The sequence below is a fragment of the Podarcis vaucheri genome, assembly GCF_965113315.1.
Source record: "Podarcis vaucheri genome assembly, chromosome: 6".
NCBI classification, from domain to species: domain Eukaryota; kingdom Metazoa; phylum Chordata; class Lepidosauria; order Squamata; family Lacertidae; genus Podarcis; species Podarcis vaucheri.
The window spans coordinates 103,507,681-103,571,956 of NC_138764.1; the positions used below are offsets into that span (position 1 = coordinate 103,507,681).

Here is a 64,276-nt window from a genome sequence, read left to right on the forward strand (position 1 = left end):
CGAGCTGCAGCCCTTTCTGCCAAAACACAGGCCGATATCCACCAGGTCAGTGTGCAAAAGCAAACCTTTTTGGTGAACATTGTAGGATACGGGTGATATTGGAGGCACAATGTCCGAATGGCAGCCGGCTGGAGAAGGTGGGCTTAGCTGGTTTAGTGCCCAGCCGTCAAAACTGGCCAGTGGCATAAACTGAATTGATTCACATACAAGCATGATCCCTAAAGCTCTTAGTGTGCAATGCTAGGCGTGTGCCGACTCTGAAGTACAGCAGCCCTCTCCAACAAGGTTCCTTCCAGACAGTTTAGACTACAATTGCCACCAGCCCTGGCTATTATTAGAGCAGGCATAGGCAAACTCCGGCCCTCCAGATGCTTGGGACTACAATTCCCATCATCCCTAGCTAACAGGCCAGGGATGATGGGAATTGTAGTCCCAAACATCTGGAGGGCCGACATTTGCCTATGCCTGTATTAGAGTCTTAGCCTTCATTGGGGATGGGCTGTAGCGATGCTCTATTCAGAAGGTCCTGGGTTCAGTTCTCGGCATCTCTTTGGCCAGTGACTGTTTCTCAGCCTAGCTTGCCTCACAGGGTTGTTGTGAGGATTAAAAAAAACAAAACAAGGCAGGAGGAGAAGTACGCCACCTTGGGCTACTCTTCGGGGAAAGGTGGGATATAAGACATGTGAAAAGGATCTAGGAGTCTTGGTTGACCACAAACTTGACATGAGCCAACAGTGTGACGCAGCAGCTAAAAAAGCCAATGCAATTCTGGGCTGCATCAATAGGAGTATAGCATCTAGATCAAGGGAAGTAATAGTGCCACTGTATTCTGCTCTGGTCAGACCTCACCTGGAGTACTGTGTCCAGTTCTGGGCACCACAATTCAAGAAGGACACTGACAAACTGGAATGTGTCCAGAGGAGGGCAACCAAAATGGTCAAAGGCCTGGAAACGATGCCTTATGAGGAACGGCTAAGGGAGCTGGGCATGTTTAGCCTGGAGAAGAGGAGGTTAAGGGGTGATATGATAGCCATGTTCAAATCTATAAAAGGATGTCACATAGAGGAGGGAGAAAGGTTGTTTTCTGCTGCTCCGGAGAAGCGGACACGGAGCAATGGATCCAAACTACAAGAAAGAAGATTCCACCTAAACATTAGGAAGAACTTCCTGACAGTAAGAGCTGTTTGACAGTGGAATTTGCTGCCAAGGAGTGTGGTGGAGTCTCCTACTTTGGAGGTCTTTAAGCAGAGGCTTGACAACCATATGTCAGGAGTGCTCTGATGGTGTTTCCTGCTTGGCAGGGGGTTGGACTCGATGGCCCTTGTGGTCTCTTCCAACTCTATGATTCTATGATTCTATGATTCTAATTGTGATACAAAATAGATATTATTTCTGAAGGGAAGTGGGTGACCACTCCTGACACCAAGGAATCCACGTACTGGTGTAATTTCATCGTGCCATTAGTTCCCAATCCATTAGTGCCCCAGCTGGAGGGAATCATCTTAGATCATGCAGCCCAAAGAGCAGGAGTCAGACACTGAGTGAGAAAGACCATGGCCTCAGAATTAGATAAGATGACAGGAAGTATTCGAAACCTGCCGGACCAGAGATTTTCAGAGGACTGGAATAAATATGTGAACTATTTGAAAAGCAGTTGTAATCAACAGATTACACTAGTTTTGTAAGGAGGAATATAAGAAATATTGCAAGGAAGATTATGCAGAGAGTTATTAGTTATGATAATTAAAAGTAATGGTGAAATTAAGAGATGTAAATTAAGTGGAAAGGATTGGAAAATTTTCAGACGTGATTGACGGAAGTAAAAAATTGTATAAGGTATGAAATTGTGTTAAATGATTGCTGAAAATGATATGTTAAAAATTAATTATATAGAGAAAGAGGGAGAGAGGGAGAAAGAGAGAGAGAGAGAGACCACGGCCTCCTTCTCCTCTGCTCTTTGCTTTGATCTGCATCCTGGATTTCTGAATGGAGAGGGCAGGAAAGGGCAGCTAAATGCCTTGTGATCCGCACACAAGCAACTTCCTCAAAGCATCCGGACTCTGCCAGTGCTGGATCTAGAAACACCATTCTGTACTAGTTTTAAATTCTCGCTTTGGGGAAAAAATATATATGAAAAGGTTCAATTAAAAAAATAATCAAATACAGTGGTGCCCCGCAAGACAAATGCCTCGCAAGACGGAAAACTCGCTAGATGAAAGAGTTTTCCGTTTTAGAGGTGCTTCGCAAAACGAATCTCCTATGGGCATGCTTCGCAAGACGACAATGTCTTGCGAGTTCCTACGGGGGTTTTTTCCTTCCCCCCCTTTTTTCTAAGCCGCTAAGCCACTTATCAGCTGATCAGATAAGCTGATAAGCCGCTAAAAGCCGCTAATAGCGCTAATCCGCTAATCCGTCAATGGGCTTGCTTCGCAAGACGAGAAAACCGCTAGACGAAGAGAATCACGGAACAGATTCTTTTTGTCTTGCGAGGAACCACTGTATTAAAATTCAATTGAGCTGGACATTAGATAGAGGCATCATGAAGAAATTCAGAGTAGGAAACCATCAGGAGAAGAAATAACAGCGCTTGGACGAGGAGAATCAAACTAGACTGCTGCAAATTTCTGCAAGCAAGCACAAGAGGAAAGGATTTTCCTGAGATTTCTTTTTCTAAAAAAAATTTAAAATCATTTGCATCTCTAGGGCTTGATGCAGTAGGGAGAGATGGTACAGTCCTGAGAAGGCAAAACAGACTCTACCTGTTCAGGATGAAGCTGGAGAACCACATTTCTGAGTAAGTGTGTGTAAGAGTTGTGTGTGATTTTTGAAGACAAGCACAAAACAGAGGTGGCTGGGCTGGAGCCTATCTCTCCGATGCGCTTATTTTCTCTCTGCAATGACTCTTTTTAAAACGAGTGACTATTCCAAAAACGTGAACAACCCCCACCATGTGTGGTACAGTCCACCCTCCCATCTTCTGCTGCTGTGCTTGTAGATTCAACCCTTGGCTAGTTTAACTCCTGCTTAGAGGCCTTTTCTTATATTCCCAGTTTTAAAACAAATACTGTATTTTTTGCTCTATAAGACTCACCTTTTCCCTCCTAAAAAGTAAGGGGAAATGTGTGTGTGTCTTATGGAGCGAATGCAGGCTGTGCAGCTATCCCAGAAGCCAGAACAGCAAGAGGGATTGCTGCTTTCACTGCGCAGTGATCCCTCTTGCTGTTCTGGCTTCTGAGATTCAGAATATTTTTTTTCTTGTTTTCCTCCTCCAAAAACTAGGTGTGTCTTGTGGTCTGGTGCGTCTTATAGAGTGAAAAATACGGTACCTTTTTTCCTCCTGCTTCCAGTTATAAGCAATTATAGGAATTTCTGGGGGCAACGAATGGACAGATTTGAAGGGGAAGTGATGGTGCGGCTTTCAAAACAACGCTTTCCCTCAGTTTCTCATGATCTCAATACTGAGTGATACACATTTCCTGGGCTGTGGGTGCACATTTTATATTTAGCTGAGAGTGGCAGTTTAAAAAAATATTAGGAGGGGGGATTTACCGGCAGTTGTACCTTTTAGAGGTCACCTTTCTGAGCGATATCCATTTTTAAACTTCCTGCTGACACATTTTCATTTGCATTGCCCACATGCCGGCCTTCATTAATGTTTCATGCTTTGCATTCGAGACGTAATTGTATCTCCCGACTGCAGCGAGTGCCTCCCTGCATCCGAGGCAAGCGACTTGGCGAGCCAACCCATTGACGAGTTAGCAGAACCGCGGAAGGTTCTTTGAAAGCGCTGCTCCCTTCCCGCTTTCCACGAACAACTCCGAAACAGTTTGGACATGGTGTTCTTTTCCCAGCGAGGCCGGGGAAATAGGGTTTGCTGGTGTGGCAAGGCGGTGTGTTTGTGAGTCAGGCTGTGTGGCTGCGCGTGAAGGTGTGGCTTCGACAGACCGAGCATGTTGCAAGTGCGAAAGTTGCAGCAAGGTCTTGGGAGCTCCAGAAAATCCATACAAACCATGGAGCGGTTGGGCGTGTTCTGAACTTTTGCTGGGAGCGGCGACGGTTGCACACGTCTTCCAGATGGAACTATTGCTAAGAGTGTTTGCTGCAGGGAGGAGTGGAACGAAGGAACCCAGCTCAAAAGTACAGGCCTTAAACTGTGCTTGGTAGTATACAAAGAATTCCAAAGAGGGCCTCTGAAATGTGGCTTTGGCTCTGTGTCTTCAGCATAGGCGATTTGGTTGTGCAACAGTTTTTTCAATAAAAAAAGTTGTGGGTTTTCTTTTTAACCACAGCAGTGGTGCAGTACGTAGCACAGAACAATTTCAGAGGGGGAACCACGAGTTTCCTTGGAAATCTTTTCTTAAGTTGCCAAAATATAAAGCAACATTTAGCTTCCTAAAGTCCGTCCTCATCCTTTCGTGTGTAAGTGAAGGAGGCATTTAAACAAGAGGCGACATTTCCTCTACTGTTCCCCCACTGAGGTGCAAAGCTATACTTAAATATGAATGTTGAACCTTTCCCCTCCCCCAACCCCCCAGCAAATCCTCCTCTGAGCTCAGTGCTTTTAACTTGTAGAATAGAATCAAAGATTTGTAGCGTTGGAAGAGGACCCTTCATCTAGTTCAACTTACATCACCTACGAAGAAACGTCAGCAGCTCTGGCTGGTGTTTGTGACTTCGGTCATCTGAATGACCTCATTCTCGACCAACGTCTGCCCCCCTTCTCCATTCAGCTGCCTCATCCTCAGGTTTATAGACCCGTAAGTCTTCCGGGGGGCCCTGGAAGCTGGGAACGACCTCCTCCGGTAGAGCTCCCCTTTGTAGATCGAGACCATCAGGAGGGTGGAGAGCAGCATCCCGCCCAAAGTCAAGAGCCCCAACCCTGCGATGATGCATTTGTCCAGGTGGGAGCCCAGGTGGGCGTAATACATCTCCAGCCTCTCCATCTCCCGGGCGGACACAGAATCCGGGTCGACTCGCGCCTCCCGCGGGATGCTGTAGGCGACAATCACCAGCAAAATCCCACTAACCAAGAAGACTAAAGCCAAGATGAAGCCATAGTCCACTGAGTTGCCTGCTGCGTCCGGCAAAGGGCCATCCTCGGACCGTGGGGAGAGGTCTCCCCTAGGGGGCACTGTGTGCTCCCTGAGGCTGCTTCCTGTGCCTTGACGGTTCCGGAAGGAAGTTTCTGCCTCTTCCTCTTCCTCTTCCTCCTCCCCCTGGTAAGAGGCGTTCTCAATGCCCAAGCCAGGAGCTGTCCGTGGTGCTGAAGGTCCCCCTTCTGGGACTCCCCGGCTGGGTCCAGGTACATTCCCCAAGACTGTCAGTTCCAGGGGCTGTGAGGACGCCATTGGGATGCAGTCGCCTTGCTCATCCCTCTCAGCACTTCAGCTGCTGGGGCAGAAGAACGGAGAGGAGGAATCAATGAGAACCATTTGCACCCTGGCCTTCATTCACTGAATGCTCTGGTTATCTCCCGCTTGGACTACTGCAATGTGCTCTACGTGGGGCTACCTTTGAAAGTGACCCAGAAACTACAACTAATCCAGAACGCAGCAGCTAGACTGGTGACCGGGAGCGGCTGCCGAGACCACATAACACCGGTCTTGAAAGACCTACATTGGCTCCCAGTACGTTTCTGAGCACAATTCAAAGTGTTGGTGCTGACCTTTAAAGCCCTAAACCGCCTCGGTCCAGTAGACCTGAAGGAACGTCTCCACCCCCATCTTTCAGCCCAGACACTAAGGTCCAGCTCTGAGGGCCTTCTGGTGGTTCCCTCACTGCGAGAAGCAAAGCTACAGGGAAGCAGGCAGAGGGCCTTCTCGGTGGTGGCACCCACCCTGTGGAACGCCCTCCCACCAGATGTCAAAGAGATAAACAACTACCTGACATTTAGAAGACAAGACTGGGCTCAGGGTGGCTAACACCCGATATAAAAATAAATTGATTGAAATGCAACTTAAAAACAAGTTTAAAATACAACATTAAATTACAGCCTCATTTCAATGGAAACTCAAATCAAAAACCTTTTTTGGGGATGAAAGTGTCAAGTCTTCACCAAGGCTAACTTTACGGACCGGTCCTACATGGGTCAGAAAAAAGCCAGAGAAGTCCCCAAATGGGAGTTCCATCACAGAAGGAAAAAGGAAACAAGAAGAGAGGGAGGGAATCAGATTACAATCAAGTGGTGTGCAATTTTTGTTAATTAAGTGTGTCTTTTGAGCTTGGTGAGGTGGGTCTTGATCTTGCCTGCACCCTGTGTGATCAAGCGGCTGTTATCCTGACTTTGCTGCAGCCTGCTGGCAGGGCAAAAGCTCTGCCTGAGGCACCTCCTTGCAGGGAAACTGCAGCTGAGTAGACACCTCTTGCAAGCGGAAGAGACAATGTAAAGATCAGCAGAAAAGGAGGTGTGCAGGAGTCCACCAATCTTACACACACACACACACACACTTGGGATTTTAAAATTTCTTTTAATCCACAGAAGTTCTACACAAAGCGCCTTTGTGGTAAGAGTGCCGGACTAGGATCTGGAAGTAAAGGTAAAGGGACCCCTGACCGTTAGGTCCAGTCGTGGCCAACTCTGGGGTTGCAGCGCTCATCTCGCTTTAATGGCCAAGGGAGCCGGTGTACAGCTTCCGGGTCATGTGACCAGCATGACTAAGCCGCTTCTGGCGAACCAGAGCAGCGCACGGAAACACCGTTTACCTTCCTGCCGGAGCGGTACCTATTTATCTACTTGCACTTTCACGTGCTTTCGAACTGCTAGGTTGGCAGGAGCAGGGACCGAGCAACGGGAGCTCACCCCGTCGCGGGGATTTGAACCACCAACATTACGATCGGCAAGTCCTAGGCTCTGTGGTTTAACCCACAGCGCCACCCACATCCCTAGGATCTGGGAGACCGGGGTTCAAATCCTTACCCAGCCAGGAAGCGCATTGGGTGACCTTAGGCCTGTCCCAGTCTCTTAGCCTAGCCTACCTCACAGGGTTGTTGAGAGGATAAAATAGAGGCGAGAATGATATGGATATGAATGAGATATAAATGTAATAAGCAGCAGCAGCAGCAGCAAGCAAACCAATAGCCACTGGCAGGCATTGCTGACTTTGGACACATTTGCAAATTGGGGATATTGTTGTGGTCACCACACAAACACACACCATGGCCAATCACACACCACAACCTGTTTCTACTGGCAGGGGACACTCTTGGGGTGTCAGACCTAAACCCAGTGGGACTTCTGAATAAGCATGCATAGGAACTGGGCTGTCAGACCCATTGACCGTCAATGAAGGAGACAAAGCCATAACTTCATTTTACTGAATCATGTGCATCCTTGGACACTTGCCGTGGCTGCTACCCAGCATGACCCCCCCCCCCACTGCTATGCACCATGCCATTTATTTCCCTACTCTCTCCCTCTCACACGTGCACATTTTCTGTGTCTTTTCAACCCTGCAGGGAATAGTCTGGGATTCCCCTGGTGAGGTTGCAGTGCAGCAGGTATGATCCTGATCAGCACCAGGATGTGGGCCCTGCATTGGAGCACTCCGAAAACGAGAAGTGAAAGAGGAGTTGTAAAATAGCAATCAGTGCCGGGCTGCCAGTGCAAAGCAACTTCATTCTCACACCCACCCCAAGCTGCGAGAGGATAGTAGGATAGATCCATGGATGCTCAGAACACACCCTTTACTCAGGCATAATAATATTTATTATAATAATAATTTATTATTTATACTCTGCCCATCTGGCTAGGCTTCCCCAGCCACTCTGGGAGGCTTCCAACAAAGTATTAAAATACCATAATACATCAAACATTCAAAGCTTCCCTAAAGAGGGCTGCCTTCAGATGCCTTCTAAAAGTCTGGTAGTTGTTTTTCTCTTTGACATCTGGTGGGAGGGCATTCCACAGGGCGGGTGCCACTACCGAGAAGGCCCTCTGCCTGGTTCCCTGTAACCTCACTTCTCGCAGCGAGGGAACCGCCAGAAGGCCCTCAGCGCTGGACCTCAGTGTCCTGGCTGGATGATGGGGGTGGAGACGCTCCTTCAGGTATACAGGACTGAGGCCGTTTAGGGATTTAAAGATCAGCACCAACACTTTGAATTGTGCTGGGAAACGTACTGAACGAATCACTCTAGGGCCGCCTTCTTCAATCGAGTTGCTCCAGTGGCGTAGCGTGGGGGGTGCCAGGGGTGCCGGCCGCACCGGGCGCAACTTCTGGGGGGGCGCGCTCGCTGCCTCCGGAGTCGCCGAAGAGCCTCGGGCGCAGGCTGTAGCGGAGCCGCATGTCTCGCAGCGCCCGGCTGAAGGCGCCCGGCAGGCAGCGGCTCTCAGCGCTCGCCGCGGAGGACGCGCCAGGCAGCCCCTCCTCACAGCCCCGCCTCCCCCGGTGCTGCTGCAGCTGCTGGGCCGTTGCATTTTCCTCGCCTCTCTGCCCCCTCCTCCTCCGGGCAAGCGGCGTCGTTTGGGCGGCAGCGCCAGCGGCAACTCGCAGGTTAGGGGGTAGGGGGGCGCAAATTACGTGCCTTGCCCCGGGTTAGGGGGCGCAAATTACTTGCGTTGCCCCGGGTGCTGACAACTCACGCTACGCCGCTGAGGTGCTCTCCAAATGTTGGGGAAGACTGCTCTAGGACAACCCGCCTTCCTCTTCCCCACCCTGCACAGTTACTGTAGGGAATTACACCAGAGTGGCCCATCTAGTCCAAAATCCTGTTCCCACAGTGGCCTGTGGAAAACCCCAAAACGGGATTCGAACACAGGAACAACTCTCCCTGCGGTTTCCAGCAACCAACGGTCAGAAGCGCTGCTGCCTCCAGCCGTGGAGCCACGGTGGCTAATAGTATTGCTGTCCTTCATGAATTTGTCTAATATTTGGGCTCACGAATCCTGGTCTTTGGTGCCAGCATTGAAGGATGACTTCATAGCTGCTGCTGCTGCTGCCTCCTCCTCTCCCGCGCGTCCCCAATCCCTTCCACCCAGATTACAACCTCTTATCATTTAGGAATAATCTTTCCCCACGCCCTGCCGCTGCCTCAGACACGCATGCAGCAATCCTCTCCGCCTCCCCAGCAATGGAAGCCCCAAGGAATAAGCGGGTGGGCGCGCACGGCTGCCTATTCCCCACGCACGCCCCCCACTTCCCGCTGCCCTGTCTTACCTGTCCTTGCCCGGCCTGCCTGCCTGGCTGCCGCGGGGCGCATGCTGCCTGTCTGGGGACATCCAGCAGGTCCTCCTAGCTGGGGGTCAGCGCTGCAAGCGACCATGGATGCTGCCGCTGTCTGCTGTGCGCTCCTCCTCCTGCGATGGTCGTTGCTCGGCCAGCCTGCAGCGAGGGAGTGGAGTGGAGGCTGGGCGTAGGGGGCGGGGGGGAGAGAGGTGGGCTGCTGGCTCGGTTTAGAAGGGGTTTTAAACCGGAGTGAAAGGGGGGGGGGGAGAAAAAAAGACAATGCCAAAATCCCGCAGCGGCGCCCCCTGGCGACGGCCTCGGGCGCCGCAACTCGGCTCGCGCAAGGCGTGGCTGGCCGCCGGTCGCTGTCCGTTCAGCACCACGGCGCCGCAGTCGGCGCGCCGGTCTTGCTCCTTGCGAGTAGGTGGGAGGCGTGCAGGAAAGGGAACCGACGGTCCGCTTTCTCGCCCTCCTCTTCACCGTCCCCCCCCCTCCTCCCCACAAACTGATCTTTCCAGCACTCTTTCTCTCCGTGCAATGCAACCCTCCGCGGTCTCTTTCTCTCTAACCGGAAAATGGAGCCTGCAGCCTGAACCTTTTCCCCACACAGACACCCCCACGCACCCCGGGCTCTGGCTGTGCTAGGATCGCTCTACAAATCGCGCACCACCACCACCCGGCACCAGCGCAAGGGAGAAGGGAAACGGGGCCAACCCGTGGCCCGAGGCTGCGGCGCAATCGCCCGATGGCACCTCCAGCTCCGCAATAAGCTGCTGCGCGCCCCCTTCCTCCTGCCCTAGAGGCCTCTGGGGGTGGGGGAGAGCCGGGGGGAGGAGCTGCCTGTTGCGGAGTCTCCAGCCTGTAGTCTCCTGGGGGCCAGAGGGAGGGAGGGGCGCAGGGAGAGTCGCTTCTTACCTCTCCCACGGCGGCGGTTGCTGCAGGCAAAGGTGGGGTCCTCTCCGCCGCCAGGGACCCTCCCCCACTCATCCCCCACACACCCAGCCAGCAAAGGGAAGAGTGGGAAGGGTATTTCCTTCCCCCCACCACCCCACCGCAGCTTCGTGCCAGCTGGCTCCAGGAAGGCCAGAGGATGGGTAGGGCCCCTCGACGCAGTCCCGGGCTTGAGAGAGAGGAGCTGCGGGGGGCATGCGGGCAGAAGGCGGGCGAGGGAACGGGCAGAATTGGGCATCCCGGATTGGGCAGGGGGTGCAATGGCTGCTGCCCGGAGGTATATGCAGACTCCCATCTTGATCTCCAGGAGGTTGCAGGGACCCCTGCGTAACCGCCGGCTGGTTGCTGGCTTGTGCGTGTGTGAGACTGCATTTGTTTATTTGTGGGTTTATATGAGGCACCCTCCAAAATAGACTTTAACGGTCTTCGATCTGCAGCGCTAGCACTGTTACAAGATGCCGCACAATGCTCGTTTTGCATTTGTAAGAGCAGGATCTTTTAGTGCGCAGCAATTACCCTCTGGAACTCCCCGCCTCTTGACCTCAGGCAGGCGCGTTCTTTTCGGCCCTGGCTAAAAACGTTTTTATTCAGGCAAGCCTACCCAGGATCTGTTTTTAGTTTATTCTGATTTTGTATGATTTAAAAGAATTGGGTTTTTGTTTACTTATAATTGCACTGTGTTATTCTATTTGTAAACTGCTTTGAGGGTGTGGGTGTTTTAAAACAATCAAATGGTGAATAAATATTATGAAATAAATAACAACGTGAATAAATAATGGGAAAAATACTGTGGCATGTTGTGTCTTTAAGAGGAATGTAGGTGAAGGTATTGTTATGAGTTTGGTGGGGTCAGTTTGGATGACCATCTGTCACAGATGCTTTAAGCTGAGATTCCTGCATCGCAGCAGGTTAGACTAAAGGATCCTTGCGGTTCTCTACCATTCTATGATGCCCTATGTACTTTCCAAACCTGTGCTCCTCAGATGATGATTGCAGGGTCTGGGTCAGTGGTGTCACAACAGGGGTGTGTGCTCCCCGGGTTCCATGTCTGTGGGGGTGACAAGAAGTCACCCCGCGGGGGCTCGCGGCAGCACAAGCAGCCATCGCACCACTGCAGCCGCATGTGGAGGATCCTGTGTTCACGGCTGCATCCATGAGCAGAGGATCCCAGCGCCGGCGGCAAACCGCTATGTACAGCACATGTGCGGCGTCACACGCATGCACTGTACGTAGCGATGCCGCACATGCGCTGTATAGCGGTTTGGCGGCGGCGACGCTCCAGTGCTGTACGGACAGTGCTGGGATCCTCTGCTCGCTGCTGTAGCGGCGATGGATCCCGGCACCATCCATATGGCACTGGAGCGGTAGTGCCGGCAAACACCTAAGTACAGTGCATGTGCGACGTTGCTACATACGCCGCATGCATCGTACGTAATGACACCACACATGTACCCTACATAGCGATGCCTGCCCGGGGTGTCACAACGCCTTCCTTCACCCCTGGTCTGGGTCGGTTCAGATGCAGAGAGGCAGCCCATGAGGTACTGTGGTCCTAAGGCATTCATATTATTATTATTATTATTATTATTATTATTATTATTATTATACCTCGGGTTACAGACGCTTCAGGTTACAGCAATTCAGGTTACAGAGCCAGTGTGGTGTAGTGGTTAAGAGCGGTAGTCTCGTAATCTGGGAAACTGGGTTCGTGTCTCCGCTCCTCCACATGCAGCTGCTGGGTGACCTTGGGCAAGTCACACTTCTTTGAAGTCTCTCAGCCCCACTCACCTCACAGAGTGTTTGTTGTGGGGGAGGAAGGGAAAGGAGGATGTTAGCCGCTTTGAGACTCCTTAAAGGGAGTGAAAGGCGGGATATCAAATCCAAACTCTTCTTCTTCTTCTTCTTACAGGCTCCACTAATCCAGAAATAGTACCTAGGGTTAAGAATTTTGTTTTAGGATGAGAACAGAAATCACGCAGCGGCAGTGGGAGGCCCCATTAGCTAAAGTGGTACCTCAGGTTAAGAACAGTTTCAAGTTAAGAATGGACCTCCAGAACAAATTAAGTTCTTAACCCGAGGTACCACTGTAGTATTATTATTATTATATTTATAGACCACAGCAACTCCCCCCTCCCTGACCCTCAAGTCTGCCCTGTTGCTGCACTGAGTACCCAGGTGCGCACAGGTGGGTGAGACCATCTCTGCCATGCTCACCCACCCAGGCCCCAGGGATCCAGACAAGAGCAGTCTCCTCATCCACAATCAAATCATGGATGGCAGAGGTCTTCCTCTGAGCTGACCTGGCGTTCAGCAACTGCAGCCACCGACCCAAGGGCTCCCCGATAGGACAACCACAGTTCCCCAGGTTGGAGGAGGGGCTGGCCTGTCGCCAACTGCCTGTGCCGTGTGCCCCTTACCTGGCCTGTCCCACCTCCCACAACATAGCTCCCCTTACCAAGAACCACTGTGATTGGCAGAAGGGGGGGGGCTTGCTTTTCCTTCAGCTCCTCTCTTCCCAGGCACATCTCCCCTCCAGCAACAAAAAATTAAAAAACAGGTTTTTTATATGCTTTTTATTGAGTTTTCTGTAACATATTCAAACAAAATAAATACTCTAAAGTTCAGCAATCATATGTCTACTTATTTACTACACGCTCTATCGTGCACTGACTTCCCTCCCTCCCTTCATCTGGTTGTCGTATTAATTTTTCTCTTTCACAGGTTCTTATTGTTGAATGGTTTCTTTAAATGTAAAGGTTCATCATTGTTCCACTCCATGTGTATGTCTTTAAGGGGCCAGAGCAAGGGCCAGAGCAAGATAACGAGACCCAGCTTTACAGCTGTGAAACATAGCAGGTGCTGCTGAGTTGTATTTGATTAAGGTGTGTCAGCATTTGGTAGAGTATATAAGGAGCAGCATCTAGCTCTCCCATTACCCTGGGGGATGGGTTGGTGGTTGGGTCTGGTTTGTTGATGTATTTAGTGTAAATGGAGTTTTTGTTTTTCTTATTAAAACCTTCTTTAAGTTATTTTTGAGTCCTTTCTTTTTAATGCATGATCTCCCCAGCAAGCTCTCTGCAGCGTTACTATACTGCAAAAAGCCAACACTTATTTGCATTCTACACACATCACAAGATTTATTTTAATCCTGCTACAGTCTTTAAACTTCTACAGTTATTACCTATATACTCAACAAATTTACTCCATTCCTTTTTGAACTTTGTTTCTTCTTGGTTACGGATCCTGTGGGTCAGTTTTGCTAATTCTACATATTGGACCATTTTTGTCTGCCACTCCATTCGTGTTGGTATTTCCGGAGTTTTCCATTTTTGAGCTACTAAAATTCTGGAGGCAGTCGTAGTGTACATAAATAGTCTATGGTCTGCTCTTCTGAATTCATCACCTATCATCCCCAGCAAAAAAAAGCTTCTGGTTTCAAATTAAAAAACAGTTAAAGCAATTGTAGCAATTGTCTCTGCCTTGCAGCTGGCGTTGAACTAGGAGATGTAGACTGGTTGCAGGTGCAGAGGTCATGAGACGCCCGCCGCTCTCAGCTGCTGGGGCAGGCATGCCTGATGGTGAAAGGGGTTAGAGCAGGCTTCTTCAACCTCAGCCCTCCAGATGTTTTTGGCCTACCAGTCCCATGATCCCTAGCTAGGGATTGAGAGCCAGTGTGGTGTAGTGGTTAAGAGCGGCAGACTCGTAATTTGGTGAACCGGGTTCGCGTCTGCGTTCCTCCACATGCAGCTGCTGGGTGACCTTGGGCTAGTCACCCTTCTCTGAAGTCTCTCAGCCTCACTCACCTCACAGATACAGATAGGTAGCCGTGTTGGTCTGTCATAGTCAAAATAAAAAAATTCCTTCCAGTAGCACCTTAAAGACCAACTAAGTTATTTCTTGGTATGAGCTTTCGTGTGCATGCACACTTCTTCAGATACACTGAAACAGAATCTGACATCAAGAATCACAAAACAGAGAAACCAGTAGGAGAACACTTCAATCTCCCAGGACATTCTATACAAGATCTCAAAGTAGCTGTTTTACTACAAAGGAATTTCAGAAATAGACTGGAAAGAGAAGCTGCTGAATTACCAAACTCATTACCAAACTTAAAACCATGGAGAGACCTGGTCTGAACAAAGACATTGGATTCTTATCTCATTATACATGACTAAGCCATTTTTCACCTTCTCACCCCTTGCCTTTTCCTGTAAGACCTACTGCAGTCGTTAAGAGTCAACAGGCTCATCTCAGCTATCTGCCAATCTCCCATTCCCACCACCCTTCTGAGTAATACCCCTCCCCACCTTCTCACTATATAGAAGGATCTGGCAACTTCTGTTTCAGTGTATCTGAAGAAGTGTGCATGCACACGAAAGCTCATACCAAGAACTAACTTAGTTGGTCTTTAAGGTGCTACTGGAAGGAATTTTTTTATTTCGCCTCACAGAGTGTTTGTTGTGGGGGAGGAAGGGAAAGGAGAATGTTAGCCGCTTTGAGACTCCTTTGGGTAGTGATAAAGCGGGATATCAAATCCAAACTCTTCTTCTTCTTCTAGCTAGCAGGACCAGTGGTCAGGGATGATGGGAACTGTAGTCCCAAAACATCTGGAGGGCTGAGGTTGAGGAAGCCTGGGTTAGAGGATCGAAGTCTCTCCCTTACTCTCTCTCCCTCCTGTTCGCTGCCTTGCTAAAAACAGCAGTCCCTTGTGCCAGGTATGCTCTCTGTGCTGCTTGGCACTCTCATTCAATTCCATGGGGCCTGTGTGAGAGAAGCTCCTATCATTGTGCCCCACACGTTGCGTATTTTACCCCACATGGAAGTGGGGCAGGATGCAGCTTTGTGGAACAGCTTCTGCTCCATCGAAAGACTCAAACCTCATGGGTTCCCTCCTGTAATTGCTGGTGCAATTAACAAACAAAGCCTGAGAACGCCAGGTCAGCTATCCCCAGATAGCTTTTTGCCTGTTTCATTACAACTTGTTCGCATTGGTAACTATTTCATCCCCAGCCCAAACTTAGGAAGCTGTGTAATGCAGAGCCACACCCTTGGTTCATGCGTTCTGCCTCAGCAAGGACTCTGAGCCATTCTAGGGAACAGGCAAATATGTATTGAATAAGCAAAGAATAAACCACTGAGCCTAGGGCTTGCTGATCGGAAGGTCGGCGGTTCGAATCCCTGCGACGGGGTGAGCTCCCTTTGCTCAGTCCCAGCTCCTGCCAACCTAGCAGTTCGAAAGCACATCAAAGCAAGTGTGGTGTAGTGGTTAAGAGCGGTAGACTCATAATCTGGTGAACTGGGTTCGTGTCTCTGCTCCTCCACATACAGCTGCTGGGTGACCTTGGGCCAGTCACACTTCTCTGAAGTCTCTCAGCCCCACTCACCTCACAGAGTGTTTGTTGTGGGGGAGGAAGGGAAAGGAGAATGTTAGCTGCCTTGAGACTCTGTTGGGTAGTGATAAAGCAGGATATCAAATCCAAACTACTCCTCCTCCTCTTCTTCTTCTTCTTCTTCTTCTACTACTACTACTACTACTAAGTGCAAGTAGATAAATAGGTACCGCTCCGGCGGGAAGGTAAATGGCGTTTCTGTGCACTGCTCTGGTTCACCAGAAGCGGATTAGTCATGCTGGCCACATGACCCGGAAGCTGTACGCCGGCTCCCTCGGCCAGTAAAGTGAGATGAGCGCCGCAACTCCAGAGTCGTCGGCGACTGGACCTAACGGTCTGGGGTCCCTTCATCTTTACCTAATTGCTGATCATGTGAACACAAGGAGGGACCTGTTCGATCAGAACATGAACCCAAGAAACACACGATCCTGTTTCTCACAGCAGCCAGACAGATGACCCCAAGTAGGGCTGGATTGTCTTCCATAAACACAATTTTAGCAATGAGTCTGTAAGTGACTGTGGAGTCCAATTCTGGTTGATCACGGTGAGGGTTTGCCAAGCGTGCCTTCCTCTTGGCACGTTTCTCCCTTGCGTCCTGAGTTCGAGTGTCTTCAAAGCCCATGACACCTTTTGTAAAGGCTGTTCTCCAATTGGAGCTGTCAGAGCTGCCCGAGGTCCCAGCTCACAAAGGACCAACGCCAGTTCGTTGTTATATACAAAAGTCTTTGTTGAAGTTCATTTTCGCTTTCACAGCCGCAGCGTGCAGCTCTACATCTGAAACTCTAGACCGCTGAAGCTCCGTCTGAATCTCCTCCCCCCAGACACCAGTTTAAGACTCTAGCCTTGCTCCACCTCTTCTTTTGCTCCTTCCTCCTCTGGGTCCGCCTGTCAGCTGGGGTCTCGCCCTTCCTAGACTCTTCTGACGCTGAGTCCCCTGAGTTCTTCCCCCTGCCTCTGGCGGGCTTTAGGACCTGGTTCCCAATCCGGGTTTTCTGCTGTCCCGCGCGCCTGTACATTCGAACTTGGCGTGCGCGCCCAGCCGGCAACCTTCCTCCTGACCGTTACACTGCTCCTGTCACTGCTTCCCCCTTCGGGGAGGCTAGCTGGACCTGACCTCCCCTCCGTTCCCCCACTCTCCGATAGAGGCGTGGTCAGTCCCGACTCATCTTCTCTCCCTGCTGGAGGAGACGCTGGCCCTGACACATGTGACTCTTCCCCCCCACTACGCTCTGGTGGGGAAGCTGGTCCTGATCTCCAGCTGCTGCTTTGGGAGTCCCCGCTGGCCCCCTGTTTCTGGTGTGTCCCCCCTGGGACCCCCCTTGCCCTGACCATCGGTGCCTCCTTCTGGGAATCTTCTGATTCGCTGGAGAAGCTCATGGAATCTCTCGGGTCACTGTCATCCTCCCCTACGCTGCCCTCAGATTCTTCCCCTTCGCTCTCCATTTCCTCTCTCCCCTGTGCCTCTGTTCCTGAGCCCCTGACAGGAGCGCTCACAGGCAAGTGTTTCCCAATTGTTGGTGTTTATACTACATTTTTTTAGATTTGCCTTGAGACAGTCTTTAAACCTCTTTTGTTGACCACCAGCATTATGCTTTCCATTTTTAAGTTCAGCATAGAGTAGTTGCTTTGAAAGACTGTAATCAGGCATCCACACAGCATGACCAGTCCAACGAAGTTGATGTTGAAGAATCATTGCTTCAACACTGGTGATCTATGCTTCTTCCAGTACACTGACATTAGAGAAGAGAGATAATAGCTTAGTGATTCTTTATTGTAATTGATAAGTGTAAACTGTTTAATTATTATTTGCTGATGTTTAATTTTACTGTTTACTATTATACACTAATGGATTATTGAATATTGCTTTATTTGATGTAAGTTGTCTATTTTAAAATTATTGCGACTTTTGTATTGGATCAGATTATTACGTGGTTTCTTCATCTTGTAAGCCTCCTTGTGTGTAGTAATATAGAAAGGTGTTATACAAATTAAAAGTGAAATGGGGGAAAATGTTGCCCAAATGCCTCAAAATAAAGTGAAAAGATAGGATTTGGTGTCTCAAAAAGTTTTGAAGTTGTGCATCCTGCGAAAGCCTCAGAGAGATTTGTCCCATTGCTCGCACCCTCCCCTGGAAGAGAGTGATTCCCCTCCCAGCCCAAGATGTCTTGTGCCAAGCAAGGGGATCCCTTGCCACTGCTAGTTCCTCCTTTCCCCAGATTCACTCATTCAGAAACATTCTGTCCTTGCTGTTCCTCGTGACAAAGCCGGAGCCTGAAAAAGCTGGAACTGTGTCACATACAAACAAATGAAAAGGCGTCGCATCGTGACTGAGGTTTCCTTGGAAATGCATCTCCAAGGCTGGCGACAGGTCACCGGAGCCTGCAGAGATGTGCAAGGCCATTTTCTCCTTGCTGCTGCGAAAATACAGTTGCAGCAGCTGCCTTGGGAAAGGGCAGGCTTAATTCTCCATTTTGTCCCATGTTGGGGAAGGGCATTGGTTCAGTGGGGAGCAAGTTGGCAGGCAGAATGTTCCAAGTTCAATCCCCAATGGCATCTGCAGATAGCACTGGGAATGCCCAGGATCTGACACCCTGGAAAGCAGCTGCCAGTCAGTGTAGACATTACTGGGCTAGATAGACCAGTGGTTTGATTTAGTATAATCAATCAATAGCAGATTCCCATGTCTCCGCTGATTAGCAGAGCCTCTCTCGCACACCCCCTTTCACCCACTATATAACTGGAGACCCTAGATGTTATACCATGGGGACTGTATGCTGCCTTACCAGGGGGCAGCCACACTTTGATCAGTTCCAGCAAGGTCTATAGGTAGCAAGATGGTTAGATGTGCCATTGGCCTGATCAACAGACAAGCCATTCTTAAACCACCTACAGTGGTACCTCGGGTTAAGAATTCGTTCTGGAGGTCTGTTCTTAACCAGAAACTGTTCTTAACCTGAAGCACCACTTTAGCTAATGGGGCTTCCCGCTGCCGCCGTGAGATTTCTGTTCTCATCCTGAAGCAAAGTTCTTAACCCGAGGTGCTATTTCTGGGTTAGCGGAATCTGTAACCTGAAGCGTATGTAACCCGAGGTACCACTGTATTCTCGGCTAACGTTCTCTCGGGACACCAGTGGTTTACAGGCTGCCACAGAATTGGGCATGATCCGTTTGCCCCTGGCAGCCACCAGAGCCTTGGGTTCCCCTGGCAGAGCAGCTACTCATCAGCTACTCTTGATTCCACCTCCTCTGATCCAAGAAAATAACCTTTTTTTAATTTGATGACTCCCCCTCCTGTCTGTCTGTCCGTCTGTCCTTCTCTCTCTCTAACACACACACAAACACACATATCAGGTGGTGCTTGGCATGACACAGAGCAGCTCCCGACCAGCCCTGCTCAGAGTGTGCTGCAGAAAGATGGAATTGGGGGGGAGGAACACCCACACTCCCACCCAGGCACACATGTTCCAAGCCGAATCACCAGTTGCTTCTGTTCTGCTGGCTGCACGGTGCCACTGCAACTGCGTAGAGGCTTGCGGGGGGGGGGGGCTTCAGTTCGGCTGGAAGAGGAGGCGGCAAGCAGTGGGAGAGGGAGAGAGATTGGAGCTCCTGGCCTGTGCATTCGGAAGCCCCATGCTGCCCCCTCAGCGGGCAGGGCCTGGCACTGCCTGAACGCTCCACATTTCCAGCATGCAGCTGGAAGAAGAGAGAAAGCTGCGCATCGAGCAGGCGCTGGCGTGGCTGAGGAGAGAACTGGTAAGGCAAAGCCCACCTCCCTTTGCGCAGGCCCTCCCCAGGCAGAGAGAGGTCAGGCTCCTTGGGGGCTCACAAAGGCAGTCCAGCAGGCAGGAGTTCAGCAGGTGAAGCTTTTCAGAGCTGCTGGAATGCAAAAGGCTTCACTTGCAAGATTTGTGCCAGTCACAAAATGTTGAAAAGTGGGGTGAGGGAGCTGCCAGGTATCCACAGAGCAAACCTTCTATTTCAGCTCTTGAGCTTCTCCAGCTGACACAGAAGCTTGATGCAATTCTGGACTGCATCAATAGGAGTATAGCATCTAGATCAAGGGAAGTAATAGTGCCACTGTATTCTGCTCTGGTCAGACCTCACCTGGAGTACTGTGTCCAGTTCTGGGCACCACAGTTCAAGAAGGACACTGACAAACTGGAACGTGTCCAGAGGAGGGCAACCAAAATGGTCAAAATGGCCTGGAAACGATGCCTTATGAGGAACGGCTAAGGGAGCTGGGCATGTTTAGCCTGGAGAAGAGGAGGTTAAGGGGTGATATGATAGCCATGTTCAAATATAGAAAAGGATGTCACATAGAGGAGGGAGAAAGGTTGTTTTCTGCTGCTCCAGAGAAGCGGACACGGAGCAATAGATCCAAACTACAAGAAAGAAGATTCCACCTAAACATTAGGAAGAACTTCCTGACAGTAAGAGCTGTTCGACAGTGGAATTTGCTGCCAAGGAGTGTGGTGGAGTCTCCTACTTTGGAGGTCTTTAAGCAGAGGCTTGACAACCATATGTCAGGAGTGCTCTGATGGTGTTTCCTGCTTGGCAGGGGGTTGGACTCGATGGCCCTTGTGGTCTCTTCCAACTCTATGATTCTAGGATTCTATGACCCTCCTATTCTATGCTGTTTGCAGAGCCACAGGTACCCTCCCAAGTGATTCATTGCATTTGCATTCCAACCTTTTCTGCGAGATGCTTTATGCAACATAAAGATCTCATTTGAGCCACACGACAACCCTGCACGGCAGGTTAGTCCTTGAGATGGCAATTGACCCAAGGCCTCTCAGTAAGCTAAGTGGGGACTGCAGGCAAGAGAGAGAGAGACTCGGACTGCTTTGGCACGGAATTTATTTTGGAACGAAACCTCCTTGTGACATGCCAGTCACAATGGCTATGTTCTAACTCTGCTGGGAATCAGAGTACTCTTGCTCAAGCTTCTCTAGGAAGGGAGTTCCCAATGCTGGGAGCAGCCACGAAGAAGGCCCTGTCCTCTAGGGCAGCTGGATGAAGGCCAGCTGGCTAGTCCTGAATTTTAACTGAGCAGTGACAGCGTTCTTCTCACGCCAACTTATTCATCCCAGGGAGATCTGCTAGAACTTGTTCTTGGCAACGCAAGTCCTTTCTTCCATTTTCCAAGATGAGCAGTTGGAGCTCCCCACCCGCAGTTGGAGCTCCCCACCCGCACCCCAAAAGCCTGGCAATCTTCAAACAGTGGACACTGCGCTTGTCACTGCTGCAACCAGCTTTCCTGCTTCCCAGAAGTGCCACACTGTCAAATGCTGCTGCTGCCGCTCTGTGGGTTGTAGGCAAACAGCATACAATTATTCCCATAGTGTGCCACCAACTTGGGTGGCTTTTACAAGAGCATTTGAAAACCCATTGAGGACCAAGCTGTGAATGGCTACTGGCCATGATGGCTAGTACCTACCTCTACTGCCAGAAGATGCCTGCCTCTAAATGCCATTTTCTGGAAACCGCAGAAGGGGAGAGTGAGCTTCTTTCTGAAGGTAAAGGGACCCCTGACCATTAGGTGCAGTCGTGGCTGACTCTGGGGTTGCGGCGCTCATCTCGCTTTACTGGCCGAGGGAGCCAGCGTACAGCTTCTGGGTCATGTGGCCAGCATGACTAAGCCGCTTCTAGCAAACCAGTGCAGTGCACAGAAACGCTGTTTACCTTCCCGCCGGAGTGGTACCTATTTATCTACTTGCACTTTGACGTGCTTTCGAAGTGCTAGGTTGGCAGGAGCAGGGACCGAGCAACGGGCGCTCACCCCGTTGCAGGGATTCGAACCGCCAACCTTCTGATTGGCAAGTCCTAGGCTCTGTGGTTTAACCCACAGCGCCACCTGTGTCCTTTAGAGGGACCTGAAAGGTAAAGGGACCCTTGACCATTAGGTCCAGTCGTGGCCGACTCTGGGGTTGCGGCACTCATCTCGCTTTATTGGGCAAGGGGGCCGGCGTACAGCTTCCGGTTCATGTGGCCAGCATGACTAAGCCGCTTCTGGCGAACCAGAGCAGCGCACGGAAACACCATTTACCTTCCCGCCAGAGTGGTACCTATTTATCTACTCGCACTTTGACGTGCTTTCGGGGGCAATAGAATAATGGATCTTTTCAGTGGTGGAGCCACCATTATTTTTAGACAACAGGTGAAGATTTTCTCTTCGCTAGGGGTTTTGGCTCTTAACTTGGAAGAAAGAGGCGTGAAACAAAAATGAACGTCTTACAAATGGAAAGAGAAAGAGAGGAGGAATTGGGAAGGGGGAAGAGGAAATAGCCAGAAAAATCACAAATTCTGGAAGCTGGCAAAAAAATGTGATTTACACCCATGAGGGCAAATGCACCCAGAGTGCTTGTTTCCCAGGCAGCAGACAGACTGAGTGTCTCTTTCTTGCTCAGCCGAGATGGAAAGGGTAAAGTTTCATTCCTTCCTCCTTAGTATTCATAGCTTTGCACAGCAGACCGAACACCCAGAGACTAACGCTGATCAAGGTGACTCAAAGGTCGAGACGGGATGATGAGCTGGATGGTGGGAGGAGGTGAATATCAGAGTGTTTCTGCTGTAAGCTCATTGGCACAGGGCTGATTTGTTTCTGAAACGGAAAGTGTCAGGACTTGGGCATGACAGGCAGCCATGTCTCCGAGGATTTGGCCAATGTTGACATCACTCAGCAGGGAGAGAAAGTCACTTTGCGCATGCTCAATGACACCCTGCTTTAAGGTTACGTCACATTTCCAGTTCCTTGGAAGCACATTATCAATCTTAACACAGCCCTCAAATTATATCCAGTATGTGCCCCTTTAGAGAGAGCAATATTGTCCACACTTTCTTTGAATAAGGGAGACATTTGTCATTTCAGCTGCTGCCAAAATTGTCATGGGGTTTGGAAGGGGGCAGTGTGGCAAAAAAAGAGGCCACTTGGGATGGAACCTTTTCTGGTTTTCTCTGAAATCTTGTTTGTTTCAACATATCTTCGCCTTGCTATTCTGCTCACAATGAGCATCCAAAGTTGCTTATAACAATTTCACAGTTCGCAAATAATACCCAGGCAGTAGCAAACTAATCTCCCAAGAACCTCCAAAACAAAAACAAAAAATAACTCACTGAGAAACTAGGAAGGAAGGATGAAGCTGGCCTCTAAGGGACGGAGAGAATTCCAGAGCCCACACACAATGGCAGACCCTCCAAATGTCCCTATTTCCCAGGGATGTCCCTGATATAGAGAAGCCATCCCTGATCATGGGGAATTTCCTCCCAATGATAAATGAGCATCACAGGGAAAAATTTCCTCAGAGCAGCAGCAGGGAACGGTTGAATCCTCCCTCCCACGCCTGCTGTGATGCGGATGAAAACTTACTTCACCCTCTGATGCTATTTGCATTTTTGAAACCCAGGGCTGTCTTTACCCAGGGGTGCAAGGGGTGTGGAGCACCTGGGCGCCTGCCGCTGAAGCCGCCGAAGCTCTTAACTATCCACCTGTTAAAAGGTAAAGGTAAAGGTACCCCTGCCCGAACGGGCCAGTCTTGCCAGACTCTGGGGTTTGTGCGCCCATCTCACATCTATTGGCCGGGGGCCAGCGCTGTCCGCAGACACTTCCGGGTCACGTGGCCAGCGTGACAACGCTGCTCTGGCGAGCCAGAGCCGCACACGGAACGCCGTTTACCTTCCCGCTGGTAAGCGGTACCTATTTATCTACTTGCACCCGGGGGTGCTTTCGAACTGCTAGGTGGGCAGGCGCTGGGACCGAGCAGCGGGAGCGCACCCCGCCGCGGGGATTCGAACCGCCGACCTATCGATCGGCAAGCCCTAGGCGTTGAGGCTTTAGCCCACAGCGCCACCCGCGTCCTTATCCACCTGTTATGAAATAATAAATAATTTTGATCAAGCTAGAAAAACAAAATACATATATACCTAGGTATTACCAAAATGTATACCTACTGTTTCACTAAAGGACTTTCGACTTTGTGCACTCATTTAGCAAAGACGTGCCGCGTCAGCAGTGGCGCTTGTCATTCACAACGGCACTGGGGCTAAACTAAATTTGGGGGCGCTGGGTGGATCTTTGCACCCCGGCGGTCAATATGCAAAGACTTGCCTGTTGAAATTAGTCCAGTTAAATGCAAAGATGCATTTAACATTGCGCCAAGTTTGTTCCTGAGACCCAAGAGAACATTAAGCATTCCCACATAAGGCTTCCCAGTAACTCTGTAGTGTGGACCACTCTTACGATCTTCACATTTTAGGTGGGGGACTGAGAATGTAGTTTCGCTTTGACCATGTGTGGCCCAATCCTTTGCCTGTTTACTCAGAAGGAAACCCTGCAATGTTCCACAGGGCTTACTCCCAAGTACACATGCAAAGAGCTGCAGGTAAGATGTGACTGGGAGACCTCCCGCCAAACACTTGTCGAAGCTACCATGCTACAGAGTCGCTCAAATAGTTCTCCCTTTCTCGCTTGTTTCCTCTTCTAGTTAGAAATGCAACTCCAGGACCAAGAGCTGCTGGAGAAGTTGTTGCAGCTGCACAGTACCTTACGGGAGCTGAAAGCAGAGTGTGCAGACTGGGAGAGCTCCGATCCCAACAGGGATGTGTTTGGGGCCAGAGCCCGTTCGTGTTCGGAGGACATGGGAGCCCCAGTCCTGTCAAGAAGATCCCTCAGACTCGGAGCGAACAGGAGAAACTCCCTCCCATGACAAATCGAGGGTGGATGCAAGAGCAGGGGGTCATCGGTCAGTGCAAACAGCTTCTTTGGCATTCCAGTGAAAAGTTTCCGGACTGTGTTGGTGCATTCAGAGGTGGAGAACATTGTGTTAGTTTTCCTGATCATAATGCTAGAGCTTATGTCCTGTTTTCTGATGTTCCTGCAACACCTGGTGGAATGATGAAACGGTGGCTTCTTGACCGATATAGGACCAGCATCTCGCGCTAAATTTCATTCACACCAGTGGAACAACAAGGAACATTACCAGGCAACTTTGCTACCCTCCCACTCTTTTGGCATATGCATTCTTCTGTTCCTCTATGAAAACAACAGGAAAGAACTATATGCTGGAATACTGCCCCGAATTTCATCACTTTACTCCTGAAATTTACTGGGCTAAGGATGCTGCAAATTGACATTTTTTTCTGCGATCACATAACATGGAAATGAACACTAAGCATGCACTACATGCCGTTCGTTTTACCAGATGTGGCTTCTATGTTGTGTGAAAGCTCAAATATAATGCAGAAATTAACTGCAGTTAAGAAAACATTGGGGAAACAGAATAAACTGCAGCTTGTGTGTGCCAGCTAAACCCTCAAATATGAAAGGGGGGGGGAGAATCAAAATCTAATTCTGTGACTGGAAAGCAGAATATATTATTATTCAAATCAAGTGTTTGCATAATTAAGATATGTGTGCTTGCATTATGTCATGATTCTGCAGTCATGACTTGGCTTTTCAAATGATTCATCTTTGCATTTTTTGGGAGGGTGGCAGGAGGTGAGAGATGATGCCATTGCAGGCAGATGGAGGAAATCCTAAACTGTTTCATCATCATCCCCACCAGCAATGGCATCAACATTGATAGTTATATAGTGCCAAAATTTACTGGGTCCCTACAGTTACATTTTTTAAAAAATATATATAATTCATTGCCTCTGTAAACCAGTATTTTTTTTCAATCTTCAAATCCAGATATTACAAGTTCATTAATAAATTACACGTTCATTAATAAATTAATAATAAATTACAAGTTCATTAATAAATTAATAAATGTCAGTAATGGTTTTTCTCTAATTAAACAAGTTAATTTTGCCAATTAAGCCATGTCCAATAGTTTTACCAGCCATTCCTCTAGGCTGTATCTTTCCATCTTTGTGCGTAGAGCAATCTCACTGCTGCAATCATAAATTGGAGTAATCTCCCATCATCCTTTTCCAGTTGTGTATCCATTAACCCTGAAAGAAAAAGTTCTGCCTTCAATTGAATATTAACTTTTAAAATTTGCTGTATCAATGAATGTACATGTATCCAATATTTTTTAGCCTTTTCACATGTCTGCCAAGCATTATAAAATACCCCTTCGCATTCTTGGCATTCCCAGCAAACATTTGAAACACCTTTATACATTCTGAATAGTTTCTCAGGTTGGATCTTAATGAGTGAATACTATAGTTAGCTGCAAGACAGAGAACCCGAAGTATTATCTTTCTTTAATCTTGTCCAGATGACAAGACCACCCCCCCCCCTTGGCCTCGCTGATGTGGACCAAAGGAAAGCAGCGCAATAGGTTTGGCACCAGCTGGGCTGCAGGAGTTGGCGGAAGGAGGCACACAAGGCACCCTCCAACCGCCTTAGGGACTCCATTCTGGATTTATGTAGGGTTTACTCCTTAGCCTTTTCTTCTCCCAAAGATGTCCCACAAGGCAGCAGAGATTTAGGATCAGAGTTTTCCTTCTCCTTGATGGGCTGCCATGCCAGGTTGATGAACCCCATCTGCCCCATAATTAGTGTATTACTGGTAGATAGATTTAGACTAGGCCAGTGATGTATGGAAGTGAGAGCTGGACTATAAAGAAGGCTGATCACCTAAGAATGGATGCTTTTGAATTCTAGTGTTGGAGGAGACTCTTGAGAATCCCATGGACTGCAAGAAGATCAAACCTCTCCATTCTTCTTAAGGAAATCAGCCCTGAGTGCTCACTGGAAGGACAGATCCTGAAGCTGACGCTCCAAGACTTTGGCCACCTCATGAGAAGAGAAGACTCCCTGGAAAAGACCCTGATGTTGGGAAAGATGGAGGGCTCAAGGAGAAGGGGACGACAGAGGACGAGATGGCTGGACAGTGTTCTCAAAGCTACCAGCATGAGTTTGACCAAACTGTGGGAGGCAGTGGAAGACAGGAGGGCCTGGCGTGCTCTGGTCCAGGGGGTCACGAAGAGTCAGACACGACTAAACAACTAAACAACAACAACATCCACAGATCATTCTGCTCCATTAGTTGTTCTGCTATGCTTCTCCAATGTTGCTGCATTTTTGCTCTCTGGAGGGGCAGCCCTGCGCTACAGCACAATGAAAGCAAGACAAAAATAAATCAACCTGGAACATTTGAAGAACAGAAAGTTATAGGATTTCAGCGGGATGCTACGGGGCATGTGTCAACTGGAAACACAGCAGTTTCTCTGCGCCGAAACTTTCTGAGCCTAAACAGTGTTGAAAGCAGGGTTGTGTATAACTGCCCTGATCCCATCAGAACAAATGCACAATAAAAGGGACACCTGGAGTAACCCTATCTGTTGTGGTGGTAGGGAACACACACATAAAACTGGGTATCAGATGGACGGGACAGAATCACTCCATCCTGAAACATTTTGTTGTAGATCCTACATTTGGCTTCTAAATCCAAAACCATAACAGCAGAAATGTTTATAGAAGGAAAGGTACTGATGTTGCTGAACCCCCCAACTTCCATCAGCCACAGCAAGCATGGCCAATGACCAGGGATGATGGGAGTTGTAGTTCAGCAATATTGGGAGTGGGGGGCAAATGCCCCGCACATCTGCTGCACCCCAACAACTTCCACATGTCTCTTGGGGCTGACTGTCACAAAGGCCCACCACTACTACTGAGCATTGCTCACCAACAGGGGCATACCATGGGTTGCTGGTGCCCGGCGCAGGGCAAATGTTGCATCCCCCGGTGGACTGGGCATCTGGGGTGGGGGCCATGCAGGGAGCCTGCACAGAGGGCGAATGGAGCCCGCCTCCAATAGGCTCCTCACCAGCTGCCTCCATTCATCTACCTGCTCACTATACTAACCCACCTGCTGCTGCGCCTCCGCTGCCAGGGCTCTGTGCCTATCATGGGGGCACCTGATTGTACCCCCTTTAAAATGTGTGCCAGGGGCCATGGTCCTGCCACTGTCGCTATTCCATTATCTCACCAGTAACCAAAAGAATGGTCCATATTTGTCAGTTGAAAATCCTTGTTACCAACAATGGAGAACTGTAGAAGAACTACACAACTTTTAGAAGACCTCTGAAGGCAGCTCTGTACCTGGAAGTTTTTAATGTTCCGTGTTTTACTATGTTTTATATGTGCTGATCGCCGAAGAATTGATGCTTTTGAATTCTGGTGCTGGAGGAGACTCTTGAGAGTCCCATGGACTGCAAGACGATCCAACCTCTCCATTCTGAAGGAAATCAGCCCTGAGCGCTCACTGGAAGGACAGATCCTGAAGCTGAGGCTCCAAGACTTTGGCCACCTCATGAGAAGAGAAGACTCCCTGGAAAAGACCCTGATGTTGGGAAAGATGGAGGGCACAAGGAGAAGGGGCCAACAGAGGACGAGATGGTTGGACAGTGTTCTCAAAGCTACCAGCATGAGTTTGACCAAACTGCGGGAGGCAGTGGAAGACAGGAGTGCCTGGCATGCTCTGATCCATGGGGTCACGAAGAGTCGGACACGACTAAACAACAACAAAAGCTGTCCAGAGTGGCTGGGGAAACCCAGCCAGGTGGACAGGGTGTAAATAAAATAACAGTAATAGTAATATCCCCCACATCTGGCTGGGTTTCCCAAGCCGCCACTATTTCTTCTTCTTCTTCTTCTTCTTCTTCTTCTTCTTCTTCTTCTTCTTCTCTCCAGTACTGTCTTTGAACAGCAATTTTGGATCACAACTAGGATGGTCGTCAGTATCATTTTGCAAAGGTATTTTTTTTTTTATTTGCAGAAAATGGATATTTTGATACTATGCTATACTACACTGAAATGTTTAGATGTTTCTTTGATGGTCTTTGAATCTTCCTGCTATGCTTGCCATCCTCTCTCGCCACACCAGTGTGGCGCATCACACCCTTTGAGAACCACTCCTCTAACCACAACACTACACTTGTCTCTCTCTTTCTCCCCACTCTAATTTGCTGGAGAGCAGCCCAGGCAGAGGCCTGTTTTATAAAACCCTCAACAATAGTTTTATTGCTTGCTGACCGCCCTCTCTTCACAAACAGGCAGCCGCCGCCTCTAGAAGCTTTCCAACCCCTCCTCTGGGAATCTGCTCATACTGCAAGCTCTGGGAGTAAATAAACAGGCTGGTGTTGTTTTGGAAACTTGCCAAGATTGGGGCGCAGGGGAGGGGGGAGAGAGAGAGAGCGCAAACTCTCCTCAGCAAAGCACATAAAGCACATGGTCCTGAGGGGTTTTACAGGCAACCAGGGTGCTGTTTTCAGCCGTCCTGAGCACACCAGGATTTCCCTTGTTGCTAGGCAGCGGTGTCTTCCAGCTGCTCTGAAACCTGAAATTACAGAGGCAGTGGCAAGTCATCATTTAGCTGGGGACTTTAAGATGCCACGTACGGTCCCTGAAGACAGGTGGCGCTTTCTGCACTTATATTTTGCAATATGCCACTGACACAGTAATAAGCACATTAGTGACGGATTTATGTTGATCTGCTGGCACATTATTCTGCTCTGTTGCTTGTTCTATGAGGCTTCCCCAATGTTACCACATTATTGCCATCTGGAGTAGAAACACAGAACTGAATAAGAAGATGATGATGATGAAGAAGAAGAAGAAGAAGAAGAGTTTGGATTTGATATCCCCCTTTATCACTACCCAAAGGCGTCTCAAAGCGGCTAACATTCTCCTTTCCCTTCCTCCCCCACAACAAACACTCTGTGAGGTGAGTGGGGCTGAGAGACTTCAAAGAAGTGTGACTGGCCCAAGGTCACCCAGCAGCTGCATGTGGAGGAGCGGAGACACGAACCTGGTTCACCAGATTACGAGTCTACTGCTCCTAACCACTACACCACACTGGCACCATACTGCAGAGCTGTTCATCTAGTCCAGGGGTGGGCAACCTAAGGCCCATGGGCCAGGTGTGGCCCAATTGCCTTCTCAATCCAGCCCACGGACAGTCCGGGAAGCAGCGTGTTTTTACATGAGTAGAATGTGTGCTATTATTGAAAACGCATCTCTGGATTATTTGTGGGGCATAGACTTCGTTCATTCCCCCCCCCCCCAAAAAAATATATAGTCCGGCCCACCACATGGTCTGAGGGACGGTGGACTGGCCCCTGCTGAAAAAGGTTGCTGACCCCTGAGCTAGTCCAACCCCCTGCGATGCACTTTTTCAACACTACAGCGCAACAAAAGCAAGCCAACAAACTCTGGGTTGTATTTAAAAGAGTGCTTTGGGAAAGCAGAACAACTCTGCCTTGCACAGCATGAGTTTCCTCCCATCTCCAAGCTCCACATGCCCTTTAAATCTGTTTGCGAGCCTCTTCTTAACTTCTTTGCTGTAACTAATTCAGAGATACAACAGAATTAACTTCCCCCACTAGAGACTGATTAGGACAGGCTTCCTCAACCTCAGCCCTCCAGGTGTTTTGAGACTACAATTCCTGTTGAGTTGAATAGTGTTATGTACTGAGTTGAATAGGATCCAAACTGAAGCAGTCTGATTGGTCCTAGAACAATAGGATCCAAATTGCAGCAGTCTGATTAGTCCTAGAACAATAGGATTCAGAATGCAGCTGTCTGATTGGTCCTAGAACAATGCAGCAGTATGATTGGTTGGCAGGAACCACCCAATCCTGCTCCAGATAGAAGTGAATCCACAACCTGATTGGCTTACAGTAGAATTCCGGAATTAGCCAATCATGTGCAGCCCATTGTGTAAATAGTGTATATAAAGCAGATACTGTGAGGGGACTTTCATTCATTCCTCCTCACCACTATGAGCTGAATAAAGAGCATGAAATCACTTTGCGACTCTGAGTATATTTCAAATAGGATCCAAATTGCAGCAGTCTGATTGGTCCTAGAACAATAGGATCCAGAATGCAGAAGTCTGATCAGTCCTAGAACGATAGGATCCAGAATGCAGCAGTTTCATTGGTCCGCAGGAGCCACCCAATCCAACTCCAGGTGGAAGTGAATCCGCAACCTGATTGGCCTACAGGAGAATCCTGGAATTAGCCAATCATGTGGGGCCCATTTTGTAAATAATGTATATAAAGCAGACATTTCAGGAGAACTTCCATTCCCCCTCACTACTTTGAGCTGAATAAAGAGCATGAAATCCACACTCAGAGTATATTTCAATCATCCCTGACCACTGGTCCTGCTAGCTAGGGATCATGGGAGTTGTAGGCCAAAAACATCTGGAGGGCCGAGGTTGAGGAAGCCTGGATTAGGAGGCAAGACGGGTGGTGAATCATGCATCTTGTGCAGAGATGCAACGGGCACCTGAGGCTCATAGGAGATTTTATTTTAAAGTTATCCCTCATGGCACATTAAGATTATACTAGTGTATCCAGACACACAGTATGGAAATTACTGAGATAATCTTCTGTTTACGTCCTGCTAATATGGTATATAGCTCTTCTATGCTACAACTTTGCTTTCCCTGAAAATACAGCACCACCTGCTGTCCAGATGTGATTAGTTCACTTTTGTAGTGTCCTGGGTAGGGGACTGATGATCAAATTTATAGAGCACAGTTCTATAAAGACTATATGGGTGTCGCAGTTGAGCCCTGTCTGGACTCAGAAGTGCCAATTCTAATTAGGCCAGCCTGCAGCTAACTCATCAGACAATGAAGAGTTAGGAAAACTGCTTAACAGTTATATGCACATGTCACATGCTGAACAAGGTAGTAGTTCATTTAGTAGTTCAAGGTAGTAGTTCATTTAGTAGTTCATTTAGTGCAGCAATTTTTTTTTTTAAAGTTACGAAAATAATGAAATATTAACACCCACCTTAAAATACACAAGGAAGCAGTCCAAATAAACAATGCAGAATGGGCCCTTTCTGTGGTGACTCCTCGCTTGTGGAGGGTTCTGCCCAGGCAAGTTTGCTGGGTGCCTGTTAGTTATCTTTAAGACACCAGGTAAAAACCATTCCTCTTATCTCAGACCTTTGGTGAAATATTGGGAAATTTTTAATGTCCAATGTTTTACGTGCTATAAGCCCCCCAGAGTGGCTGGGGAAACCCAGCCAGATGGGCGGGGTATAAATAATAAAATTATTATTATTATTATTATCATTCATTTAAACTTTGGGGGGGTACCATGGGCGTGGCCAAGAGGGGGGCAGCTGCCCCCCAAATCCTCAATAGGTATTGAAAGACATAAAAAACACTCAATTAACTGAGGTTCTGCCCCTCCCCCCAACAAAAGCCTGCCCCCCCTAATGTCCTCTTTTTTGCAGGGGTGGGATTTTTACCTGTGATCTCCCTCCAAAAAGTGGAACAACTTTTGGGGTGATCTATGGGGGGGTACTGCTTTTGTCATTACTATGTGATGTATTTTTTGTGTTTTTATATTGTAAACCACCCTGTGATTTTCGGATGAAAGGCAGAATAGAAATTTTAATAATAATAATAATAATAATAATAATAATAATAATAATAATAAACTATTCCAAGATCCAGCCACCAATGAAAATTTGCTTATTTGGAAAGGGCTGATGCAATTCCTCTCCAGGTTACCAGGGCTAAGCTCTGCAGCGCCTAGATCCCGTCTTCCTCCTCCGCCCCGCTTTGAAACACCCACCTCCATCTCTCTTGCACGACCTACCAAGGACCAGCGCACCTTAAACGGGCTGCGCGTGCGCAGCTGGGCGAGGGAGGCGATAATAAAAGAGACGAGCCTATCACGACACGCATGCGCAGCCCTCGGAAGCTCCCTTTTCTCTCGGCCGGGAAAAGACCTCGAGGGGGCGGGGTCCGCAAGCGGGGAGAGCGCATGCGTGGCGAGCTCCCCAAGATACCCGCAAAGCCCCGCCCCTTTTCACACAAACGCCTCAGAAAAAGGCGCCAAAAATCTCTTATTTTAAAAAAATTCTGACCGGTTTCCTGAACAGTCTGACTTGTTAGCGCACTCCCCCATACCTATACAGTACCTTTTTTACATTCTTTCCCCGACTCCTCATATTCGCCTCACTTAAAACCCGCCTTAAAAAAAAAAAAAACACCTCAAGTCCGGAATCGGCAGCCCCCTCAGCGCCGACACGTGTAGGGAAAAGAAACACGCGACGGGAGACTCACACGAGACGCGCTCGCCCTCGAGGGGAGGCGGGTGTTTCCCTTCCGGACTCAACCCTGACTGGAATCTAGGGCTTGGGGGAAAGGGCGGGCTTTTTCCCTTCACGGGTTCAGGAAAGGTTGGATGGCCTTGAGGGGTCCCTTCCAAATCAGCGACTCGGTACTAATAATGAGGAGAAATAAATGCTGACGTTAACCTGCAACGTGGGGTCCACGTTTAGTCATGAGCTCCCCAAACCCTCCTCCTCCCACTCCTTTCTATTGAGCCCATAATAATAATAATAATAATAATAATAATAATAATAATAATAATTTCCTTCTCCTCAGGGGCCTTAACAAGCCTCCCAGTCTCCCGCAGCTCCTCCTCCTCCTCACGCCACTCCTGTGGTAATTGAACGCAGCCGCCTCCATTTCCTCTCCTAAAGCAGCCTCACTCCGAATCAAGGCTGCCCGCCTGGCTGCCCCTTTGCTTCGGACCCGGGCCTCCCTCTCTCTCTCTCAGTTCGTGTTTGAATTTCGTTGGGAAGGTTGGTTGGAAACCGCCTGGAGGTTTTAAAGCAGAAGAGGATTCTTCCTCTGCGATTCCCGCGTCGCAGCGGCGGGTTGGGATGGATGACCTCGGGGGGTCCCTCGCAGCTTCTGCGGTTCTAGGGGACGATCATACAAGGTCCTCTGGCGCCTTGTGTCCCTTCATGGGAAGCGAGGCCTCTCTGGAAGCATTTTGGAACCAGTGCTTTTATTCTAAAAAAAAATGTTTAGGGGTATATTCTCATTTTGACTCAAGAAAATCACCATTTTAAAGCTGGAATTGGGAAAAATAAATACAATAAATGGATACAAAGATTCACAAAATGTTTAGGGGGTGCGCAGGGCCGGATTTAGGTTTGACGCGGCCCTCAGCTCCTGAAGGTAATGGGGCCCTTTAAGAAGATTGGAAGAAATTTAAGGACTATCTTGGGAAATATTATAAAATTAGTGAATGTTAAATTGATGTTGGATAGAATTTAAGTGGCTATCAGCTGTAATGATTAAGACAATTGTGGGGAGAAAGAAAGGTTGAAAATTAAGGGTGAGGATTTGATGAATGAATAATTTGAATTGGAATACAAAAAGGGGAGGTATGAGGAGGTCCGAGAAATAAGTTAAAAGAAAATAAGTGAATGAAATTATACGTGTTGTTAATTTTTGTATTTTTATTTTTTTGTATAATTTTTGAAAAGTTAATAAATATATATTTTAAAAAAATGAAGGTAATGGGGCCCTTTATATGTCCAGCTGTCCTTTGTCAACAAATTGTCACTGTTTTTTGTGTTGAATATATTCTATATGGTAATTGATGGACCTAATAGGTATCTAAAGCCATTTGCACATAACTTATTTTTTTTGTCTTTTATTTTGGAAAAATCCAGGTTTTATCCCCCTTTAATTTTTTTTTTTTGGGGGGACCCCCAATAGAGTGGAACCCTAGGTTGTTTAGCTTATACGTAAATCCGTCACTGGTATGGGTACCCCCATAAAAAAAGCACCGAACTGTTGGCTTCTAACCTAATACTGCCATTTCTATGCAGGAACACAATTGCCTTCTTTGCAGTTCTTCACTTAATGGTGATTTTTGGTGGCCAGTATGAATTGTGCTCTGTACCTTTAAAACACATGGATTCCTCCACAATGAACCTGGGGACCTGTAGATGCAGGACACTGACCCTTACGATTTAGTAAATTGTTCTTTTTTTCATTCATTCTCGCTCTCTTCCGTGTTTTGCCCTAATCCTTTTTGTTCTACTATAGCACAAGAACTTCTGGTACGTACTCTAGTACTTCTCAAAAAAGCATATGGTGTTTTTGTTTTTCTGTTTCGTTTCTTCTGCTGTTCTGGGTTTTTAGTTTTTTCTTTGTGATTCCTAAAAACAAAACACTGAGCCCAAAACTACATCTAACTGTTTTTGTTTGTGTGTGTGTGTAGGGAGCCAGCCAGAGTGGCTGGGGTATAAATAATAAAATTATTACTTTATTTTGCAGGAATGTCCCAAGCTTCAGCTACAATCTTAGACACTTCACCTGCAAGTTAATCTCTCCGGACTTACTTTTGAGTAGGTGCATATAGGCTTGTTCAGTGCTTCAACTTCCAGGTGAAAATGCTTAGAAATATTGTAGCCTTGGCAAATGGCACACAGTTTATTGATTTACATTCTATAAATCTCATGTTTTATTCTTTTCAAATAACATAAAAATTGTTTACCGTCATACTCTTAAGTATGACTGAATTTAATGGACCTGAGTAATTTTTCTGTTGATTTAAATGGGTCTATTTGTTGGATACCAACCTTGATGTTTCATAAAATTCGTATATATGTTTTTCTGATGTACTGTTTTGGGTGGTTATTTGTTGCAATTTTTATGAGTTTGAGGCTGCCTGACTCCTCTAATTTCCTGGCTGCAGTGTTAGAATATAATCGAGGCTTGGGGGTGTTAAACTGGGTGCCAGACCCTTTCTAATCCCTGGACCCAACAAGTGTTAAAATACAAGCCAGGCTATAGTCCTGTGTTCAGGTGATGAGCCATTAAACAAACAAATGAGGGGGGCTCTGTGCCAGATGGCAAATTGGGGGGGGGGGGCTTTCTCCAGCTCTTAGTTAGGACAAAGCTGGAGTTTGATGTGGCCCAGAACTCTAGCTGCAGGTTGGAAAGCCAGAGATGCAGAGCACAATGTTTGATTTCTGCTGAATCCAAGGAACCATATATAAATAGCGGAAAGGAACCATATATCAATAGCGACACCATAGTCTCTGCTGTGCCTCATTCTCAAAAGGAAGCATAAACCCTGGTTTAAGTGCCTGGAACCCCTGGAATCTCTCATCGCTCTGAGATTGAGGTGGCGTGCAACAGTCTTGCATGGAGATTGATACGAAATATGTACAAAGGATATTATGTTCAGAAGTAGCTAATCAACCTTCTTTGTTTTTGTTATAAAGCTACCTAGCTTTTGTACACAGCCATTTTGTTTAAAACAATTTGCAAGCCTGCAGAGCTTGGAAATCTTAAACAAAAACAGCGTCCCTCCCTTCCAAATCATTTACTGCAAATCAAGGTTGTTGGGGGGTTTTGTTTTGTTTTTGCTTAATAGCTTTGAAAATGATACAAAAATGACACATTCAGCATTTAATATATGTTGTTCTGTTTTTCCCCCTTCAGCTCATCAAGTTAAAGAACACAGTCTTGGCAAAATGTTCTACACGCAGCTGCTTATGAATAACCGTGGGCCTTTGGCCAAGATATGGTTGGCTGCTCACTGGGATAAGAAACTCAAAAAATCTCATATATTTGAATGCAATTTAGAGAAGACTATTGAAAATATTCTCTGCCCAAAGGTTTGATCCTCACTGAGATGTCTCATAAAAATCTGCTGTAGAAATGTCCCTAAGGTTTTACCCATCGTTATGGGGTATATGTCACTGCACCCTTTGTTGATTACTAAAATATAAAAAGAACAATAAAAAGGGTAGGAAGACAGTTACTTCTTGGGACACCTCAGAAGGTAAAATTTTCTCGCTACCTGGGAGTTACCTGGTTTGCAGCATTCTAAAGGAGTACATTTCGAATCCCCGCAACAGGGTGAGCTTCCATTGCTCAGTCCCTGCTCCTGCCAACCTAGCAGTTCAAAAGCACATCAAAGTGCAAGTAGATAAATAGGTACCGCTCCGGCGGGAAGGTAAATGGTGTTTCCGTGCACTGCTCTGGTTCGCCACAAGCGGCTTAGTCCTGCTGGCCACATGACCCGGAAGCTGTACGCCGGCTCCCTCAGCCAGTAAAGTAAGATGAGCGCCGCAACCCCAGAGTCGGCCACGACTGGACCTAATGGTCAGGGGTCCCTTTACCTTTTAAAGGAGTACCATCAGCCAGATGCACATTTATTATATTAAGATGTTTGCTCCTCTTTGTAGCAGTCAAAATAGAAGATACTGCCTTTCACCTGTGGTGAGGTGTGCAAATATTCTTGGACCACATCTTCCTTCATCCCTGAACATTGGCAGTACTTATAGGAGTTGTAGTTCAAAACAACTAGAGGGCATAATGTTGGCATCCTATTGGTTGCCTCTATCATTCCTGTCAACTTGTTACATCTGTTTACTTGTTACATCTGTTTACTGTTTTACTGTTGTTGTTTTTTAAATAGGTACAAGACTTATCTAACTAGTTAGTTATTGAGATGCAAAAGAAGCTCAAAGTATTTAGGGCTTTTTGAGAAAACGAACAACAAAGGGCAGACATAATAGCAGTTCATAAAATTAAACATGGTGAGGGGAAAATGAAGACAGTTTTTCCTGCTCTCCTAAGATTCTTGAACTCGGGGGAATCCAATGCTACTGACTGGCAGTGGATTCAGTATCGACAAAAGAAGAGGGTAATCCATATTGCAAAGCATAATTCACATATCGAAATCATAGCCGCAGAATGTAATCATGGCCACTAGCTTAAAAAGGTAAAGGGACCCCTGACCGTTAAGTCCAATCGCGGATGACTCTGGGGTTGCAGCGCTCATCTCGCTTTATTGGCTGAGGGAGCCGGCGTACAGCTTCCAGGTCATGTGGCCAGCAGGACTAAGCCGTTTTTGGCGAACCAGAGCAGCGCACGGAAACGCCGTTTACCTTCCCGCCAGAGCGGTACCTATTTATCTACTTGCACTTTGATGTGCTTTCAAACTGCTAGGTTGGCAGGAGCAGGGACCGAGCAACAGGAGCTCGCTCCGTCGCGGGGATTTGAACCGCGGACCTTCTGATTGGTAAGTCCTAGGCTCTGTGGTTTAACCCACAGCGCCACTAGCTTAGATGGCTTTAAAAGTGGGGTAGGGGGAGAGGGTAGTGAAATTCATGGTGGATGGGTCTGTCAGTGACTGAACCGAGGTGGTTCAGAAGCAATACGTCATTGAATACCAGTTTCTGGGGGTCAGGTGGGAGAACTATTCATGTCCTGTTTTATGGGCTTCCCTGAAGCATCTGGGGGACCCCTGTAAGAAGCAAGATGCCGAACTAAATTAACTTTGGTCAGATTCAGCAGGTCTCTTATGTTCTTATTTATCATGTTCTTTCCCACAAACATCAGTATTCAATAATGTAAACATTTCTTCCAAGTTTAAACTTGCCCTGCGAACCTCAGGACACCTCTTGTTAGGAGTGGTGCGGATCTACCACAGGAAAACCAAGTACCTTTTGTCCGACTGTAATGAAGCTCTGCTTAAAATGCAGTCAGCCTTTCGTCCAGGTATGCTTGCATCCACTATTCACCTGGGGTTTCTTATGCATTACTACATACCGGGGGAGCAGTTAGATTTCTTTGCATCCTATAGCAAATTATATCTTTTTGTGGACTCCAAAAGGTATTAGTAACTTGGCTATTCATAGCTGTTCTTTCAGAACAAGCAATGGTCTGCAGCACCCATTATCCGTGGGTGTTGCAGTTCAAGTAAGACTAGAGGATTAGAAAGAATTTTTATATTGATGATGCAGGATACAGTCCCATACTCAGTTACTTGACAGTAAACCCCATTGAACTGAAAGGGACTTACCTCTGAGTGGACAGGTATAAGATTGTTCTCTAAGTCAGTGTTTCCCAACCACTGTTCCGCGGCACACTAGTGTGCCGCGAGATGTTGCCTGGTGTGCCGCGGGAAAAATTAAAAAATTCGAAAGGTGTTTTTTTTTTAAAGTCAAATTTTCGATTGGGGCGCCGTCACTAGATGACCCCTGGGGTTCCCTCCCTCCCTCCCGCTCTGCGCCTCCCTCCTCCTCCTCCTCCGGGGAGGCCCTTCCTGGCTCTCGGCCAAGGCTTGGCGGCTGCCACTCACTCGCCCGCCCACCCGTCCCCCCATCCCTGCACCCGGCCTCTCCCCCTCCGTCCCCGGCGCGGGGGCTGCCGGGATCCGTAGTCCCCTCGCCCTTGGGCTCCGCGCCCGCGCGGGGTGCGCAAACTACGTTTCCCAGCGTGGCCTGGTGGGCCGGGCGTTTTGTTTGAAGCGCTCTTCTCCCGGCCATGGAATGAGCGCAGCGGCGACGGCCGGGCGGGCAGGGGCTCTTCCGCGCAGACCCCGCGCAGACCCCGCGCAGCCTGCCTGCGCCCCCACGGAGATCGGGCGGCAGGATGGAGCCCGGGGATCCCCGCGGAGGCGGAGCGGTGGCTGCCCCCCAGGTAGGGCTGCGTCGGGGGGGGGTTATTTTTGCAATGCTGCATCCGCGCCGGAGGGGATGCATCGGACCGCGGGGAGACCCCTTGGCGGGCGTGCAAGGCAATGCATGCGTGCAGGCGTTGCATGGAGTGCAGTGCAATGCAATGGCAATGCGGCGCCCTGCATGCATGCATGCAACTTCCACCGGCGCTCCGGACTTGGCAGGTGAGGGGGGTCCCCAGTGGGCGGCAGAGAGAGCCGGGAGGGCAAAGGGGAGCCGGGGGGGAGCAGCGCTGCTTCCCAAGCCGAGCCCGGGGGGAAACTTCGCCGTCGTTGCGCCGGGTGTTGGAAGCGGAGGCTGGCGGGGGCCCCTCACCTGCAAAACCTGGTCGCCTCTCATATATTTCGTGCATTGCATTCATCGCCCGCTTTCTCCTCCAAGGAGCTCCCGGGGGCGCGCGTGGTTCTCCCCGTGTTATCCTCGCAACAACAGCCCTGTGAGGTGGGTCAGGCAAGTGGCCCAAGGGAGCACCCAGGGATTGTCCTGGCCAGGTGGGGTGATTTGAATCCTGCTCTCTGCCCGGTCTTCGTCCTCATTTAGCCCCCACATGTGCATGACTGTGCATGACTGAGGTTTTCCCCCCTCGTCTTGGCTATGGTGTGAGTCTGTGCTGTTAATTAATGGGGTTCTGCCTTCAGAGAAGATGAGCCAGCCCTCAAGGAGGTGATTATGTAATTTGCTAGCAATTCATGTCCCTCCCGGCGTGACGCTGCGCGCTGACGTCACGGGGCTGTAATGGTGTTGTGCCTCGAGATTTTTTTCATGAAACAAGTGTGCCTTTGCCCAAAAAAGGTTGGGAAACACTGCTCTAAGTGGCCACTTATCCACTGGAGAGCCTGCTGAAGATTATTGACATGAATAACGGTTAAGTTTCATCCCAGTCTGGTGATTCCTTGTACGACTGGTGCTTTCAGTGTTCACATGCATTTTCATATTCAGTAGAATGGATTGTTCCTCTTACGCTTTTGCTTAATTAGCGCTTATCAATCCTTTGCAATCTTGAATAGGAAATGACACACAAATGTGAATGACACTGCCCCAGCTTTGTTTTTAACATATTTTATGCCCTTGGACAATTACTTGTACCTTTATATGCTGCAGGATACATATATAATAAATACAATTTCAGCATACCACAATTAATCCTGTGCTGTATCTCTCTTTAGGACTTGTTGATCTCCCAGAAGGGAACTCAGAATTGAATTATGATGCCATCACGTTGCCTGAAGTATTTGATGATTTTGACACACAACTCCCTGAGGTGAAGTACGTGCTTTTCAGTTTGCTTATTTTTTGAGGTTTCCTTGGGATGCATCTATGGTTGGCAGATTTTCACATGGATGACTCATCCTCATGTGAGAAAGATGTGGGTCCATGATTGTTTCCACTTTGTGCATTTTGCATTTGTGCATTTTGCATGATTTATCTGGACAGAAGAATTTAAATTTTTTTTAAAGTAAGCATGATTATTACTGCCAGAGCAATACACTGGGGCAGTCCAATATCACTATGTTCATAATATGTGTATTATAGAAACCCCCAATGAATGAAAATAGTAATAAAAGCAGTGCTGCATTTACTGAGTGTTTTTCTCCTGGAGTGCTTTGACAGAAAGTCAGTGTTATGTTTATGATTGCAAACTGTAGTTCCAGTGGCGTAGCGTGGGGGGTGCAGGGGGGGCCGGCCGCACCGGGCGCAACATCTGGGGGTTAGGGGGCGCAAATCCACGGGTTAGGGGGCGCAAATCCACGGGTTAGGGGGTGCAAATTACTTGCCTTGCCCCGGGTGCTGACAACCCACGCTACGCCACTGTGTAGTTCATAACAGCCGGAGGGCACTAGGTTGACAAAGTCTGTGGTAAGGATACAAAGAGGGGCATCTTACCCATAGAGGCTAGTGGCACCGGGGCAGCAAGTTCTGGAGGGCACCAGGGAAGAGGCGGAGGCTGGACATGGGGCCTCCTGGCATCAGCTCGCCACCCTCGCCTGCCTCCGCCATGCCGCGCCGAAGCAGTGCCACTTCCGGAGCCTCCGTCTGCCATGGCACGAAGCTGCCAGCTGAGCCGGGAGGCACCACGTCCAGCCTCCGCCTCTTCCCTGCCGGAGGAGCTGCCCTCCAGCCGCTGCCCGCCTTAGTTCATCTTAGTTCTTTGGATGTTAGGAGTTGTAAGCAAAATATGCCCCTGTTATATAACACATACAAGCACACTTTTTCAGTTGAATCCCTTCTTTCCAGATAAAGTCACATTTTTCTCCTTAGTGCCATTGATGTTGCTGAACATTTTACACTGAACCGGAGCAGAGCTGAGGACATCACTTTGCTGGAAGAGGATTATAGACGGGATCTACTTCTCCATGGTGGTAGTTTTGGTGAGGCGGCTGTTCTTTCTTCAAAAGTCAGAATATGAATGCTCACTTGGTTGGGGCGTAGTACTGATAATGCCAAGGTTGCAGGTTCGATCCCCGTATGGGACAGCTGCATATCCCTGCATTGCAGGGGGTTGGACTGGATGACCCTCAGGGTCACCTCTGTACAATTCTATGATTCTGTGTTAGGTTCTAATTGGCCCATTTTCAATATAAAGGCCTCATCTAGAATCACCATTGCTGACGACTGAAAATTATGAACTGAGTACCACACCAAAAAATGGATCTGTTTTTTAATCAGGCAGCCGGCATGCCTTTTGCACTAAAGAATTATATCAGCTTGAGCAGGAGGCAAATTTCTGCTTGGCTGATTTTAACCTTTGATATTGATGAAAATCCCACTCAGATGTTGTACACCTTCAGAGAGAAGATGCCACTGTCACTAATGGCAGCATCCCATCCAGAACAAATAGTGATTTTCATTGGAACCGCAGCACAGGGGAGAATCTCCCTCTGCCTTATTCCCCCAGACCCATACCTGGTACATGGGCATAGCCAGGATTTTTGTTAGCAGGGGCAGGATTTTGTTGGGGGGGGGGCAGAACCCATGTGATTGGTCTGTTAGATAAGTATTTCTATTGTTTTACTTAATCGAGGGGGGGCAGCTGCCCCCCTGCCTCCCTCTTGGCTATGCCCATGGCTTGGTATTTTAAAAATGAAAATAGAAAGCCAGATACGTGATTGTACATTTCACATCTTGTTAGGCCCTTAATGTGTTTAATATATGGTGATGATTCAGTCTTCACTTTCAGAGGTTACATGTAGGTATAATTCTTCTTTTTTTGCATTTGATTGATTCAAAACTGTTTTATTTTTTAAAAGATGTTTTGAAGAAAATTATACAGTGGTGCCCCGCAAGGCGAAATTAATTCGTTCCGCAATTTTTGTCGTCTAGCGAATTTTTCGTCTTGCGAAGCACGAAATCCCATAGGAATGCATTGAAAATCAATTAATGCGTTCCTATGGTCAAAAAAAGTCCAAACAAAGCCAAATTTGGTACAACAACAGTTTATTAACTGCTCTTTAAAGTCACACATACTGTAAAGAGCAGTTCAAAAATTTAAGGGAAAATAAATTAACTTTATAAACAAAACATGTCTTTGTTTTTAGTCAAAGAAAAAAAGTTGCAAGACGTTTTCGTCTTGCGAAGCAAGCCCATAGGGGAAATTCGTCTTGCGAGGCAAATTGCGAACGGAAAAAACTTTCGTCTAGCGAGTTTTTTGTATTGCGAGGCATTCGTCTTGCGGGGCACCACTGTAGTGAAATTAAAGGTCAATATTAAACTTAAAATGTTGATTTTTTTTTATCCATCCTGCTGTATGCCATATGTCTTGTGTGTATCTGTATCCGTATTTATATACACTTGAAACCACACACTCACTTGCAGGGGAGAGGGAGAGGGAGAAGTTACCACTAGCCCTTCATATGTCCTTTTTCAGGTGAAGAAATTGAAATGCCGAGGCAGCAAAGCTTTCTCAATGACAGCATATTGGCTAGTTCTGGTGGCCTCTTGACTGATCACAGTTTTTTGAGCTTCACTGAAGACAAAACTGCATTTGCTGAAGATGGCAATTCATTCAAGTATGATGGGTTTGGAGATGAAGGAACTGCAGGCGATATGATTGGTACGTATGAACAAAATCCAATAGGCACAAGTAAGTGGGAGCCTTTCCTGAATTTCCCACCCTGAAAGGAAATTAACGTGACTTAAGCATGAGCCACTGTCCAGTCCTGCACTTCAGAAATTATGATCTGACATTTCTACACTACCTCCTAAATATGGGGCAGTTAACAATATAAAGGCAAACCCCACCCCCCCCATAAAATTATACATTATAAACAATTTTGAATACATGTATGTACTTAGTAAAATACAGAATGGACTTATGATTGTGTGGGTTTAGGGTGTGGTGAACACATCTTTGTGTGAGGGGGTGGTACCTGCTGCCTTGAATTAGGTAATAGTGAGGCTGGGGTGGAGTGGGGTTGGCTAGTGCCTTGTTTGCCCGCCTTCCCTGCTTTGTTGAAATCTTTTTCCAGGGCAGCTAGTGGTAGATTAGTCTGCAGGAGGAGGAACCATTCTAGCTGGAATAGGAGTTGGTGCCTGGTGTTATCCAGCCTGCCTGCTTGCTTGCCTTGCTTTCCTGGAATCTTTCTCCCAGATAAGCCCTAACACAGCTGTCTGGTAAATCCCCACACCCACCCCAATGTATAAAGTAACAGTATCTTGTAAACCAATTGTTAAGTCCATTTTTCCTTAAGATGCTGTTCTTGGAGCTGAGCCAAATGACCACGTTCTTACGGACCTCAACATGGAGGAAGAATTTTCTTTACTCCAAGAGCTTCCAACTGATAATACAGCAGGTGAGTTATTTCCAGAGATGGCTCTGTGAGTCCAACAGCAAAAACAACAACGTGGTTGTTGGATGAACAGGATTTTTGTGGCATCTTCTTCTTCTTTGGCAATCACTTGTAGCTGAGTAAGATTGTCTCCCGTGAATATGGTCTTAACAGTGAGTCCATAAGTGAGTCCGTTATTATGGCATAAGCTCTCATTGACTAGAGTCTTCTTCACCAGATGCATGAAGTGTTGTCATGAGTACATGGATATAGAGGGAGTAAAAACTGTAAAGAGTGAGATGAAATAGAAATGAAATGCAATAAAATAAAATAAACTAGAGTCTGACAATTTTGTGGAGTACTTGAGAAGCAAAGAGACCATTCACTGTGGCAGTAATGGATGATAACACACCCTATCACTGCTAAGTTAATAAACAGCAGTGGTGGGAGAGGAAATCATGAACTTGATTCAGGCCAAAATGGATAGAATTGCAGTTCTTGATAAGTTCCAATTCAGCAGCCTCTTTTGTAGGCGATGTAAACTTATTTATTTATGCTTATAGACTGCTTTTCAAAGCGTCTTGCAGTAAAAACAATATCCAAAATCACTGCAACATTAAAACACCAGATAATAAAATATTAACAATTAATTATGAAAATTCATCTGAAAATCACAAGGATCACTTAGAGCAGAAGAGTGTTTCAGGCAAAAGTAGAGTGTTTTGGCCAAACAAGTAGAGCAGCAGACCAATAACAGAAAGCAAGAACAACAGAAAACCACACAGGACAGAAAGTCTGGGTAAATACAGTGGTACCTCAGGTAAAAAACTTAATTGGTTCCAGAGGTCCGTTCTTAACCTGAACTGTTCTTAACCTGAAGCACCACTTTAGCTAATGGGGCCTCCCGCTGCCGCTGCGGCATGATTTCTGTTCTCATCCTGAAGCAAAGTTCTTAACCCGAGGTACTATTTCTGGGTTAGCGGAGTCTGTAACCTGAAGCGTCTGTAACCCAAGGTACCGCTGTAAAGCCATCTTTTACATCCTGATGAAAAACCTATTTTCTGTAGGCAGTATGAATTTGTTCTACATCCTAGATGCTGCTACTGAAAAGGACCTGTTTGCAGTCGCACAGGTTTGAGAAATTCAATTCCATGCATTTAGGCTTTAATCTGCAGAATGGTTTCCTGTTAATATCTGTTGCAGCTTTTGTGAATGGTCACTTGGTTTATGTCGTAATATCTGCCTTTAAGCAGCCACAAGCTTCTTTGTTGTTTTAGAAAATTAAACTTGTGCAAGTGAAGTCAGAAAGTCCCTCTGGTCCCCTCTTGCCCTGTTTGAGCCAATTGTAAAGGCTAATGCAGGAGCATAACATACATATTGAATGCACATTTTAATTAGCACAGTTTCTGCCCTTAAAAAACAACAACACCACTAGTGTAGGTTTTAAATAATAATAATAATAATAATAATAAAAATTTTTATTTATATCCCGCCCTCCCCAGCCGAGCCGGGCTCAGGGCGGCTAACAACAATCAAATAAACAATCAAATAATCACACATTCTAAAAATATTTCATTATAAAAATTAGTTAAAATCAAATTGATGGCAACCGATTAAGCAAAATTCTGTACAGGTTGCCAGAGGAGGGAGTCAGGCTGCGCCCTGACCAAAGGCCTGGCGGAACAACTCTGGCGGAACAAATTTGCTTTATAGGGTAAGACTACACTTACCTGGGAGTAATTTCCCATTGAATTGTTGATTACATGCAATAAAATACAAGAATGTCATACAGTATGCAAAACATTAAGTGGCAAGACATTCCTCAGGCACATGTACAAAAATAACTAATTTAAAAAATGGAATCCTTCCATATAATGTACCATTCAGCCTTTCATTATTTACCATTGTGGAATAATTCTATACTGGTTATGGATTGGTGTTTTGCAGGCGATCCTAGACCTGAGCAGGAAGCAAGAAGTTGCCCAGTTAATGAAACCACCTTGTTGCTCAGTGAGGAAGAAGAATTTGTACTTGAACCACTTGACAATTCAGGTTAGATTGGTCGCATTTTGCTCTTCCCTGAAAACATAAAACTTGGGAGTCCTCAATACCACCTCCAATGCCAGCTCTGTCAGCTCAGGCAAGGAGACTGCTGGGCAACTAGGTGGGCAGTAAACTAGCAGAATCCCTAATCTGTCCCGATTACCCAGGAACCCCCACACTAGATCCCCACACAACTGGACAGAGAGCCTGAGAAGAGAGAGATGGGTTTTCTATAGACCACAACAACTGCCCCTCCCTAACCCCATAGTCTGCCCTGATGCTGCACCCAGGTAGGGACAGCTGGGTAAGACCAACTCCAGCCTGCTCTCTCACACACCAAAGTCTTAGTGAAGCAAACCAGATCAGCCTCCTCATCCACAATCAGATCATGGATGAGGAAGATGTTATTCAGAGCCGTCCTGGTATTAAACAGCAGCAGCCGCAGACTAAGGGTTGAGCGATAGGAGAAACACAATTCCCCAGGTTGGGGGGGGGGCTGGCACACAAAACAGATACTAACTGCCTTTACTGTGTGCCCCTTACCTGGCCTGCATCACATCCCACACCATCCCTTCTCTTACCCACAACCACTGAGTTTCCTGCTCTCCCGAACTCCTCTCCTCCTAGACCAGGGGTTGGCAAGGTTTACCTTGCCTGGGCCGATTCACTCCAGCAGAGATCCCTCCGTGGGCCGGATTGTGCGTGCCCCCGCGATTTCCATCTTCTGTGTCTGCGCAGATGCGATTTTCAGCGCCATGAAAGCAAGTCCCTGCACCGTGCTGCGCCGGTTTAGTGCAGCACGCAGGGACTCACCAAGTGAGCAGCTCATGGACCAGTTAAATGACCCCCGTGGGCTGCTTGTGGCCCATGGGCCTTAGGTTGCCGACCCCTGTCCTAGGCCACTGTTTCCCAAAATTGGGTCTCCAGCTGCCTTTCCCATTATCCCTTGCTAGCTACAAATGATGAGAGTTGTAGTCGAAAAACAGCTGGAGATCCAAGTTTGGGCAACACCATCTTCTCTCCCTTCCACTCAACAATTAAAATAAACACAAAAACAATTGGGACAAGGCCAGTCCCACAGCAGATGATGTTAAGGAGGGTAGTTTTGCACTTGCTCCGAAGTTACCCCCAAATAGGGTTGCCATACATCCAGAATTTCCCAGACATATCCAGAATACTGCTATGTGTAGCAGTGTCAGGGCAGAAATCAGTAAATGTCCAGGAAAAACTGGATGTATGGCAGTCCAGGTCGGCAGTACCGTTCTTCCATTAAAAAAACTCCAAAATGGCTTTTTTAATGGTTTTGCCAAACAACTTTTCTATCTGGATTTTCTCCATTTGGAATACGGCAGCGCTACCCCAAAGGCAAAAAACTGATCCTTTGCTACCATATTCCTTGGGTCGACTTGCAATATTTCACTTGTGAATGTGCCTTTTATCTAGTTCTCACAAGGAAACAAAGAAGGAAAAAGAAAAGAAAGTTACTTGTTGATTATGTGAATCAGCTAAGCAGAAAAGCTATGCAAAACCAGCTTATGAACTATGAAGACACATTAACTGCATTAGATATTGCACCCCCTACAAGAAGACTGATGATTTTACAGGACTTGGGGAGTGCGGATAAACTTCTGGGCAGACCTACCCAGACTACAATTAATGAAGATTTGCAAAAGGTAACAGTTTGTTATTTTGGGCGCTTCCAGACAACCTACCGTATTTTTCGCCCTATAGGACACACTTTTTCCCCTCCAAAAATGAAGGGGAAATCTGGGTACGTCCTATGGGGTGAATGCAGGCTTTCGCTGAAGCTTGGAGACCGAGAGGGGTCGGTACGCACCGACCCCTCTCACTCTCCAGGCTTCAGGAAGACACCCGCAGCCTAGGCAGCCCTGCAGGAGTTCCCGCAGGGCTGTCTAGGCTGCGGATAGTAGCCTGCTTCCTGGAGTGCCGGGCACGCTGAAAGCAGAGCTCCCGGCGCTTCGGGAACATATCCGCATCCTGCCGCCCGGTGGGCGGGGCACCCTGAAGCAGAGCGCCCCGCGCGCCGGACAGACATTCGCAGCGTGGGGAGCAGCCTGCCACCCGGCGGGCAGGCGGGGAGCCCTGAACCAGGGCGCCCCGCGCGCCGGGCAGACATCGGCCAGCCCCACAAGCTCGGGGGACAGCAGGGAGGCGCAGCTCTGCCATCCCGCTGTTCCTCGACCTGGTTCGGTTTCCCCAACCTGCTTTTTTTGGGGGGGGAATAAAGGGGGAAAAATTTCCTTTATTTCCCCCCCAAAAAACTAGGAGCGTCCTATGGGACGAAAATTACGGTATTTGTTGAGTAGTCTTTGTGATTTCTTTGCAGGGAGATAAGATGATGTTGACTATTTAGTGCGCATTCATTCTGATGTGTTTGTGGAGTTTCCTATGCTTTCCAGGATATTTTCCAATCACTTTCCTCCTTGCAAAAAGTCTGATCTTTGGGGGAAGTGTGTTTGCTGCACAAGACCTCCCAGCAACAATCAAGTGTAATTTCGCAACCTGAATTTTGCAATTTGTAATTGAATCCCACCTGAAAATCACAATAGTCTGGAATAACACCTTACATGCACCTTCATTGTTACCATATTTGTGTATATATCTTGAAATACTGTGTGTTCAGAACGGCTCCATCCAGTATATTTTTACAGACTTTAATGTCTGGGGTATTGCAAAGATCACAGAGCAAGTACGAGATTATCAGAATTATCCATATGTTCTGCAGATCCAATAGTCAGCTATTAAAGCTGCTTCTGTTGCTAAGCATTTAAAAACAACAATAAATACCCACTACAACAATACAAATAAAAATAGCTAATCAAAATGGCAGGACTACAGGTCCTGCCCCAGTAAAGGAGGAAATATCGCTCTTCAAATTAAGAGCCAGAAGCTTAGGGAAAAGGGGAAAAAATGGTTCCTAAAACTGGCTAAAGGTAGCACTTGGCATTCCTCCCTCTTAGATGTTTGTTAGGTTTCTTTAGTGCAGGGGTCTGCAACCCGCGGCTCCGGAGCCGCATGTGGCTCTTTTACACCTTTGCCGCGGCTCCGGGGCAGATACTAGCAAGGGTAGGAGGCGCATTGTGCGCCCCGACACTCCCCACTGTGGCGGGCGCTGTACTGGCATGTACGCTGGTCACTGTTTTGAAGGGGAGTGAAGAACACACACACACAAAAAGGTAACTTGCTAATTTAACTTAAAAAAATTCCTTCCAGTAGCACCTTAAAGACCAACTAAGTTAGTTCTTGGTATGAGCTTTCGTGTGCATGCACACTTCTTCAGATACACATGAAAGCTCATACCAAGAACTAACTTAGTTGGTCTTTAAGGTGCTATTGGAAGGAATTTTTTTATTTTGACTATGGCAGACCAACACGGCTACCTATCTGTAATTGCTAATTTAATGTTTATTTTTATGAGGAGGAGTAATTCTGAGGGGTCAAACAAAGAAATAATAAAAAAGTGACAAAAAAGTTATTTTTATAATGACGAGTTTTGCGGCTCCCAGCTTTTTTTTCTTCGGAAATGGGTCCAAGTGGCTCTTTTTGTCCTAAAGGTTGCAGACCCCTGCTTTAGTGTGTTCCCAAGTAATCTGATTTGTTCTTAATCACCTGGTTTTGGAAAAGAAGGTCTCTTGGAAGGTCTGCTAGGTGCACTACAGTTAATGGAGATTTCCCAGGGGGAAGAGGTGGCTTAGGGCTCAGGTTTGCCTACATCCTAAGGGAGTATATTTAATAGTGAGTTAGGTATTTTAAAATATCTACAGAAGCTTTCTTTATCAATGAAAAGGTTAAGCAAGTCAAGAGCTGTCATATTAGTTGTCACTTATTGAATTTTTGATTAATATGAAAGTCATATTCCAGAATTGCAGAGAAAAAATATATATGAATACTGTTTTTACAGCTCTTTGCTAAAAGTCTCAGGTATGGAAGAAAAAGGTTGCAAGAGCTTGCAGTTGAAAGAAGCAAAGAACAAGATGTCCAAGGCAAGATTTTAGAATTATGTCTGTTTTCATCTAATTGTTATAACTCCTCCATCTGTAGTTTTTGGGGCAATGCACCACATTCAGCAAGTGTACCCCAAAGAAGAGCATGCTTAAATTCAGAAGGCGCAGATCTGTGTTAGCACATATTCCAGTAATGGAAAAGTCATTTATCAGCTGAGCCATGAAATAGCTGTATGACTGGGTCCTGTCGCTCAATGGTGGTGTGGTTAGACTGGTGCAGTGGTCAAGAAGTTAAGTGTGATTACCCTATTGCTATTTTATTGTCAATTCAGAATTGCCAACAGCAGAGATTCCAAAAGCTATGCAAGACACAACTTACCAGTTTGTGTCACAAAGTAGCAGAGAAGAAATGGGAAATAAAGACATTGTTGAACCTATGGTAAGTACTTTCAGTGCAAAGTCACATTACTGTGCACTTAAGTTTTCCATGGCTCCATGAAAAGCCTGAAACTACTTCCCTTCCAACTAGGGGGTGGGAGAGAGGAGTGAGATTGGGGTCTGTGCTCTACACATCACTCCTTCCCTTTCCCGGAGTAGTCTGGAAAATATTTTAGCCCTCTTAAAGTCTGTCAGCATCATGCAGCTCCACCAGACACTAGGAATCTGGAAGCTCAGCCTTGCTCAATGCACTACTGTCAGACAGACATACTTTTGTAAGGGTCTTGTCTTGGTTCCTTACTGCTTAACAAAATGAGTTTGGGTAGGTTCCTCTGGGGTTTTTCCTGAAGTCTGAGATATTAATGATACATCGTAACTGGGTACTTTAGCTGAAATTGCAGTTCATACTATAAAAGTAGTAGTCTTCTTTGGCGATCCCTCGTAGCCGAGTAAGATTTTCTTCTATAAACATGGTTTTAACAATGAGTCCGTAAGTGACTGTGGAGGCCAATTCTAGATCCACACGTCCTTCCACAGTGGGGACATTGGTTTCCGGGTGGGAATTGATCACGGTGTGGATTTGCCAATTGTGCCTTCCTCTTAGCACGTTTCTCCCTTGTGTCCTGAGTTCGAGTGTCTTCAAAGCCCACGACACCTTTGGTAAAGGCTGTTCTCCAACTGGGGCACTCGCAGGCAAGTGTTTCCCAGTTGTCGGTGTTTATACTACATTTTTTTAGATTTGCCTTGAGACAGTCTTTAAACCTCTTTTGTTGACCACCAGCATTATGCTTTCCATTTTTAAGTTCGGAATAGAGTAGTTGCTTTGGAAGATGATCATCAGGCATCCACACAACATGACCAGTCCAACAAAGTTGATGTTGAAGAATCATTGTAGTGTCATCCTGCAGACTATAATTCCATTTACAGATAGGTAGCCGTGTTGGTCTGCCATAGTCAAAATAAAAAAATTCCTTCCAGTAGCACCTTAAAGACCAACTAAGTTAGTTCTTGGTATGAGCTTTCGTGTGCATGAACACTTCTTCAGATACACGGTGTATCTGAAGAGGTGTGCATGCACACGAAAGCTCATACCAAGAACTAACTTAGTTGGTCGTTAAGGTGCTACTGGAAGGAATTTTTTTATAATTCCATTGGGAGCTTATTTTCCTCTTTTCAGTTTTCTTCTCTTCCAGTCTCACTCCTATTAATGTTTCTTTTTTTGAGTTGTCCTTTTAGGACAGGAAGCCTCCTCCTCATGCCAATACCTAAGCCATGCTGTCATATCCATATTCTGCTGCAAGTGGAGTTAGTGACAGTCCCCCCTCTGTAAGACTACAGTCATAGGTACACTTGCCTTAGAATCATAGAATTGTAGAGTTGGAAGGGACCCTGAGGATCATTGAGTCAACCACAGCAATGCAGGAATCTGCAGCTGTCCCAGACAGGGATAAAGCCTGCAACCTTGGTGTTTTCAGCACCATGCTCTAACCAGCTGAGCTAGTAAGTGAACTTAGTGGAGCTGACTTCTGAGTCAACATGTGTGAGATTGCAGTGTAAAAAACAGGCTTGGAATAGATCAAAGAAAGACTACACATCCAGTTACATTACGGGGAAAACTATGCTTTCAACAGAATTGGGGCCTTGTTCTTAGGTGAAGTTCTAATGGATCCAGCTATTTAGCCTCTACATCTCACATTTAGTCCAAAAAAGGAACCATAAAATTCAACACAGAAGCTCTGTCTAGCCTGAAATATTCATCTGCTACTGAGTAATGAACATATGCTCAAAAAGAACATTACTGAGAAGTAAATTTTGTTTGCTAAGAGACTGATCACTTCCTCAGGAAAGTGTTGGTGGAGTGTCTGCTGCGTCTGATGGCTCTACCCAAGGGACTTCTGTAAGACTAGAGGTTGAGGGTCAGCAGGCTGCAGTGGAAAAGGTATGTTTCATTTGTTCCAAGTTTCATCTGTCACCCAATAAATAAGAATGTTTAGGTCTAGTATAACTGGATCCAATGTTATCCACGGACCTTTAGGGTCATTCTTGAGGATATGATTAAGAGCTGCTGTCAGGGGTTCAGGAGCAGAGGCAAGGGCAAGGGAGGAAACAGAGAGCGAGGGGGAGGAGGCAGAAGAAAGGATGAGTGATGACGACGACCCGAGATCTCCGAGTCTTTCCAGTGAATCAGAAGATTCACAGAAAGGAGCACCAGTGGCCAGGGCAAGGGGGGAGCCTAGGGGGACACCCCAGGGAGATAGAGCCAGAGGGGACTCAGAGGAGAGCAGTTGGAAATCGGGACCAGCGTCACCGCCAGAGAGCAGGGAAAAGGAAGAGAGCCAGGGATCAAGCGCTGGCAGCTCACAACAGGGGGGAGGGCATGAGTCAGGAGTGGCCACACCTCCATCGGGGAGCGAAGAAACGGTCAGACGGAAAGTGGAAAGTTGGGCGCGCGCGCCAAGTTCAAATGCACAGGGAAGTGACGCAGTAGGCAGCCCTGAAAGAGAGCCAGGTCCTAAAGCCCGGCGCAAGGAGACAGGAGAGTCCGGGGGGTCGGCGTCAGAAGAATCCAGGAAGGAAGAGACCCCGGGGGGCAGAGGGACCCAGAGGAGAACAGTCAGGCGGAAAAGGTGGAGCAGGGCTAGGATATTAAGTTGGTGCGCAAGGGGCGGAGACTCAGACGGGACTTCGCCGATCTAGCCATTAGACGTAGAGTTGCACGCAGCAGCTTGAGAATGGAAAATGTAACTCAATAAAGACTTTTACTAAATGATCGCTGGCTAGCGTGATCCTCTGTGAGCTAGGATCTGGAAGCAGCTCTGACAGCTGCTTTCAGATTTCACATTTGTTGTGAGTTTGGCAACTAGCAGCCATGCAGAGGATTCCCACCCTACCCTGTGCTGTTTTCCCAGTGAAACAAAACAATAACACACCACCACCACAAACACATTTAAAAAGCAGTAGAATATTAATCAGCCCCAGGCCTGCTGCCTAAAAGAATACCCTCCCCAAGAAGGCCAATCTTGGCTCCTATCCTGAGATCCTTCAGAGTCCAAATTAAAAAACCTGACTCTTCAGAAAGGCTAGTGATAAGATTATCAATCTCCAGCAATTTCAGGGCTAGGAGAAAAACCTGTAATCCTGGAGAGCTGTCCCAAGTCAGTTTAGAAAATACTGATCTAGATGGACCCAGTGGTCTGAGTTTGTGGAATGTGGGTTTCTGTGTGCTTGCTTCTGTTCCTGCTGCTATGTTTTATGAGTTTTCATCTGAAAATGTAATATGAATTATAATTGTATTTGCACTGTTTGTTGTTGGCTGATTTTTGCATGTTTAGTGTCTTTGTTTTTGTTGAAAACTTACTTGGTTTAAGCTGGAGTGGTGGCCAACTTGTGGCCCAACTCCAACTCTCATCAACCCTGCAGTCAATGGTCATGGAAGATGGGAGCTGCAGTCTAACAACATCTTGAGGGCCACAAGTTGGCCACCCTGGTTTAAACCTTTAAGCCTTAAAGAAAAATAGGATTTTAAAAAAATGAATGTGTAAGTAATAACTGAGACCGCTTTGTAACTTTAAGTGTACAGTTGTACCGACACTTTTTGGTAGCAGTACTAAGATACTGGGACGCGGGTGGCGCTGTGGGTTAAAGCCTCAGCGCCTAGGACTTGCCGATCGCATGGTCGGCGGTTTGAATCCCCGCGGCGGGGTGCGCTCCCGTCGTTCGGTCCCAGCGCCTGCCAACCTAGCAGTTCGAAAGCACCCCCGGGTGCAAGTAGATAAATAGGTACCGCTTACCAGCGGGAAGGTAAACGGCGTTCCGTGTGCTGCGCTGGCTCGCCAGATGCAGCTTTGTCACGCTGGCCACGTGACCCGGAAGTGTCTCCGGACAGCGCTGGCCCCCGGCCTATAGATGTGAGATGGGCGCACAAACCCCAGAGTCTGTCAAGACTGGCCCGTTCGGGCAGGGGTACCTTTACCTTTACCTTTACTAAGATACTAGTCTAACCATATGACTATGTTTGCAAAATGAACTTGACTGAGTAATTCTTGGTAAATTTCTGTGAGACCACAAACGTGCAGCAGAATTCTGGGGAAACCTGTGAATTTTTTTCACACTTTTAAGGAGCATAATCATTCATCATTTACCCTTTGAGTGGCTGTTATAAGTCCTTGTGTTGCTTTATAATGTAGGGAAATGAAGACAATGCTCCAGATAATGAAGAAAAAGAAAAGGATAAAAGAGCTGTAGATTTGCTTAATACTTTCCGGGTAAGTTGCTTTTTAAACACTGGCGACATTCAAACATAATGCTGAACCATGGTTTAGTTAAAGGTAGAGGTGTTGGAAAACTCGCCCCCTCGGGAGAGGCTGGCCCCTCTCCCCGGTTCCCAGGGCTTGTTTACCAGTGATCTACCCTGGCTGGCATCCTCGCAGTCCAGGAAGACCTTGATAGGCGACATCTCCCTGGGTGGAAGATGCACACCCCCTTCTTCCTTGCATACCAGCAGGAGAAAGAAGAAAGTCAGAAAGTCTGTATCATCTATGGTTTATTTCTGTCTGTACATCTGTACAAAAACGTGTCCGATCATTTCAGTCTCCTCCAAGCAACTGCAAGAGACTTCCTTCACATGCGCAACAGGAAGGTCTCATATTACACACAGAACAAGACTCTGTGAATCCTGTGAACTGCCAGGAACATTCTTTCCCATGGCTAGCAACATCATGTGATGTCAACACCGAGCTGCTAGTTTGCAGCTGCATAGTACTCATATCGTAACAAAAGGGACCCCGACCATTAGGTCCAGTCGTGACTGACTCTGGGGTTGCGGTGCTCATCTCACTTTCTTGGCCGAGGGAGCTGGCGTACAGCTTCCGGGTCATGTGGCCAGCATGACCAAGCCGCTTCTGGCGAACCAGAGCAGTGCACGGAAAGGCCGTTTACCTTCCCGCCGTAGTGCTACCTATTTCTCTACTTGCACTTTGACGTGCTTTCGAACTGCTAGGTTGGCAGGAGCAGGGACCGAGCAACGGGAGCTCACCCTGTCGCGGGGATTCAAACCGCGACCTTCTGATTGGCAAGTCCTAGGCTCTGTGGTTTAACCCACAGTGCCACCCTGTGTCCCTGTGGTTTAGTTAGTGCTACATGAATGGGCCTGAGTTCATATGCCGCCTCTTCCTCTCCTCTTCCCACACAGCTGCTAGGAGTATTTGAGAAGCTTTTGCTTTCCTTCTGCTTAACCATGACCTGCTATTTTATCCAAATTTAAAATTGTAGATTAGCACAGTGTTTAGCTTCAACAAGGCCGCTTCATAACCCATGGTTCAAAGGGTGGCACTTTGCTTTTATAAAACACATTGCAAGTGTTAAACTGGTTTGGAAGAAACAAGCTGTGGTTAAGTGAAAGCAAAAACTTCCTGAATCCTCCTTAATGTGCAGTAGAAGAGGAGGGAACAGGTAGTGTCTGAGCCTAGGAAAAGGCTAGGCTCATTCATGTAGTGCTAAACCATGGTTCACAATTACATATTAACATGGCCACAATATCTGCCGACAAGTTAATAAAAATAATGCGTGCCAAGTCTATGTGAGGAGTTGTGCCCTGATTATAATAAAATAGCTGCACATAAAAATAAATGAAATCAAATGCAAGTATATTTTTACTGTGAGGAAAAATTATCAAAAATGTCCCTAAGTCTAAACTCTGTAACTCTTAGAGCAGGCTTCCTCAAACATGGCCCTCCAGATGTTTTTTTGAGACTACAATTCCCATCATCCCTAACCACTGGTCCTGCTAGCTAGGGATCATGGGAGTTGCAGGCCAAAAATATCTGGAGAGCTGAGTTTGAGGAAGCCTGTCTTAGAGGTATATCCTGTATATCAATGGCAATTTGTGGCCTCTTTTTTGGCTGTGCTGTCTTCTCGATGCACAGAGCCTTACTCTTTCCTGAGAGGTGTCTGCAATCTTGAAATAAAAGCCAAGAGAAGCACGCTGTCCAAAATCCCCGTCAGCAACGCCACTGCCACAAGCTAACAAAGCAAAGTTATTGGTGGGGGCAAAGGATGCTTCCTTCCCTTCATGTGGCTCAGCCTCTGTCTCCCGTGAGAGTTGTTTGCAAAGAACTGCAGGCTGCGTGAACCCATCATGAGTCATTTACACATGACTTGGGTGCAAAGCCTATAGCCCCCTCGCGTTGTTCCCCTGCAACTGATGTTAAGAGGCATGCTGCCTCTGATTCTAGAAGTACCAATACCCATCGTGACTAGAAGCCATGTGTACCCTTGTCCTCCATTAATTTGTCAACTTCATTCCCCTTTCAACGATATCTTCTTGACCATACCTTGTGATAGTGAATTCAAGTAGCCATACATTTCCTTTAGAACTTCCTTTTGTTTGTCCTAAATCTCCCACCCTCAGCTTCATTGGATGAAAATGCTCTATTTATGCAGGGTTCTTCTGATAGTGCTATGCCATGGGTAGGCAAACTAAGCCCCAGGGGCCGGATCTGGCCCAATCGCCTACTCAATCCAGCCCGCGGACAGTCCAGGAATCAGCGTGTTTTTACATGAGTAGAATGTGCCCTTTTATTCAAAATGCATCTCTGGGTTATTTGTTGGGCCCGCCTGGTGTTTTTACATGAGTACAGTGGTACCTCGCAAGACGAAAAACGCGCAAGACGAAAGAGTTTTCCGTTTTTTGAGTCGTTCCGCAAGACGAATTTCCCTATGGGCTTGCTTTGCAAGACGAAACATCTTGCGAGTTTTTGCGAGTTTGTTTCCTTTTTCTTAAAGCCGCTAAGCCGTTAATAGCCGCTAAGCCGCTAATAGCCGTGCTTCGCAAGACGGAAAAACCGCAAGACGAAGAGACTCGCGGAACGGATTAATTTCGTCTTGTGAGGCACCACTGTAGAATGTATGCTTTTATTTAAAATGCATCTCTGGGTTATTTGTGGGTCATAGGAATTAGTTCATTTCCCCCCTTCAGAATATGGTCTGGCCCCAAAAGGTCTGAGGGACTGGCCCCCTGCTGAAAAGGTTTGCTGACCCCTGTCTATGCTATGACAAGCAGCAGGCTTGAATGCTTCATGCTGCAGGGCTAGGAAATCTGTGACCCTCCAGATGTTGTTCGACTGCAGTTTATTTCATCCCTAATCGTTGGCCAGTGTGGCTGAAGCTGACAGGAAGTCCAAAGACTTCTGGAGAGCTGCAGGTTTCTCATCGATGACATACAACATAGGGTGTATGTGGGAGTAGCGTGGGCATAGCCAAGGTGGGGCAGGGAGAGGCAGCTGCCCCCCAAATCAATAAAAATGTAATATCAAAAATACATTGCTAACTGAGGTTCTACCCACCCCCCCAAAAAAAATCCTGGCTATGCCCATGGAGAGTAGTGAATGGTTATGTCTTTATATATGAAGTGAGAAATATGGGGATAAATAGGAAGTAGAAGGGCAATCTGTAAGACCCTTTCACCAGAGCCCGATTCCTTCCATCAACAAACGTTGTGATGAATATAATACTGAATAGTGCAGCATCTATCACACAGCTGCTCACCAATCATTTTCATGTGTAAAACTGAACTTCACCTCGTTGCTTTATTCCTTTGTTTTGTTCCCTATGCAGGACATGTACCAGACAGGAGCAAAGTCTTTCAGTTTTCTGACCCTCTGTAAAAACAAGACAAAGAAAGAAGTTGCAGAGAAATTCTTTAGCTTGCTTGTTCTAAAGAAAGAACGAGCTATTGAGGTGACCCAGGCTGCTCCCTATGCTGACATTGTGGTGACGGTGGGTCCAAACTTCCATACTCTCTGAAGAGTAGAGTGGTCTCCTTTGGACCATTAGTTGCTATGGTTGAAAACTGCACTCTGCATTCTATGAAAGTTGTAAAGAGACATCTTACAGCATACCTAGATCTTTGGATTGGACAGTGTCCTCCACTGCATAGATGGGCACATGCACTTAAGAACAAGAGCTAATAGACTATGTGCAGAAATATTATATTGTTAAAAACAAAAAAAGAAACACAATGCCTCTGTTTAATTAGCACATCCAGAGTTCAAGCTGTATGTTAGGAGGAACACTGCTGCTGTTGTTGGTTTTAAAAAATGTTAAAGTATAATTTACATAGGCTACCTGTTTTTCTGTTTTCCATATGAAATAAAAACAGGGTTAGCTATGTTTGATTCTGTATGCAAAACTGGCTGATGGTTAGCTATCAAAATGTGGATATTGGCATGTAGCAATAATGGGAATTCTGTACAGCTGTGGTCTTCTTGGCCAACATTTGTATTATTTAAGATTTTTAGTTACTGCACACTGTATGAAGCATTGTATTAATTTCATTAAGGCAAACGAGATGCTTGTTCTGTAAGTTGCCCTATTTCAGGAACTGGATGCATTTCTGCTGTGCATCCAAGTCCCCACAGACACCACACACTGGGTACTTGAGTTTGCACTTTGCAGACACTTAAAGTATAGTGGCTATGGTGGCTTTGGATTGGTGACACAGGAGTGTTCCAAAAGGAGTGCTACCTGCCTCCTCATCCTACTCCTTGCTTTGCACCATTGAAGCTTGGGAGATCCTTAGGCTGCAGAAAGGACCCGTCCCCCCACAGAAAGTGATGAGACAGAGCTATTGCTCACTATGGTTTAGACCAAAAATATGGATGCTGGAACTCTTATAAAATAGTTGTATATATGTATGTGTTCTCCTATATAACCTGTGTCATTAAATACAGTGTTTTGATTTTTTTTCCTTCTATCTCCTGAAACTTTTGACTCATTAAGTAAATGCATTTTTGAACCTGAAATTATATAATTTAATGCACTGTGTACAGGGGTGTGAAGCTTAGCAAAAATAAACAGTGCCAAGAGCCAAACTAGACTTGATGGCTACACAGTAGTTTGCTTAAACCTTAAGCTAGTTACTCAAACCTTAAACCATGCACAAACCAGGGGGGCAAGGGGTCTGATTCCTGGAGCAAAAGCAGCACGGAGATGCTAAATCCTTCCTTGTCCACAGCTGATCTGCTTCATAGTCTGTGTCCACCAACAATTGAAGTGAAATGGTCCTCAAAAAAGCTTGAGGGGATGGATATAGGGAAATAAGCTGTGGATATATGGGGAGGGTTTTGCACCTCATATTTGTGTCCCTATTAGGAATATTATTTGATATATTATACCTGTTCATGGTTCACTGGATCTTCATTGGATCTCTGTCCGTAGCTGTTTGGATTCTTGGCTTTGCAACGACTTCATTCCAGTTTGGAAAACTTTGCAGCCTTAGAGAGCTGATTTGCCCATGTTGGAGGATTCTGAGAGGCCTCTTTGCTCTCTGCCCTCCCCAGTGCCACAGAAGATGCAGGGGAGTCTGAGAGTCAGCTGGACAGCAGTATGGCACCCAGTCACCCATGGAGGCAAACGTGATTTTTTTTTGGGGGGGGGAGCTTTTAAGCTTGCTTTTGCAAACTTTGACATCATTGCTAGTCCCTGTTGTCTAAAAACTGTACACACAACACACACACACACCCTTCACGTGTGATTCAGAAATACCTTTGCAAGTCTTGGCCCATGCAGCTGGTGCAGACACATTGAGTTGTATCAAAAAGCCCACCCCACCCCACACAATTGGCGCTGGGGGTTTCCCTAAGCTTTCAAAGTAGGTTTGGTAGTGTTAAATAGTGGGTAGACATAGCAGACAACGCAGCGATTTCTCCAAAGCAGCTCTTTATTTGTAAGCTGGAAGAGAACTGAACAGCAAACAGCTCAGCCGGCCTGCTTTTATAGGCAGCCGGCTGTCAACATTGTAACCACCCAGGGTTTCCTGCCTAAAGTAACTGATGTGGACCTGAGTGAAAACTATATACACGATACTCCTGGTGGCCAGGGGGAGAACTTCAATACATAACAGGTAGGAGTGTGGTGGAGCATGGGGGCAGAAGAGTGAGAAGTTCCACTGCATGAGGAGAAGTCATTTGCACAATGACTTCAGTTGGCTTCAACCCATCGGGTGTGTTTGTTTTGTTTTTAAGAAAGGCCAAAGAAATGGCCTGCACATGTATGCACACACACACACACACAGGGAGCACAGCTATTACCCACTGCAACAAGGCTCTTACCACTCAGGCCCACCAGTTGCATAGAGGGAGGCAGAATATTTGGGACTGACAATAGACTTCTGCTCAGGAATGTGAAAACTGTCTGCCATCTCATCTTCTAGCTATGGTTTGCCTCTGAAACATCTTGGTGCATGGCTCTTTAGAGACTGCATCTGGCAGGAGGATGTAAGCTTTTCTTCCCATTACTTACCTGGCCACCTTCTGTATTGGAACAGAGGAAGCTGCCTTCTACTGAGTCACACCAATGGCCCATCTAGCTTGATACTGCCTACATCAACCGGCAGTGGCTCTCCAAGGTTTCAGACCTCTGAGCTGTCTCTGTGAAATATCAACTAATAATAATAATAATAATAATAATAATATTTATTGTCATTGCCCCCTTCGGGGACAACGAAATTACTTGACTGCTCCGTAAAAACACTAATTAAACAATACAGTATAATACAGCAAGGGAGATTAGATGACTTTCAAAGTCCGGGCTTCCCATTCAGGGCCGAGATCGCTCTGGAGAAGAAGCTGTTCTTAAGACGGCTCTGTCTTGTCCTCATCGTCCTGTATCTCCGTCCCGACGGCAAGAGCTCGAAGAGACAGTGACCAGGATGTGATGGATCTTTTACTATGTCCAGTGCCTTCCTATGGCACCTTGTGGCATAAATCTGCTCTAAGGTGGAGAGTGGGCAGCCAACAATGCTCTCTGCTGCCTTAACAACTCTGCACAACCCCATCCTGTCCTGGGCAGTACAGCTTCCATACCACACACATAAGCCATAAGTGAGCATGCTCTCAATGGCACAGTGATAGAAGGCAAGCAGCAGTTTCTGCGGAAGATGGTTTTTCCTTAGTATTCTCAAAAAATACAGTCTCTGCTGCGTCTTCTTCACAAGCCCCCTTGTGTTGACACTCCAGGACAGATCCTCTTGTAATTCAATGCCCAAAAATCTGAACATTGTTACCCTCTCCACACAGACCCCATCAATCAAAAGTGGCTGGACGTTGCTCTTCTGTCTCCTGAAGTCCACCACAAGCTCCTTTGTCTTCCTTGTATTTATGAGCAAATCGTTAGCTCTGCACCACTCTGTCAGCCGCTCCACCTCATCTCTATAATCCGTTTCACCCTCCCTAATATAGGTGGTGATAGAGCAGTACCCACTACAAAGGCTTTAGTGAATGTGTGCTGATCTGGACTAGGTTTGCCTGCTCATGTCAAAGAGTAGCACTAAGGGCATCTACACTGCACTTACACTCCTCATCTGTTCTTCTGAAAAGTCTGAGAAAAGGCAGACAAACCACAGGGAAATGCAGGATGAGAATGAATTGTTGACAGCATTGTATAAAGGTAAAGGTACCCCTGCCCGTTCGGGCCAGTCTTGCCAGACTCTAGGGTTGTGCGCTCATCTCACTCTATAGGCCGGGAGCCAGCGCTGTCCGCAGACACTTCCGGGTCACATGGCCAGCGTGACAAGCTGCATCTGGCGAGCCAGCGCAGCACACGGAACGCCGTTTACCTTCCCGCTGGTAAGCGGTCCCTATTTATCTACTTGCAGCCAGAGGTGCTTTTGAACTGCTAGGTTGGCAGGTGCTGGGACCGAACGACGGGAGCGCACCCCGGCGTGGGGATTCGAACCGCCGACCATGCGATTGGCAAGTCCTAGGCGCTGAGGTTTTACCCACAGCGCCACCCGCGTCCCTTCAGCATTGTATAGAAGCCCCTATAAAAAGTGAGCGAATGAAACATGGTAATTGATTCATCCGGACAGGAAGCATCTACAGGGATAACGCAGTTGCAGAATTACAGTGGTGCCCCGCAAGACGAATGCCTTGCAAGATGGAAAACTCACTAGACGAAAGAGTTTTCCGTTTTGGAGGTGCTTCGCAAAACGAATCTCCTTTGGGCTTGCTTCGCAAGACGAAAATGTCTTGCGAGTTCCTGCGGGGTTTTTTCCCTCCCCTCCCTTTTTCTAAGCCGCTAAGCCGCTTATCAGCTGATCCGATAAGCCGCTAAAAGCCACTAATAGCGCTAATCCGCTAATCCGTCAATGGGCTTGCTTCGCAAGACGAAAAAACCGCTAGACGAAGAGAATCACAGAACGGATTCTTTTCATCTTGCGAGGCACCACTGTAGTGCCTTCATTCTTTCTTGGAATGAAGACTTCATTGCTTGCCAGCTATATACAGCACACAAAAGCATACCTAACAGCCAATTTACATAATCTGAGATGCACTCTAGAATATGGTCTGACTGTTTCAGTTCGTGCAAAAAAAAAATCAAAAAAAAAAAATCGGCTCACAAAGTGTTGAAGGCAAGGCATATTTGGCAAACATTTAGGGTTCCACCAGCTGTTCCACTAGGCCTTTGGTCAGGACACAGCCTGACTCCCTCCTTTGACAATCTTCACAGAACTTTAGCCTAATGGTTGCCATCAATTTGAGTTGAGTTAATTTTAATGAAGTGATTTTAGAATGCTGTATTATTTTATTGTTGTTAGCCACCCTGAGCCCGGTTTCGGCTGGGGAGGGCAGGATATAAATAAAATTTATTATTTATTATTGTAGGAATTGGACCCAAATTTGAAACACATCAACAAAGATGAGTATGTAGCATACTCATCTTTTTACAAGTCCTGAAATACACAAGTGCTGAAATAGTTCCCAATTCTACTTAACAAGACCTGGCTTACACACACAGTAGAATGGGTTGGTAGAATCCTGAGGTGGTAGAGTAAAGTTTACCACTTCAATTTGTAGACCACAGGTGCCTTTTAAACTTCTGCACATGAAGCTCCCTGCAAGTAAAAAAACAAGACACTTGCTATGGTACTTTCCTATTTGCAGGGAGACCGGGGGGGGGGGAGAGAAGCATTCAAAAATGTTATTCCTGGACCCCTACCTGAAGTGATGCAGTCTATTCTACTGCCTCAAAACTCTACCACCTCATTTTGTGGTATACGTAAACCAGACCTAAGAAACGGAAAGCAAGATGGGCCTATATTAGGATGCAGAGCTGTGTATATAATAAGAGACAATCCAGTTTTTAGCAGCACTGGTTTACTGCTTTGGTTGCATTTGGGAAACCATTGTGATTGGGGCCAAACCTGCCATATCTGCCATTCCTGGCTTCTCCCTATTATGAGTCAAACTAGAAGGGACCTCAAATAAATGTTTGAATCTCATACTTGGGATTCTCTTTTATCTTTCCCGTTATCTTGGAGGAGGCACATCCCAAACATGGAGTTCATAAACATGTTTAGTGTCGCATCTAGGTTAAGAAAGTGGCAGGGGATGCACAATGTATTTCTGTGAGCAGAAATATACCTATTGTGTGTTTCCTGGCCAACGCTCCAATCTCAGCTATATCTGCTTCATGCATCTAATGAATTGAACTAGATAGTCCATGAAAGCTTACACCATTATAAATTTGTTAGTATTCAAGGTGCAAGACTTCCTGTTTTTCAGAATAATGATGTTGCCTTGCTTGCTTTAAAATACACTCCAGAAATTCCAGGTAGTTTCTTTGTATATATGCCAGTAGCATTTTCTAAAAGTATAATGCCGAGAGAAAGCATTGAACCAAGTGAGCCAATTTTTTGAACTGAAAGTCAACATGACAAAAATTAGGTGAGAACATCTATGCTTCCCCATAAAGCAGGATTCAGAATGTGGCATCAATGTGTCTAGTGGATCCTCATTTAAAGCAAACAAAATAAGCTCTTCTAAGCCCTTGCAAGACCTCCAGGAAGGCTCTTCATTAATGCTTTTTTACAAATTCTAATTTGCACTTCTGGTAGCTACGGCCTGGTTTGTTATTGCCCTTATGTCATTTCACTCTGGAAGCAAGAGGGTTCTTCTGTTCTAACAGGTTACTTTTCTATTCACTTCAAGAGTCTTCATGAAATTGCTGGTAAGTATTCCTCAGTCTTGACTGGTACCCAATTTCATATGCCTCTGAGAGTGAACTGTAGTTACTGGGTGAGTCGTGAGTGTATGAGGAAGGATGTGGGGGAATTTATGGAAAGCAACCAAAAATTAAATCAGTGTTTCACCCTTTCCCACTAATAGGTAGAGAATGATGATGTTGTATGTGAACAATTGGGTTGCATTTGGTATTTTCCTTGGAGGCTGGTGATAATAGGATGTGTTGCTGATTTGTAGAGGATGTGCGTGCAGAGGTAAGAATCATAGAATCGTAGAGTTGG

At 47.0% G+C, this 64,276-nt stretch overlaps 3 protein-coding genes across 10 annotated transcripts in view; 2 read left to right on the forward strand and 1 right to left on the reverse strand.

Annotated features, from left to right (window-relative positions):
• TMEM74B (transmembrane protein 74B) overlaps positions 1 to 10,157 on the reverse strand; it is a 20,253-nt gene extending 10,096 nt beyond the window's left edge. Inside the window, exons 1-2 of one of the 4 annotated variants that reach the window (XM_082226511.1) lie at positions 10,077 to 10,157; positions 3,562 to 5,391 (exon numbers count right to left, since the gene is read on the reverse strand). In XM_082226511.1, the coding sequence (XP_082082637.1) occupies positions 4,647 to 5,348 (702 nt within the window). In that variant the 5' untranslated portion in view covers positions 5,349 to 5,391; positions 10,077 to 10,157 and the 3' untranslated portion in view covers positions 3,562 to 4,646. Of the gene's footprint in view, positions 1 to 3,549; positions 5,392 to 9,152; positions 9,430 to 10,076 lie in introns of those variants that run through there. The other 3 variants (XM_082226513.1, XM_082226514.1, XM_082226512.1) reach the window with 3 other exon arrangements.
• Positions 10,158 to 18,921: 8,764 nt separating this feature from the next.
• LOC309534341 (uncharacterized protein C20orf202) lies at positions 18,922 to 24,828 on the forward strand. The gene is made up of 2 exons (XM_082226611.1): positions 18,922 to 19,255; positions 23,983 to 24,828. Exons 1-2 carry the CDS (start codon positions 19,190 to 19,192, stop codon positions 24,202 to 24,204), a joined length of 288 nt encoding a protein of 95 aa, XP_082082737.1. The 5' UTR covers positions 18,922 to 19,189; the 3' UTR covers positions 24,205 to 24,828.
• Positions 24,829 to 32,081: 7,253 nt separating this feature from the next.
• On the forward strand, positions 32,082 to 58,775 carry RAD21L1 (RAD21 cohesin complex component like 1). Of its 5 annotated transcripts, none has more exons than XM_082226078.1 (15): positions 32,082 to 32,368; positions 34,561 to 34,631; positions 35,734 to 35,909; positions 37,671 to 37,800; positions 39,929 to 40,028; positions 41,022 to 41,131; positions 42,628 to 42,813; positions 43,451 to 43,552; positions 45,476 to 45,580; positions 47,015 to 47,244; positions 49,494 to 49,575; positions 49,869 to 49,975; positions 51,818 to 51,913; positions 54,162 to 54,239; positions 57,589 to 58,775. In XM_082226078.1, the coding sequence occupies exons 3-15, from the start codon at positions 35,766 to 35,768 to the stop codon at positions 57,775 to 57,777; spliced, it is 1,659 nt and encodes a 552-aa protein (XP_082082204.1). In that variant the 5' UTR covers positions 32,082 to 32,368; positions 34,561 to 34,631; positions 35,734 to 35,765; the 3' UTR covers positions 57,778 to 58,775. The 5 variants fall into 5 exon arrangements, with proteins under 5 accessions (XP_082082204.1, XP_082082201.1, XP_082082202.1 ...); XM_082226075.1 differs by having other exon boundaries at positions 32,083 to 32,571; positions 34,561 to 34,670; XM_082226076.1 differs by having other exon boundaries at positions 32,083 to 32,368; positions 34,561 to 34,670.
• The last annotated feature ends 5,501 nt before the right edge of the window (positions 58,776 to 64,276 follow it).

Excerpts from the sequence above, each read along its gene's own strand:
- RAD21L1 (XM_082226074.1), top strand. The coding sequence starts at position 33,150 with ATGGATGACCTCGGGGGGTCCCTCGCAGCTTCTGCGGTTCTAGGGGAC. Across the intron at positions 37,801-39,928 it reads GCAGTCAGCCTTTCGTCCAG|GACTTGTTGATCTCCCAGAA; the intron begins GTATGCTTGCAT and ends ATCTCTCTTTAG. Across the intron at positions 49,976-51,817 it reads AAGACATTGTTGAACCTATG|GAAAGTGTTGGTGGAGTGTC; the intron begins GTAAGTACTTTC and ends TCACTTCCTCAG.
- LOC309534341 (XM_082226611.1), top strand. The coding sequence starts at position 19,190 with ATGCAGCTGGAAGAAGAGAGAAAGCTGCGCATCGAGCAGGCGCTGGCG. Across the intron at positions 19,256-23,982 it reads CGTGGCTGAGGAGAGAACTG|TTAGAAATGCAACTCCAGGA; the intron begins GTAAGGCAAAGC and ends TTCCTCTTCTAG.